Source organism: Neoarius graeffei, chromosome 4, assembly GCF_027579695.1.
Source record: "Neoarius graeffei isolate fNeoGra1 chromosome 4, fNeoGra1.pri, whole genome shotgun sequence".
Lineage (NCBI taxonomy): Eukaryota > Metazoa > Chordata > Actinopteri > Siluriformes > Ariidae > Neoarius > Neoarius graeffei.
This window is the reverse complement of record NC_083572.1, coordinates 57,243,566-57,315,654: the sequence shown is the minus strand read 5'-3', so window position 1 is coordinate 57,315,654 and position 72,089 is coordinate 57,243,566. Positions and strand designations below refer to the sequence as shown.

The following is a 72,089-nucleotide window of genomic DNA, read 5'->3' as shown; positions in this document are numbered from 1 at the left end:
ACTCAAGAGACAGTATGAATGCTCTGGGCAGAGAAATTTTAAGCTTTGAGTTCATTTGCCAAAGGTGTGTAAAAACACAAGGACAGTGTTGTACAGAACAGAATTTGAATGCCTTAAGTGCTTAAAGGTCTGCCTCGTGCCTTTAGATCTATGCTGATTCAGGACAATAATGCAAAACATGCACACCATTAATATTAATACAGTAACATACATGCACAAGGGCTAGATAACCAAAGCTGGACTGTATATTTGGTGCTCAGTATTTGATGCTGTGTTCTTTAAAGCATTTTTTAAACCAAACTATCACAAACACAGTATAATACTTTTAAGAAATGAAAACTGTTTTGTCTTCACATTCACAGTTTCAATATACCCAATCATAAGTACAGACCAAAAATTATGTTTTTTTTTTTGTGGATTAAACCCAGGTACATTCCGTGTACATTCACTCAAATGAAATTATAGCATTCATTTTCTCAAAATCCATTTATCACTTCTGAGCAAACTAATCAGATGGCTGATTCAGAGCATAAAGGGTTTTCACCTTCATAATTATCTTAACATCAAGGATATTCTAAAATAAAGATTGATAGACATCTTTATCTGCACTGTGAAAATCTAGATGAACAGGAACTTTCTTTAATTTCAGCACTCAAAACAAATCCAAAAGTATTTACACTCTCTAATGTCAGCCTGTCTGTGTTAAAACATGCGTTGTGTAACATGCATCATGCCACTGTAACAGATTCTATGACAGAGAAAGAAGTGAATGGTCCATGTAGGTTGCGAAACTCTGAAAAACCTACTACATATGAGAACTAAACATGTTGCTGCATACTGAATTGTTGCATGAGACAGCGGAGAGTGAGAAATATGACATTACTGAGGTTTGCTAGCGTGTGGGGTTTAACGATGCAAGAGGTCTTATCAATACACATCACCTGTAGCATTTAACTGCCCAAGTAGAAAATGGTGCTTTTTTTCCAGGTATGCGTCCAGCTTTATCCTGTTTTAAGTCAGGGTTTATCTGTCAATGTGTAAATGTTGCTAAATGTACATCCCTTTAAGCTATTTAAATATTCTGTCTAATTTGCATGTGTTGCTTTTATACAGAATTTGTTAAGCTTTTGTACCATTTTACAGAATTATTTGTGCATACATTCACTTATAGTCTAATAAAGTTGTACATATTAATTCTCAGGTGTAATGGTCAGTGTGAACCTAGTACAGCGGGGCTTGAAAGTTTGTGAACCCTTTAGAATTTTCTATATTTCCGCATAAATATGACCTAAAACATCATCAGATTTTCACACAAGTCCTAAAATTAGATAAAGAGAACCCAGTTAAACAAATGAGACAAAAATATTATACTTGGTCATTTATTTATTGAGGAAAATGATCCAATATTGCATATCTGTGAGTGGCAAAAGTACCGTATGTGAACCTTTGCTTTCAGTATCTGGTGTGACCCCCTTGTGCAGCAATAACCGCAACTAAACGTTTCTGGTAACTGTTGATCAGTCCTGCACACCGGCTTGGAGGAATTTTAGCCCATTCCTCCGTACAGAACAGCTTCAACTCTGGGATGTTGGTGGATTTCCTCACATGAACTGCTCGCTTCAGGTCCTTCCACAACATTTCGATTGGATTAAGGTCAGGACTTTGACTTGGCCATTCCAAAACATTAACTTTATTCTTCTTTAACCATTCTTTGGTAGAACGACTTGTGTGCTTAGGATTGTTGTCTTGCTGCATGACCCACCTTTTCTCGACATTCAGTTCATGGACAGATGTCCTGACATTTTCATATAGAATTTCATCTCATCTCATCACCTCTAGCCGCTTTATCCTTCTACAGGGTCGCAGGCAAGCTGGAGCCTATCCCAGCTGACTACGGGCGAAAGGCGGGGTACACCCTGGACAAGTCGCCAGGTCATCACAGGGCTGACACATAGACACAGACAACCATTCACACGCACATTCACACCTACGGTCAATTTAGAGTCACCAGTTAACCTAACCTGCATGTCTTTGGACTGTGGGGGAAACCGGAGCACCCGGAGGAAACCCACGCGGACACGGGGAGAACATGCAAACTCCACACAGAAAGGCCCTTGCCGGCCCCGGGGCTCGAACCCAGGACCTTCTTGCTGTGAGGTGACAGCGCTAACCACTACACCACCGTGCCGCCCATATAGAATTTGTTGGTATAATTCAGAATTCATTGTTCCATCAATGATGGCAAGCCCAGATGCAACAGAACAGATCCAAACCATGATACTACCACCAGCAAGTTTCACAGATGGGATAAGGTTCTTATGCTGGAATGCAGTGTTTTCCTTTCTCCAAACATAATGCTTCTCATTTAAACCAAAAAGTTCTATTTTGGTCTCATCCGTCCACAAAACATTTTTCCAATAGCCTTCTGGCTTGTCCACGTGATCTTTAGCAAACTGCAGATGAGCAGCAATGTTCTTTTTGGAGAGCAGTGGCTTTCTCCTTGCAACCCTGCCATGCACACCATTGTTGTTCAGTGTTCTCCTGATGGTGGACTCATGAACATTAACATTAGCCAATGTGAGAGAGGCCTTCCGTTGCTTAGAAGTTACCCTGGGGTCCTCCATTTGTACACAATCTGTCTGACTGTGGATTGGTGGAGTCCAAACTCTTTAGAGATAGTTTTGTAACCTTTTCCAGACTGATGAGCATCAACAATGCTTTTTCTGAGGTTCTCAGAAATCTCCTTTGCTTGTGCCATGATACACTTCCACAAACACGTGTTGTGAAGATCAGACTTTGATAGATCCCTGTTCTTTAAATAAAACAGGGTGCCCACTCACACCTGATTGTCATCCTACTGATTGAAAACACCTGACTCTAATTTCACCTTCAAATCAACTGCTAATCCTAGAGGTTCACATACTTTTGCCACTCACAGATATGTAATATTGGATCATTTTCTTCAATAAATAAATGACCAAGTATAATATTTTTGTCTCATTTGTTTAACTGGATTCTCTTTCTCTACTTGTAGGACTTGTGTGAAAATCTGATGACGTTTTAGGTCATATTTATGCAGAAATATAGAAAATTCTAAAGGGTTCACAAACTTTCAAGCACCACTGTATTTCTATAATACATTGTTTTTGCTTTTCTGAATAAGAGATCCAGCTTTAAATATTTATAATTTCATCTAGTTACCTCAGGTTTTTGAGAGTATATATATGCTAGCTACATTTTATAAAGCTCATTTAACAGAATGAATCATCTTCATCCCCTGATGAGTACTGAGGTCCCCTGTTTACATTTTGAGTCAGATGTGGGCTTTGGGCTGTCCCGAAACTGTTAAACTACATAAATTAATATTAAAAAAAAAAAAAGGAAATTGAGTTGGCACTGGCACATCACTGTATTCATCCTGTGTTCATAACAGAGTAATATATGTATAGCGAACACAGAGTGTTGATCAATAACAATATGTACGTTTTAAAATAAATTAAACCAAAGAACATTCAGATGTAGACAGAACAGTGCAGAGTAAAATTCCAACAATCAAAACAATGTAAAAATCAATCACAAGAGATTAAAGGCAAGTACAAGTAAAGGCAGTGGACAAGATATGAAGCCACAGCAGGATATAGTTGAAATCTAACATTTGCTTGAACATTCACTGCTGAGAGTGAAGCAGCTGGGATGAAAAGCAGCACCTCCAAGACTGAAGCCATGGTTCTCTTCTGGAAAATAATGGGACACTCCCCTCAGGTGAGGGGCAAGACCTTGCTCCACCATGTTGAAGGAGTTGAAGTATATTGGGATCTTGTTCATGAGTGATTGCAAAAGAGGGTGTGAGACTGACAAACAGATTGGCTCTTAGGCAGCAGTGTTATGATCAATGTACTGGTCTGTTGTGGTGAATCTCAATCTTCAGATGAAGAGCTCAGTTTCCTGGTCAGCAGGGGCATCGTCAGAACAATTATAAGGGCCCAGCATTGACAGAGGGCCTTCAGAAGATAATATTAACATTATTACCATCCGTCCATCCATTATCTGTAAACGCTTATCTTGTATAGGGTCGCAGGCAAGCTGGAGCCTATCCCAGCTGACTATGGGCAAGAGGCAGATTACACCCTGAACAAGTCACCAGGTCATCACAGGGTCTCACATAGAGATAAACAACCATTCACACTTACATTCACACCTATGGTCAATTTAGAGCCACCAATTAGCCTAACCTGCATGTCTTTGGACTGTGGGGAAAACCGGAGCACCCAGAGGAAACCCACGTGGACAACATGCAAACTCCTCACAGAAAGGCCCTCGTTGGCCACTGCGCTCGAACCCAGAACCTTCTTGCTGTGAGACAACAGTGCTAACCACTACACCACTGTGCCACCCATTATTACCATGTCTAAGTCAATTTAATAAAAAATTAATAATTTTGTCTCTTAAAACGAGCAAATGCAACAACCTTCTGGTTTGGTTTTCCATTTTCCACAAAATTATTAGAATAGATAGTCTTTATAGTTCACCCTTCTCCCAATTCATTACATGGTACAGTCTTGTGTAGGCGGAGCCAGAGCATGACACCACATTAGGGTTGTTACTTTCCAATCCAACACTAATATTAGCTGTGCATGGTAGAAACAGAATTGATAGTGAACCATTAGTAGATTGGCTTCATGAAGAAGTTGAGTTACCAGAAACGTAAGGGGGGGCACAATATGATATTCTTTCATAGGACCCAAAATTTCTAGCGGCACCCTTGCCGTTCAGTCTACGTCTTTATCCTTACCTATCTTCAGGAGCTATAGGTAGGGACAAAAAGAATAATGTTGCTGGACTTTTTCTCCATGATAGGGTGAGGAGCTGAACTGGAGGGGCCAGTTGAGGTGGTTTGAGCATCTTACAAAGATGCACCCTGGTCAGCTCCTGGTAGAGATGTATTAGGCACAGCCCATCAGATGAAGACCCTGGACACACTGGACAGATTATGTTTACAAGTCGGCTTGGGAACGTCTGGGGATTCCTCAGGAAGAGCAGGAATCTGCTGACCAGAGATAGAGAAGTCTGAACTGACCTCCCCCACCATGAAAAGAGGAAAGGGAATGAATGAATGAATGAATGAATGAATGAAACTGACCAGTTTCAGAATGCCTTTACATATAACCATCCACTAACTGCATGGTTAACCTGACAAAATGAATGGAAGCTACAATTCTAACGCATAGTGGAAAGTGGTTAAGCCCGCAGATGACATGGTTTGTGAATTTTGGCCATATTCTGTGCATCATAGTGTGGTTATGACTACAAGTTAAAAAAAAAAAGATCCCTTTATGTAACATGCCTCAACATGCCCTGTTAGACTGAGGTTGAGAACCCCCATGTCTCATCTCATCTCATTATCTCTAGCCGCTTTATCCTGTTCTACAGGGTCGCAGGCAAGCTGGAGCCTATCCCAGCTGACTACGGGCGAAAGGCGGGGTACATCCTGGACAAGTCGCCAGGTCATCACAGGGCTGACACATAGACACAGACAACCATTCACACCTACGGTCAATTTAGAGTCACCAGTTAACCTAACCTGCATGTCTTTGGACTGTGGGGGAAACCGGAGCACCCGGAGGAAACCCATGCGGACACGGGGAGAACATGCAAACTCCGCACAGAAAGGCCCTCGCCGGCCCCGGGGCTCGAACCCGGACCTTCTTGCTGTGAGGCGACAGCGCTAACCACTACACCACCATGCCGCCCAGAACCCCCATGTGAGACTGATATTTATACAGAGAGCCTTTCATATATGTGACATAAACTCAGTATCCCAATTAAAGACTATCGTTGGGAATTCTGTACAACCTAAAATGTTGTGGCATAGACTTTTGGGTGTTTTAAGTGCAGTACTACATTTTTGCTAAGAAACTTAACTGGCAAGCCCTTGAAAACAATCAGTAACCACCTAAATTGACTACTGGAGAATGGGGAATCTGTAAGAACGTCTGTACTAACATGAGACTGGTACTGCTACAGTAATTATGGGTTTAGAAGAGACTAGGCCTGCATGCTTAGTCTACAAGTATTCCAGTGTGAATGGAACTCTGTAATACAGTGGTACTTGAAAGTTTGTGAACCCTTTAGTATGTTCTATATTTCTGCATAAATATGGCCTAAAACATCATCAGATTTTCACACAAGTCCTAAAAGTAGATAAAGAGAACCCAGTTAAACAAATGAGACAAAAAATATTATACTTGATAATTTATTTATTGAGGAAAATGATCCAATATTACATATCTGTGAGTGGCAAAAGTATGTGAACCTCTAGGATTAGCAGTTCATTTGAAGGTGAAATTAGAGTCAGGTGTTTTCAATCAATGAGATGACAATCAGGTGTGAGTGGGCACCCTGTTTTATTTAAAGAACAGGGCTCTATCGACGTCTGATCTTCACAACACATGTTTGTGGAAGTGTATCATGACACGAACAAAGGAGATTCTTGAGGACCTCAGAAAAAGCATTGCTGATGTTCATCAGTCTGGAAAAGATTACAAAACCATCTCTAAAGAGTTTGGACTCCACCAATCCACAGTCAGACAGATTGTGTACAAATGGAGGAAATTCAAGACCATTGTTACCCTCCCCAGGAGTGGTCAACCAATAAAGATCACTCCAAGAGCAAAGCGTGTAATAGTTGGCGAGGTCACAAAGGACCCCAGGGTAACTTCTAAGCAACTGAAGACCTCTCTCACAGTGGCTAATATTAATGTTCATGAGTCCACCATCTGGAGAACACTGAACAACAATGGCGTGCATGGCAGGGTTGCAAGGAGAAAGCCACTGCTCTCCAAAAAAAAACATTGCTGCTGGTCTGCAGTTTGCTAAAGATCACGTGGACAAGCCAGAAGGCTATTGGAAAAATGTTTTGTGGACAGATGAGACCAAAATAGAACTTTTTGGTTTAAATGAGAAGTGTTATGTTTGGAGAAAGAAAAACACTGCATTCCAGCATAAGAACCTTATCCCATCTGTGAAACATGGTGGTTGTAGTATCATGGTTTGGGCCTGTTTTGCTGCATCTGGGCCAGGACGGCTTGCCATCATTGATGGAACAATGAATTCTGAATTATACCAGCGAATTCTAAAGGAAAATGTCAGGACATCTGTCCATGAACTGAATCTCAAGAGAAGGCGGGTCATGCAGCAAGACAACGACCCTAAGCACACAAGTTGTTCTACCAAAGAATGGTTAAAGAAGAATAAAATTAATGTTTTGGAATGGCCAAGTCAATGTCCTGACCTTAATCCAATCAAAATGTTGTGGAAGGACCTGAAGCGAGCAGTTCATGTGAGGATACCCACCAACATCCCAGAGTTGAAGCTGTTCTGTACGGAGGAATAGGTTAAAATTCCTCCCAGCCAGTGTGCAGGACTGATCAACAGTTACCGGAAACCTGTAGTTACAATTATTGCTGCACAAGGGGGTCACATCAGATACTGAAAGCAAAGGTTCACATACTTTTGCCACTCACAGATATGTAATCTTGGATCATTTTCTTCAATAAATAAATGACCAAGTATAATATTTTTGTCTCATTTGTTTAACTGGATTCTCTTTATCTACTTTTAGGACTTGTGTGGGTGGCACAGTGGTGTAGTGGTTAGCGCTGTCGCCTCACAGCAAGAAGGTCCGGGTTCGAGTCCCGTGGCCGACGAGGGCCTTTCTGTGTGGAGTTTGCATGTTGTCCATGTGGGTTTCCTCCGGGTGCTTCGGTTTCCCCCACAGTCCAAAGACATGCAGGTTAGGTTAACTGGTGACTCTAAAAATTGACTGTGAATGTGAGTGGTTGTCTGTGTCTATGTGTCAGCCCTGTGATGACCTGGTGACATGTCCAGGGTGTACCCTGCCTTTCGCCCATAGTCAGCTGGGATAGGCTCCAGCTTGCCTGCGACCCTGTAGAACAGGATAAAGCGGCTAGAGATAATGAGATGAGATGAGGACTTGTGTGAAAATCTGATGATGTTTTAGGTCATATTTATGCAGAAATATAGAAAATTCTAAAGGGTTCACAAACTTTCAAGCACCACTGTAGGTGACTGCCACATACTTTATAAAGCATTCCTTTAAATTGTTAAAGGCAATGGCTATTTTTTTTTTAGTTTTATCTCTGAGTAATGAAGTGAGTAGGGTAGCTAACGTTCTGAAACCTTCAACAAATCTCATATAAATGTTCTTGTAAACCTCCCAAATTACTGTAAATATCTAATAGTTTTAGCTACTCATAGTAAATATCTAATAGTGTCAGCTACTCATCACTGCTTACATTTTACTCCCTGCCTATTAAGAATATATCTGAAGAATAAGACTATAGATTTACAAAACTCTACGAAGTGTTTTCACCTTGACATACAGCCCATTCTGCAATAGTCAGATGAGGAGCTAAGGGTACATAGTAGATATGTTCAGCCTCATCAGCCAAATAAACAAAAATATTGTCAAGTCAAGTCAAGTTTATTTTTATAGCGCTTTTAACAATATACATTGTCGCAAAGCAGCTTTACAGAAATTTAAAGACTTTAAACATGAACTAATTTTGTCCCTAATCTATCCCCTATGAGAAAGCCTGTGGTGACAGTGGCAAGGAAAAACTCCCTCAGATGACATGAGGAAGAAGCCTCAAGAGGAACATTGTCAATGTGAACGACATCTTTATCAATCATATCTCTGAGTACTTCATCAACAAAGCCCTGACAAGCCAAGAGAGTGTTCGCAACACCCATAACTCATGACCAAGTACTCACATCACCCCCTAGTGGTGATGAAGAGTATCTACCATTTATCCTCCTCCCTTGATTTGATTCTACACACTCCACAGGTTGACTCTGGTGAAGATGTGAGCCCCTTGCCCTTGTAGTGCTCCTAATCAAGGACGCAGATAGCACGGGGGACGGGGGGGACATGTCCCCCCCACATTTATAGTGACCCCCATCTGTCCCCCCCACCCACCGTCCCTACGTAAGGCGCCACACATAGGTAGAAAAAGTGAGGCTTAATGTTCCGTTAGTTAGACTAACTTACACTGCAGCACAAAGTTGAAATGGCAGCAGCAGCAGCCTTGTCAGTGATCAATCCACATTTTCCCCTTCTTGAATCGGTGTAGGCTGGAGCAGATCCTTGCAGAGTTGGGAAAGCAAGGTGTTCATTTTCCACGTAATTCTCGGTTAATAACACTGCACAGCTCATCCATTTGATAGCAGCGGTGTTTCTGCTGTGACTAATGGTGCGTTCAGTTGTACTCGTAAGTTGGAAGTTTGAAGTCGGAAAAGCATTGAAATCCAGCATCTCCCAGCATAAACGTTGGGGGTTTCATTTCATTAACTGGCCATTTTTTTCGAATTCCATGTTCCATGATGTCCCAGTTTTTAAATTGGGAAGCGCTCAGTTCTGAGGTTATGTTGCGCGGAGCTCCAAGTTCCGACTTCCAATGTAAATGTAACGCACCATCTCGACCCCGGGGTCCTAAGGGGAGCTGGGGACTTTGCCTGTCGTGGTAACCATAGTGATCATAAACAACTGTCTAATGACCGAGCTGGTGATCTTTCTGCCACATTAAGCCAGAGAAGAGGGGAAAAAAATCACAGCTTTTGTTTCAAGAACCAAAAGATGTAAATATCCTATGCCTGTTGCCTTTCCCAGATGTGACAAATACTTGTTTTGTAATGTTGAGTAGCTAGTCTGATAATAATAAGAAGGAATTTGGACTTACCTGAAGTAGGCTAAATGTAAAATGACAGCATTCTAGGCTGTAGGTGAATATCTTTTAATGTTGTTATTTTTATGTATAATGTTATTTTAGTAAGCAGCAACTGTTAACTGAAATTATGAGATTCAAGATGTTAACATTGTCCTCCTGGCCAGCAGGCAATCCCTGGTGGGGTCAACAATGAAAAAACAAAAAACAATTAGCTACAGCGTTTTTTCAAAAACCGAGCAATGTTGACCAGGTAGGCCTTTGTCTACCAATGTTCATTCAGTTAGAAAACTCACAATTCGAATGTATATTGAAGCTTCAGTACACACACACACACATTTTATATATATATATATATATATATATATATATATATATATATATATATATATATACACACACACACATTTACACAAAATGGAATCATTTGCTGACAGCTCAGTCCCCCCCAGTTCAAAAGTCCTATCTGCGCCCCTGCTCCTAATGGGAATAGAATTCAGTAACAGTATTTTACAGTGATGAAAATTGCTCCCTGGTAATCTTTGTATGCTCTTTGCCCACCACTTAGCCAAGGTCTTGTCAGTGTATCTGTGTAGACATATTTTTATACTGCAGTGGACTGGCTTTCCATCCAGGGTGAATTTTCATCCTGTGCCCAGTTTTCCCAGAATGGGATAGATCTTAGGACTGGATCAAGTGATTAATGAAAATGAATGAATATTTTTTGGAGCTGTTTTATGGCATGGTCCCATGATCTACACAGTGGTAGTTGGTCAATCTTGTTCTTACAAAATACATTGACTAAATCTTGGTAGTTTTCTTGGCCAAGATTCTTGGCCACCTCTTTGATGAGGAAGTTTTCTAAGAGGCTGATGCTGATTGGAGCACAATTGTCGTCGTCATGCCAAACCCAATCCAGGCTTGAGGTGAACCATGTTTGGGTGACTTGGGGTCAGTAGGGTGGCCAGTTCCTTACTCACACATTCACACCTATGGGCAATTTAAAGTAGCCAGTTAACCTAACTGCATGTTTCTGGACTGTGGGGGAAACGGGAGCACCCGGAGGAAACCCATGCAGAGACAGGGAGAACATGCAAACTCCACCCAGAAAGGCCCCCGTCAGCCACTGGGCTCAAACCCAGAACCTCCTTGCTGTGAGGCGACAGTGATAACTACTACACCACTATGCCACCTGGAGGACAGTCCTCACACTCAAATTCCCTGCAACAGTGGGGTGTCCAGGACAGGCTTGCGCATGGTTATTTCCTCCACAGTACATGCGAGTGCTCTCTAATAGTCTTTGTTCCCTCTCCTTAAAAGTTATGGTTTTCATGCACTTGGGATTTGATGAGCAGTATGGAGAGGTAATGTAATTGTTAGGACTGGGGACTGTCTTGGCCTCTAGAGGCCGCTGTCATTGCTTTTTCTTGTCATATTTGTTTTGGCCTCTAGAGGCCACCACTGCTTCTGTGTTTTGTGTTTGTTTTGATTGCTTGTTTTCATGTGCTTTTTGCCTCACCTGGGGCCTCATGTACAAAGACCTGCGTGGATTTCCCACTAAATATGCGCGCACGTCAAAATCGGGAAATTTGCATACGACCATACGGCAGCTTTAACATGCTTCGGAGTGACCATGGACACTCATGAACGAACACTCACAAGCCAACATGAGGCCCTTGCTCGCCATGAGGTACTGCTTCAGCAAATTGGGAAAGCCCTGGCACAGCTGACTCCTACGCCCGCATCTCCTCCTCCTGATTCTGCTCCTGCTCCACCATCTGCTCCAGTGCCTCCTGCCATGCTGCCTCCTTCACCTTGCGAACCCAGCCTTCCTGCACCACAGAGGTATGACGGCAAGCACAGTGAGTGCCGGGAGTTCCTTACCCAGTGCCAACTCACCTTTGAGCTCCAGCCTACCACCTACACTACGGATCACCTCAAGATTGCCTTTGTGATAACCTTGTTAGCTGGTAAGGCACAAGCTTGGGCAACAGCCATCTGGCAGAGACAGGGACCTGAGTGCTCTGATTTCAAGCTATTTACGGAAGAGATGCTTCGTGTCTTCGATCAGGCGGACATCAGTAAAGACGCAGCCAGAAAGCTCATGTCCATCCGGCAAGGAGGAAGCATCGCAGACTACGCCATCTCGTTCCGGACGCTCACAGCAGTCAGCGGATGGAACAAGGCTGCCCTGGTTTCAGCCTTCCACCATGGTTTGTCTGACCCCATCAAAGATGGCCTGGCCTCTATCGGATGCCCAAGTGACCTCGAAACTCTGATCTCACATGCTATTCATCTTGACAACAGGATTAGAGAGCGCCGCAAGTCCTTAGCCTCCCCGGCCTCACTGCCTCAACATGGAGCCTGTCTACCTCCTCCAGTGACTGTCCAGAGCCCATGCAAGTTGGCCGTACTCGCCTCTCCGCATCTGAGAGGGAGCGCAGAAGGAGGGACAAGTGCTGCATCTACTGTGGCAAGCCTGGCCATTTCCGAGCATCATGTCCCGAGCTCTCAGGAAAAGGACCGCCCCGTCCAGCAGAGGGAGGGTTGTGATGGGGCCTACCCTCTCTCCCGAACTCCCTGGCCAAGGAGTCTACATCCCAGTCTCCATCTCCTGGGGTGAGTCCATCCACTCTTGTCAGGCCTTGTTAGACTCCGGGGCAGCGGGAAACTTTATGGATATCCACTTCACCCAAATAATCAATGTCCCTACTGCTCCTCTTGAAGTCCCGCTGTCTGTGTCTGCCCTCGATGGCCAAGCTTTAGGTGACGGAAGAGTCACCCAAGTTACTTCTCCAGTCTTTCTCCAGGCTCAAGGTCATAAAGAAGAAATTTCCCTGCACCTTATTCATTCGCCAGAGTTCCCAGTTATTCTAGCCCTTCCTTGGCTTACCCGCCACAACCCTCGTATAGACTGGGTAACAAGCCAGGTTGTGGAATGGGGTCCTGCATGCCATGCCTCTTGTCTGCTCTCTAGCTCTCCTGTGTCTCCTGCCTAGCCTCCTGATCTCACCGAGTTATCTCAAATTCCCACAGAGTACTGGGATTTGAAAGAAGTGTTCAGCAAGAGTAGGGCCACCGTTCTTCCTCCGCACCGTGCCTATGACTGTGCCATCGATTTGCTCCCTGGGACTACCCCTCCTCAGGGCAGACTGTTTTCCCTCTCTCAGCCAGAACGCAAGGCCATGGAGGAATACATTAAGGACGCCCTGGTCTCTGGGTTCATTCGACCCTCCACCTCACCTGCTGGCGCCGGCTTCTTCTTTGTCGGTAAAAAGGATGGAGGGCTCCGACCGTGTATTGACTACAGGGGCCTTAACAAAATCACGGTGCGCAACCGCTATCCCCTTCCGCTGATGTCCACAGCATTCGACCTGCTCCAAGGCGCCACTGTCTTCACCAAGTTGGACTTATGGAACGCATACCACCTCATCTGTATCCGACAGGGAGACGAGTGGAAGACTGCCTTTAACACCCCGTCAGGGCACTATGAGTATCAAGTTATGCCCTTTGGACTCACCAATGCACCGGCAGTTTTTCAGACCCTAATCAACGACGTCTTGAGGGACATGATTAACCAGTACATTTTCGTCTATCTCGACGACATCTTGATATTTTCCAAGACCTTACAGGAGCACCGCCACCATGTCCGCCAAGTCCTCCAGAGACTTCTACAGAACAATCTGTTTGCTAAAGCCCAGAAATGCGAGTTTCATGTCCCCGAGGTCTCCTTCCTGGGTTTTATTGTACGGGCGGGACAACTCCAAATGGACCCAGCCAAGACCCTGGCTGTCCGGGACTGGCCTACTCCCAAGTCCGTTAGAGAAGTTCAGCGGTTCTTAGGATTCGCTAACTTCTACCGCAAGTTTGTCAGGAACTTCAGTTCCATAGCAGCACCCATATCGGATCTCACCAAAAAGATTGGTGGATCTTATGTCTGGTCTCCTCGGGCGGAAAAGGCGTTCAAGGACCTCAAGCACCGCTTTTGCATGGCACCCATTCTGGTCCTCCCGGACACTTCCCAACCATTCATCATGGAGGTGGACGCCTCAGACGGTGTCAGCGCGGTGCTCTCTCAACGCTCGGAAGGAAAGTTGCACCCCTGCGCTTACTTCTCCCACCGCCTGAGCCCTGCGGAGTCCCGGTATGATGTGGGGGATCAAGAACTGCTAGCGGTTAAACTGGCCCTTGAGGAGTGGAGGCACTGGCTGAAGGGAGCGCAACATCCATTCCTGGTTTGGACGGACCACAAGAACCTGGAGTACCTCCAGCAAGCCAAGAGACTGAACCCACGACAGGCTAGGTGGGCCTTGTTTTTCAGTCGATTCAGTTTCACCCTATCGTACCGCCCTGGCTCTAAGAACACCAAACCGGACGCGCTCTCCAGGCTATTCTCGCCCAACAACAGGGAGAGTGAAGTTGGGCCTATTATCCCGGTGTCCCAGATTGTGGCCCCTGTCCGCTGGGCTGTTGAGGAGGCCATCCAACAAGCTCAACGCCAGGACCCCGGTCCTGGGACGGGGCCACCGGGCCTCCTGTATGTCCCTCGTCAAGCCCGGGCCAAGGTTCTCCAGTGGGGTCATTCGTCCCCTCTCACCACCCACCCGGGAGCTCAGAGGACCCTGGACTTCTTGAAAAGACACTTCTGGTGGCCAAGCATGGAGAAGGAAGTGAGGTCATTCGTCCTGTCCTGTGAGGTGTGCACCAGAAGCAATAACCCATGACAGCATCCCCAGGGCCTCCTGCATCCTCTGCCCATTCCCCGGCGTCCCTGGTCCCATGTGGCAGTCGACTTCATCACGGGTCTTCCTGACTCACAAGGTAACACTGTCATATTGGTCATTGTCAACAGATTCTCGAAGGCCTGCCACTTCATACCACTGTGCAAACTCCCTTCTGCTCTTGAAACAGCCAAACTTATTTTTTCTCATGTCTTCCAAGTCTTTGGTCTTCCACAGGACATCGTCTCAGACCAGGGGCCCCAGTTCTCCTCCCGAGTGTGGCGCGGGTTCTGCAAACTCATGGGGGCCACTGCCAGCCTCTCCTCTGGGTTCCACCCCCAGTCCAATGGCCAGACGGAGAGGCTCAACCAGGACCTGGAAACCACCCTGCAAGGCCTGGTGATGGATAACCCAACATCATGGAGCACCTGGCTGCCATGGGTGGAGTACGCCCACAACACCCTGCAGTCATCGGCCACCAGGTTGTCACCATTCCAGTGCCAATTCGGGTTCCAGCCACCTCTGTTTCCAGACCAGGAGGAGGACGCTGGGGTGCCCTTGGTCAACCAGTACATGAGACGGTGTCGCAAGACCTGGAACAAGGTCAGGAGGACCCTCATCCAGACTTCCAGGTCCAACCAGACTCGTCAACCACCATAGAAGGCCTGCCCATGTTTTCCGCCCTGGGCAGCGGGTTTGGCTGTCTGCCAAGGACCTTCTGCTGCAGGTGGAGAACCGCAAGCTTGCTCCTCGCTACATTGGCCCCTTCAAGGTTGTGCGCAAGGTGAACCCTGTCACCTACTGGCTCCAGTTGCCCCGGACTCTAAGGATCAACCCCACATTCCATGTTTCCCTGTTGCGGCCCATACTATCATCCACGTATGCCCCTGCCCCTAGGAATCCCCCCCCCCGCATCTTCCAGGGTCAGACTGTGTTCACCGTGCACCGCCTGTTTGACTCCCGCTGGGTCCACGGTGGGCTCCAATATCTAGTGGACTGGGAAGGCTATGGCCCTGAGGAGCGCTGCTGGGTTCCTGCTCGGGACGTTTTAGACAAGGATCTGTGTCGGGACTTCCATTTGGCCCATCCGGATCGCCCTGGGAACGTCAGGAGACGCTCCTTGAGGGGGGGGGTCCTGTTAGAACTGGGGACTGTCTTGGCCTCTAGAGGCTGCTTTTTCTTGTCATGTTTGTTTTGGCCTCTAGAGGCCACCACTGCTTCTGTGTTTTGTGTTTGTTTTGATTGCTTGTTTTCATGTGCTTTTTGCCTCACCTGTTCCTTATTTCCTGCCCCGCCTAGTTTCTAATTTCCCTGTGTGTAAATACTTCCTCAGTTTGGTCCCTAGTCATGGAGTCTTTGTGCTGTTATGTTATCACCTGAGACCTCTGTTCCGTGTTCCTTGCCTTTGTCTTTGTGGTCTTTTGTACTTTGTTTTCTTGTGGACATTTTGGACTTTGTGTTTACCATTTTGGAATCTTCTGAGCGTTTGGATTTTTGCCTTTTCTTTTCTTATCTTTGGCTTTTTGTTTTTGACTTTGAACTTTTGGATTTTTTTTCTTGTATATCTTCTGAGCGTTGGGATTATACTTTTGTTTTTTGCCTTTTTGCATTGTAAATAAACTGTTTTTTTTCTACTCTACTTTCGCCTCACTCCGCTGTACTTGAGTCATTCCCCTGGTGGCCTAGTGGGGGTTTGCTGGGTTACTACACCAGCGACCTGGGTTTGATTCCCAGCAAAACCCTAACAGTAATAGCTTGCTCTAATGTAATAGCCTCTGTGCCACACAAAAATCTACTTGTGTGTTGTATTGCAACCATTGGCAGAAGACAATGAAAAGTGAAGAAAGAATAGAGGATGCACCTGTAGCATTTTCCAGTGAAAGAGAAAAGAATACATTTTACATTGATGTGAAAAATATTTGTCCCCTTTTTATTTCCTTTATTTTTTATGACACTAAATGGTTTCAGATCCTGAGTGGCATGGTGGTGTAGTGGTAGCACTGTTGCCTCACAGCAAGAAGGTCCTGGGTTCAAGCCCAGTGGCTGACAGGGGCCTTTCTGTGTGGAGTTTGCATGTTCTCCCTGTGTCTGCGTAAGTTTCCTCCGGGTGCTCCGGTTTCCTCCACAGTACAAAGACATGCAGGTTAGGCTAATTGGTGGCTCTAAATTGACCGTAGGTGTCAGTGGTTGTTTGTCTCTATGTGTTAGCCCTGCGATGACCTGGTGACTTATCCATGGTGTATTCTACCTCTTCCCCCATAGTCAGCTGGGATAGGCTCCAGCTTGCCTGCGACCCTGTACAGGATAAGTGGCTACAGATGATGGATGGATGGTTTCGGATCCTCATATAAAATGTAGTATAAGACAAGGAGAACATGAGGAAACACAAAACAGTTTTTAACAATAAACAGAAAATGGTTAAGCAAAACACATCTCACTTATGTGAAAAATTGCCATCTAAACTACCTTTAGCATCAACAGCTGCAACCAAATGCTTCCAATAACTGAAGATCAGTCTTTTACACTGCAGAGTCACTGTAATTCAAGCACTTTGGAGGGCTTTGTAGCATGAACTGCCCATTTAAATTCCTGCCACAGCATTTCAGGGGGGGTTCAAGTCCGGACTTTGACAAGACAACTGTGTTAGGTGGCAGAGATGGCAACAGTTGTTGGAAATGCTTCTTTATTAAAACTGGCAGAGAGCAAATAACAGATCCAAAATGCTATACATAAATGTAGTCAAAGACAGGCAGTAGATCAGGCAATAAACAAACATGATGTCAGAGGCAAAGGCAGAAAACACAAAATCCAAAAAGCAAGCCAGATTAAAACCATTAACTGGAATACTGGCACAAAGGTGTGGTATGTTAGCTGCAAAACACAGAGCTGAACAAAAACTTTGCTAAGTCCCAGTGTAGTGAGTGTGCTTATACTGTATACAGTGGTGCTTGAAAGTTTGTGAATCCTTTAGAATTTCCCATATTTCTGCATAAATATGACCTAAAACATCATCAGATTTTCACGCAAGTCCTAAAAGTAGATAAAAAGAACCCAGTTAAACAAATGAGACAAAAATATTATACTTGGTCATTTATTTATTGAGGAAAATGATCCAATATTACATCTTTGTGAGTGGCAAAAGTATGTGAACCTCTAGGATTAGCAGTTCATTTGAAGGTGAAATTAGAGTCAGGTGTTTTCAATCAGTGGGATGACAATCAGGTGTGAGTGGGCACCCCGTTTTATTTAAGGAACAGGGATCTATCAAAGTCTGATCTTCACAACACATCTTTGTGGAAGTGTATCATGGCATGAACAAAGGAGATTTCTGAGGACCTCAGAAAAAGTGTTGTTGATGCTCATCAGTCTGGAAAAGGTTACAAAACCATCTCTAAAGAGTTTGGACTCCACCAATCCACAGTCAGACAGATTGTGTACAAATGGAGGAAATTCAAGACCATTGTTACCCCTTCCAGGAGTGGTCGACCAACAAAGATCACTCCAAGAGTAAGGCATGTAATAGTCGGCGAGGTCACAAAGGACCCCAGGGTAACTTCTAAGCAACTGAAGGCCTCTCTCACATTGGCTAATGTTAATGTTCATGAGTCCACCATCAGGAGAACACTGAACAACAATGGTGTACATGGCAGGATTGCAAGGAGAAAGCTATTACTCTCCAAAAAGAACATTGCTGCATGTCTGCAGTTTGCTAAAAATCATGTGGACAAGCCAGAAGGCTATTGGAAAAATGTTTTGTGGACAGAGGAGACCAAAATAGATCTTTTTGGTTTAAATGAGAAGTGTTATGTTTGGAGAAAGGAAAACACTGCATTCCAGCATAAGAACCTTATCCCATCTGTGAAACATGGTGGTGGTAGTATCATGGTTTGGGCCTGTTTTGCTGCATCTGGGCCAGGATGGCTTGCCATCATTGATGGAACAATGTATTCTGGATTATACCAGTGAATTCTAAAAGAAAATGTCAGGAGATCTGTCCATGAACTGAATCTCAAGAGAAGGCGGGTCATGCAGCAAGACAACAACCCTAAGCACACATGTCGTTCTACCAAAGAATGGTTAAAGAAGAATAACGTTAATGTTTTGGAATGGCCAAATCAAAGTCCTGACCTTAATCCAATCAAAATGTTGTGGAAGGACCTGAAGCAAGCAGTTCATGTGAGGAAACCCACCAACATCCCAGAGTTGAAGCTGTTCTGTACAGAGGAATGGGCTAAAATTCCTCCAAGCCAGTGTGCAGGACTGATCATTAGTTACCGGAAACATTAACTTTGCAGTTATTGCTGCACAAGGGGGTCACACCAGATACTGAAAGCAAAGGTTCACATACTTTTACCACTCACAAAGATGCAATATTGGATCATTTTCCTCAATAAATAAAAGACCAAGTATAATATTTTTGTCTCATTTGTTTAACTAGGTTCTCTTTATCTACTTTTAGGACTTGTGTGAAAATCTGATGTTGTTTTAGGTTATATTTATGCAGAAATATAGAAAATTCTAAAGGGTTCACAAACTTTCAAGCACCACTGTAGGTAGGGTAATTGAGTCCATGTATGTGCATTCAGTAATCAGGTGAACGTGAATGTGTGAGCTGGGAATTGGGGTTGATGGGGGCCCTAAAGGTGCTTTCTGGGGAATTAAGTTAGATGCTGAATTCGGTGTAAATGTGACAGAACCTCCCCCAAAGAGCTACCTTCAGGAGCAGAGTTCTTCCTCGGTCTACCCCATGTTACTGGCCTGGGTTTGTCAGGATATTGTCAGGCTTGAAAGTGGTTCATAAGTAGTCTAGTACATCATAGGCTGGGATCCAACATCTCTCATAAGTGCCATAGCCATCCTAATTGATAAGATACTGGAGTTTCCCCTCTCTGCAGCATGAATCTAGGATACCTTTGATTTGATGTTGGCTTTACTTAATCTTCAGGGCTTCTGGTGCCATGGGTAATAGAACTCCATCGGCCAGTGGCCTAAGGACAGATGGTTTGAGGCATGAGACGTGGAATGATGGTGAGAGTCTGCAGTCTTTGTGTAGTTCCAACCTGCACGCAACCTCATTGATTCATTGAAAACCCTTGTATGGGGTGATGTAGGGGTGTGTGAGCTTTCAACAATGCTATGGGTTTCTCAGGTCCTTGTGGAGAGCCAGACCCAGTCCCCTGGCTAAAATATTTGTTGTTACTGTTCGATATCAGTTGGCAAATTCCTTGTTGCTTAGTGTCACTTATTCTAACCTCTGACGCATGCTTTCTGCATATCTCTTCACTCTGCCTGAATCACTCATCCACTGCAGGAGAATGTCTAGGAGTGACAACCTATGGGAAAATGGGATGTTGGTAACTGAGGACACATTGAAAGGGAGTAAGCTGCATAACCAAATGCCTGATGGAGTTCTTGGAATACTTCACCCATGGAAGAAAGCAAGCCCAGTGTTCCTTGTTGTCGGCACAAAAAGAGCATAGTCCATGTTCAGAACATTGTTGTTTTACACAGTAGACCCATGTCAATAACATGTGCCATCACATATATTGCATAGCCTGGTCTAAGTGCAGTCAGAGTCTCTTAACACCGCAGTTGTCTTTTCCTACATCCTTATGAATTCTCCTTCACATCTTTCATGAAGTTATATTACATTAATGGCATTTAATGTCCAGTGTACAACATACCCAGAGCAGCCTGGCAAGCAGCTGGGGGTTAGGTGCCTTGCTCAAGGGCACTTCGGCCATTCCTGCTGATCCAGGGAATCAAACCAGCAACCTTTTGGTCCCAAAGTTGCTTCTCTAACCATTAGGCCTTGGCTTTCCTTGACCTCATGACGTTTTCCATCAAGGTCAAGGAAAAGTTCTTAGAAAAAGGACCTAGGATGGACTATTGAAACACAACCCATTTTTGTCCTGTTTCTTTCTAATGGTGAAATCATGAATGTTAACCTTATCGAGGTAAATGAGGCCTGCAGGTCCTTAGATGTTTGTCTGAGTTCTTTAGTAAACCTGAATTAGTTATGAAGGAATTTTGGTAGTCTGGCCACTTCTGTGTAGATTTACCCCTATTCCAAATTTTGTCCATTTGGAAATAATGTCTCTCACTGTGGTTCACTGGAGTCACAGAGCCTTATGGCTCTATAAATAGCTTTGTAAACCTTTCCAGACTGATATACTTCAATAACATTCTCATCTCTTCCAGAATTTCTTTTCATCATGGAATAATATGCTGCTTGTTGAGACTTTTTAGGCTAGTTCACATTGCTGGAAAGGTATTATTTTAAGCAACATTATGTGAGAATTGGTATTTTCTGCTCCTGGGCTCCCCCTACAGTTGTGGAGTGTAATTCACTTTTATGCCACTGTCCTAAATACAAATCAGCTGTTTATAAGCTGAAGGATATGGAATCAGCATAAGCCAAAGAACCATGTTAACTGACAAGGTAGAGTAATACTACAGGATTTTGCACAAATATGACTGCATAGTTTTATTTATTGTAACATCGGAGATGAACACTAACATAAACAGCGTAACAAAAAAGGATGACCAAGTTAAGTTTTGCTGAAATACCATGTTTGCATTTTCAGGCCATATACACTGCAAACCATTTGAATGTGGAGCATATGTATAATCCATTAAAATATTGTTGGTAATGTGATATAGGCACATATTGCACATAACATGCAATGGGCAGTGTAATTTATTACAAATCTAGCTGAAATAGGTTTAGAAAGTTCCAAGTTCTCAGTGCTTATTTGGTATGAGATTTACAAAGACTGACCAAAATGTTTTTGGCGTTAGATTAATTTATTTATTTGCATGCTAGCCTGAGACAGGACTGAGGTTAGATGACTTTTGTCACATGGAAAAATTACAAATCTCTGTGAAACAGGGATAACACCGGTAAGGTTACAGTCTGTCGTTCATCTTTCATAAATAACATTGGCAAGGATGTACACTCTGCTGTCGGATTGCTATTGTTTTCCCATTAGCCGTGAGATAAATCACTACTTATGTCTTGAAACAAACATACATGCTCTGAGATTTTTTGCTGTGCTGCAGTCAAAGTTTACACAGAATTCAGAATAGTAGCATGCTAAGCTAACATAACCAGAACAATACTAAACACCAATATATCTAAAGCTGGGGGATGCTAATAGACAATGAACTAAAGCAACTAAAGAAAGTCAACTAAATTAAACTTGGATGTCCCTGTCACTGAGTACGCAGGCACTTACGTGTGTGTATGTGTGGCAGAAGACAGCTTTAGAATAGCAAACCAAGCCAAATCGAGAGACAGGAATCAAGGTCAGTAAACACGCTAGGGTCAGACAATCAGCAAACAGGATATCAGAGGTAAACAGAAATCGAGGAAACGAGAAACACTAGCAAAGGTCAGAATGGTAGAAAGGCAGTCAGAGAGATAACAAGGCTTGGTATGATCGGTGAACTGGAACGATACTTCGCATTGAGTGCTTGTGTGACTGGTGTTTATATACAGGGGCAGGTGATGAGGAAATGGATGTCAGCTGTGTGTTAGAAGGTGGGAGACAGGGGGTGCTGTGTGTTCTGGGAGTTGTAGTTTGAGCTGTCCATGTTCGTAGTCAGTTCTTCACCAGCAGTTTTACTGACTGAGCCCCCCCCCCCCGCGTCGAGGATGTCTTTGGACTTTACCCAACTCTGTTCCTCCAGCCCGCATCCTTCCCAATCTACCAGGTACTCGATCTGGCTGCCTCTTCGCCTGGAGTTGAGGATCTTCTTGACCTGGTAGATGGGTTCTCCATCGAGGTTCAGAGAGGGATGGTCTAGAGTGGGTGTGTTCTCGGAGAGTGGACCTGGAATGACAGGTTTAAGATTGGATACATGGAAAGTGGGAGATATTCTGCTGTGTGGTGGAAGTTCTAGTCGGTAAGAGACATCATTGATGTGCCTTAGTACCATGAAGGGTCCGATGTAACATGGCTGGAGCTTCTTACAGGTTTGTGTCTCTCGTAGGTTCTTTGTTGCCACCCATACCCGGTCCCCCAGAAGGTACATGGGGGTCTCTCTTCTATGATGATTGGCATAGGCTTTGTATTTCGTGCAGACAACTTCTAGTTGCTGGTGAACCTCCTCCCAAACAGTTTGGCTGTGTTTGAACCATTCATTGACTGCCTGGACTTGACTGGGTGCGTTGTCCCAGGGGAACAAGGGTGGTTGGTAGCTGAGTATGCACTGGAACGGTGTTAGCTGAGTCGCAGAATGCTTCAGTATGTTTTGAGCATACTCAGCCCATGGCAGGAAACGTGCCCAGTTCCCCTGGGTTGCGCATGCAGTAGATGCGTAGGAAGCAGCCGATCTCCTGGTTGGCCCGCTCTGCTTGCCCATTGGGCTGGGGGTGGTAACCTGATGTGAGGCTAACAGACACTCCTAGTCTCTCCATGAAGCATGACCAGAACTTGGATATGAACTGAGGACCTCGGTCACTTACAATGTCCTCAGGGATGCCGTAGTAGCGGAAGACTTGCTGATACAGGAGTTCCACTGTTTGGGCAGCAGTGGGAATGCCCGGAAGAGGGATGAGCCTCATGGCCTTCAAGAACTGGTCTATGGTGGCCATGATTGTGGTGTTGTTTTGGGACACAGGAAGGTCTGTGATGAAGTTGATCAAGTGTGACCATGGTCGCTGTGGGACAGGTAGAGGTACAAGTTTGACGGCCAGACGAGCTAGGGGAACCTTGGCTTGTGCGCAGTCAGAACAGGAAGCGATGAAACAGTTGATCTCGGTCAACATGTTGTCCCACCAGTACCTATTCTTCAGCATTTGGTAGGTGTGATAGCTGTTGGGGTGACCAGTGGCAGGAGAGGAGAGACAGAAACTTAGCGATTTTATGTTCTCCCAGGATATCCAGCATGGTGGCGAAATACAAAGAGCATTGTAGCAAGAAGCCCTTACATGTGGCGGGGTCGCCAGCAAACTTTTCTGGTGCGGAGAGTTGCAACGCCGGGTGAGGAGGAGATTCGGTGCATGCTAGGAGGGCCTGCGACATAACCGTCGTTAGCTGAGCCATCCTGGTGTTGAGATCGACGAGCATCTGTTGGTGTTCTCCTAGCAGTTGTCCCTGGGCGTTGAGAGCCGTCTGTTTTTGATCCTCCGCTACATCCATGATGGCGAAGTATCCTGTGAGTATGCAGGCACTTACAGATGTATGTGCGGCAGAAGACAGCTTTAGAATAGCGAACCAAGCCAAATCGAGAGACAGGAATCAAGGTCAGTAAACATGCTAGGGTCGGGCGATCGGCAAACAGGATATCAGAGGTAAACAGAGATAGAGGAAACGAGAAACACTAGCAAAGGTCAGAATGGTAGAAAGGCAGTCAGAAAGGCTTGGTATGATCGATGAACTGGAACGATACTTCACATTGAGTGCTTGTGTGACTGGTGTTTATATGCAGGGGCAGGTGATGAGGAAATGGATGTCAGCTGTGTGTTAGAAGGTGGGAGACAGAGGGTGCTGTGTGTTCTGGGAGTTGTAGTTTGAGCTGTCCATGTTTGTAGTCTGAGCTGTCCATGTTTGTAGTCAGCTCTTCACCGGCGGGTTTACTGACAGACACAAAGTGATGCAAACTTGGGTGGCAAATTACCCAACAAAGCTAGACAGAAACTGACGCAAGAGCACTTACCAGTACCGATGTAACACAACAAAACATCAAGCAAGTGAAACAACACAAGACATTACAAGGCGGATAATGTAATATTACTTACTAGTTCAACAGAAAATAAGCACATCTCCGTGTCTGTCGTGCAGCCTTTAATCTCTTAGCTCTCGCCAGTGAGTTAAAACCAGTCCCAGATTTAATCTTGCTCGGTCAGTCTCTCCTTTTCTCTTCCTAGCTTACTCTGATGGCATCTTCTTTGGTCTTTTTGCCTCGACTGCCATGCTGTCCTTACTGAGAATGCCAATTTAGCTGCTTCTTATAGGTAGCCCAATTTTGGAAGCTGCCTATGGTGCTGTAAAATGTTACACAGTTCTCGTGAGAGGTCTCAGGGATGCGCCACCAGAGTTACATAGTGCTGTAACTGGCAAACCAAGAATAGACTCAGAATGGTAGACAAGCCATTCTCCCTATTACAAGTCACTGTACCATCAAAATAATTTTGATGCTGATATTTTAAGGTAGAATTCCTACTTAATGTTGGTTTAAGTGACTCCTAGATTCAACAGGGCTGCCAGTAATCAAGCCTGGGTAGGTATAGTCTAACTGAAGCCAATTATATATATTAAATATGCTTAATTGAGTAAATAAGGGGGTAATTACTGTTTCATACTAGGCCAGTTGGTATTGAATAACTTTTTTTTCCTTCAGTAAATGAAATGATCATTTAAGAACTGTATTATGTGTTTACTCAGGTTGTTGCATATTGAACTTTAGTTTGAAAATCTAATAATTGTGACAAATATGCAAAAAAATAGACGACATCAGAAAGAGGGCAAATTAATACATTGCACTGTATATAAATTAGCTTTAAAACCATGAATATATTGTTACAAATGAATAAGTGTTGGTCTTTACATGCTGTGAATCATGTATAGGGTTGTACAGAAAAGCATACCTTCTATCTCATATACAGTGAATATAAAAAGTCTACACACCCTTGTTAAAATGGCAGGTTAAACCATATCAAAACCCTTTGCAACTTTATTGTGAAATTGCGACATATAAAAATCAAGTGACAAACAACCAGAAACGTTTTAGTCAAAAAAAAAGAAAAACAAAAACTTCCAATATCAGCTTGCAAAAGTGTGCACACCCTTTTTTAATAGGGAATGTGGCAGTGTTCAGAATCAACCAATCACATTCAGCTTCATGTTAATTAACAATTATTCACTGAAGGTGAAGTGAATATCGGTGAATAAGAACAGAGACGAAATCAAGGTTATTATTCACCGATATTCACTGAGCCTGAGGTGGATAATTATTTTAGTATAAATACACAGGTGATTATTTAAAAAAAAGGTATTAAAAAATTTGATTTCAAACTTTAAAAGCGGAATGCAAATGTATAACAGCACATGCAGACTTGTGTCACTTATCTACACCGAGTCACATAAAGTACTTTGTTTTGAAATAGATAAAATAAATCACAAATTCCACCTTCCCTTTGAATAGTTTTAGACCAAACTTCATAGTGTATTTAGTGCTTTTAGGAAGAGCATTTTCTTCCATAATTTGTAATTCTTTCTCACTTACAGTGATAAAGCAATTGGCCGCCATTTTGCCGAGTTGCTTGAGGTGATTATCGAGAAATAGTCCAAATTTCTCGACCAATCAGCACACACAATTTTCTATAAATCACCTGCATATTTATACTAAATACTAATTAGTATACACCTGCCATCAATTAAAGTGACTGATTAACTCTGAATAAAGTATAGTTGTTTCTCATCTCATCTCATTATCTCTAGCCGCTTTATCCTGTTCTACAGGGTCGCAGGCAAGCTGGAGCCTATCCCAGCTGACTACGGGCGAAAGGCGGGGTACACCCTGGACAAGTCGCCAGGTCATCACAGGGCTGACACATAGACACAGACAACCATTCACACTCACATTCACACCTACGGTCAATTTAGAGTCACCAGTTAACCTAACCTGCATGTCTTTGGACTGTGGGGGAAACCGGAGCACCCGGAGGAAACCCACGCGGACACGGGGAGAACATGCAAACTCCACACAGAAAGGCCCTCGCCGGCCACGGGGCTCGAACCCGGACCTTCTTGCTGTGAGGCGACAGCGCTAACCACTACACCACCGTGCCGCCCCATAGTTGTTTCTATAAGATTTAAAGTAGATAAAGAGAACCCAGTTAAAAAAAATGAGACAAAAATATCATACTTGGTCATTTATTTATTGACGAAAATGATCCAATATTACATATCTGTGAGTGGCAAAAGTATGTGAACCTCTAGGATTAGCAGTTAATTTGAAGGTGAAATTAGAGTCAGGTGTTTTCAATCAGTGGGATGACAATCAGGTGTGAGTGGGCACCCTGTTTTATTTAAAGAACAGGGATCTATCAAAGTCTGATCTTCACAACACATGCTTGTGGAAGTGTATCATGGCACGAACAAAGTAGATTTCTGAGGACCTCAGAAAAAGCATTGTTGATGCTCATCAGTCTGGAAAGGGTTACAAAACCATCTCTAAAGAGTTTGGACTCCACCAATCCACAGTCAGACAGATTGTGTACAAATGGAGGAAATTCAAGACCATTGTTACCCTCCCCAGGAGTGGTCGACCAACAAAGATCACTCCAAGAGCAAGGCATGTAATAGTCGGCGAGGTCACAATGGACCCTAGGGTAACTTCTAAGCAACTGAAGGCCTCTCTCACATTGGCTAATGTTAATGTTCATGAGTCCACCATCAGAAGAACATTGCTGCATGTCTGCAGTTTGCTAAAGATCACGTGGACAAGCCAGAAGGCTATTGGAAAAATGTTTTGTGGACGGATGAGACCAAAATAGAACTTTTTGGTTTAAATGAGAAGTGTTATGTTTGGAGAAAGGAAAACACTGCATTCCAGCATAAGAACCTTATCCCATCTGTGAAACATGGTGGTGGTAGTCTCATGGTTTGGGCCTGTTTTGCTGCACCTGGGCCAGGACAGCTTGCCATCATTGATGGAACAATGAATTCTGGATTATACCAGTGAATTCTAAAGGAAAATGTTAGGAGATCTGTCCATGAACTGAATCTCAAGAGAAGGTGGGTCATGCAGCAAGACAACGACCCTAAGCACGCAAGTCGTTCTACCAAAGAATGGTTAAAGAAGAATAAAGTTAATGTTTTGGAATGGCCAAGTCAAAGTCCTGACCTTAATCCAATCGAAATGTTGTGGAAGGACCTGAAGCGAGCAGTTCATGTGAGGAAACCCACCAACATCCCAGAGTTGAAGCCGTTCTGTACGGAGGAACGGGCTAAAATTCCTCCAAGCCGGTGTGCAGGACTGATCAATAGTTACCGGAAATGTTTAGTTGCAGTTATTGCTGCACAAGGGGGTCACACCAGATACTGAAAGCAATGGTTCACATACTTTTGCCACTAACAGATATGTAATATTGGATCATTTTCCTCAATAAATAAATGACCAAGTATAATATTTTTGTCTCATTTGTTTAACTGGGTTCTCTTTATCTATGTTTAGGACTTGTGTGAAAATCTGATGTTGTTTTAGGTCATATTTATGCAAAAATATAAAAAATTCTAAAGGTTTCACAAACTTTCAAGCCCCTGTATTAGTTTAGGGGTGTGCACATTTATGCAACCAGGTTATTGGACATTTTTTCCTCTTTTTTTCCCTAAAATGATTTTAAAAAACAATAAGAAAAGTTTAATTTTCACAATAAATGTAGAAAAGGGTCTGACATTTATCTTGGATTATTTTTTTTACATCATGAAAACAGGTGGCACTGTGGTGTAGTGGTTAGCACTGTCGCTTCACAGCAAGAATGGTCTGGGTTTGAACCTTGCAGCAAACTGGGGCTTTCTGTATGGAGTTTACATGTTCTCCCCATACCTGCGTGGGTTTCCTCCTACGGTCCAAAGACATGCAGGTTAGGTCAACTGGTTACTCTAAATTGCCCATAGGTGTGAATGGTTCATTTTTGTGGTAGCCCTGCAATGGATTGGTGACCTGCCCAGGGTGTACCCTGCCTCTCCCGTGAAGTCAGCTGGGATTGGCTCTAGTTTCCTCCATGACTCTGATGGATAAGTGGTATCGATAATGGATGAACATCACAAAAACCTGCCATTTTAAGAGAGGTGTGTAGAGTTTTTATATCCACAAATAGATTACACAAGTTGTCATACAACAAAATTATTTCACGAAGGCATGTGCTAGCCTAAACTACCGTATGTACTTGTAGCCACTGACATTGTACCCACTGGTATTGACAACCTTGAAAACAAGACTAGTTATTAGCCCGTAAATGTGTAATCATATATCTAGAATTGGATTGATAAGCATATAATTTTTGCTTTTTTTTTTCTTCTTTAAACCACTAATGTACATTTAGAAAAGGCTTTCACACAACATTCTCTGAGGCTCTTTCTAATAAATAATCTTTCTGGTCTAAACATATTCACAGAGTTAAGTAATTGGCTTTTATTTTCATATATTTTGCTTGAAGTAGCTTACAGGATTTGGAGGAAGAGAAAAGGAACAGACCAGCAATTCGCAATGCTGGTAAAATGAAAAGTATTGGAGGCATCACATAAAAATGCTGGGTTATGAGAATGGGACACCAAATATCTGCAGTCCAAAATGTGCAGTTACTTGATTTAAAAAAAAAAAATCTATATATATTATAGTACAAGTATCTTTTTACTTAACATACAGTTTAGGGACCAACATATAAAACTGTACAGGGTAAGAACGGAAACGGTTTCACAAATTGTGGGATCAGTCAAAGGTCACTAGGCTAAACACAATAAATGGCACAATAAATAAAATAATTCTGATGGACTATTCAGTATGAACTTGTTTTCTGTGGTCGCTCTGAACTTAAAACAAGATTTCTCTATTCTGACACTGCCTTGTAGAGTTTGAAGTTCTTTTTTTTTATTCTATTTCCAACACACATGATTCAATTAAACAGTTAAAGGAGCAAATTGTAATTGTCCTCTGCTGCCTATGAGGCAAACTGCAATTGCAATGAAAACAATGACCAGCTTTTTCCTTCCCCCCCAACCAACCACATCTCCTCTGTTAAAACTATACGTCTTGTGAGCTGCCTTTTAAGGGATAGGTGCAGAGTGGCGTACCATTGTTCCAGCTTGGAACAGAGTAAATTTCCAGGCGATATTCCAAATCACAGTTTTAAGATATCTTTGAAATTCCAGGACTTGTACAGTTCTAGAAACACATTTAAACAAGACTTGGATCAGGTGTGTGGCAGACATAGAAAATCTTCAAACCATGCAGGGCAGGATTACATTTGAGAGCCCTTGACCTAAAACATATTGGTTATGAAGGTTTTTCCAATGAGAAAGGAGGTTCATAAAAATAATGATGGCACAAAAATACATGGACAACTTCTAACAGTATTAAGAGAAGGACAACAGTTCATCAAATGTCCAACAAAATACTCGAAAGTAACACATAGCATAAGACTTCATTTTATTTCTCCACTTAAATTACTTCAGTAATCTCCCCCATCCTTCGTGCTGCCCATAGCAATAATAAGAAAATAAAAAAATGAATAAATATATAAACTCTAACATTAAAATCCATATGCTCTCCGTGTTCTTTTTCTTCCCTCTCACTTCTTCTTGTCTCTTGCCAAGCCACAGTCAATATAAAATTACCAAAGCACTGGTGCTGATGGGTGGTGGTGGTGGGGGGTTTACTCCACATTTTTTAAACATAATGCATTTTTAGCTCTTCTTTTGTTCTGTTATTAAAAACAGAGATTTGGACCAATAGTGGCAAAAAGCTCCACCGAATCAACGAGCAAAATACAGAACATACTTCTGCCCTTCTATCTGTCACGCAAAACACACACACACACACACACACACACACACACACACACACACATATATACACACGCACACACACGGGCGCACACATGCACACACCACAGCCATACTGCTGGAACAATGGAAAAGGAGATTACATAGCAATTTGGATTGTTAAAAAAGAAATGAAATGACTCAAGAGCAGTTGAATAACAGGTTAGACTTCAGAACTGTCTTCTTGTTTATGCGTATCGGGTGACTATTGCTGATTTTATTTTATAGAATTTAGTTCATGGAGGCTTTTTTGCCAATACAAAATGTGTGGTTTTCCCAAAGTTGCTGGAAACAATAGAATGAAAAACACTTGTGAGGAGACATTACATTCACACACACACACACACACACACACACACACACACACACACACACACACTAATGAACATAAAATAAGCCTCTTGATTCAATTTGAAAACACATGTTTTTTGTGTGACTTTGTGCCACTAAAGGCCAGTTGGCTGATTGTTGCTCAAGCACTTCCATCCAACCATTCATCCATCCATCATGCACCAGGATGGAATTTGCGGCATCACTGCAGTTTAATGAACAGTTGCATGGACCATATTTAGCTCCCCTTCCATGCATTTCAGATTCCTCTGGTTCACAGTGAGCAGGTTCTGCTGCTGTTCTGGTTCCGCACTGGTGTCAGAGAGATCTGGATGGGTCAGATCCAAAGATCTGATTATATTCACTGAGGATGAGTTCTACTGCCTGGTTCTGATAAACCATATTAATGGCCATGTTCGCACAGTCGCTCTGTGGACGCATCAGAGTTGGTCCAAAGACGATGCCGATGTTCTGCGTTGTCATGCGATTACTATTCGAGTGCTCCATCACCCTGTAGAGACAGGAAACAAGATACTGTGTGAGTGCATGTGTGGGTGAGAGTGCAACAAGGATACAGGGGCAAAGGAAGGAGTTAATCCTTCAGTATGAGGCTTTTTTTTTTCTTCTAAAAATGCCATTCCCACTTAACCACAGATCCAGCCAGCAATTGCTCAGAACTTCCACATTAAAAAGAAAAAGGGGGACAGGGAAGAAAGGGAGGAGAGGTTCCAGAAGTGATGGCACTGGTGTTGGTGTTCCTTCTAACAGATGACACATAGAGGTCTCACAAGATGGAGAGTAAATGATGAAAGAAATGGATACACAAGAATGACAAGTGTAGTGTGCATACAGTAGCAAAGGAAGGAAAAGAAGGAATAAGAGAAGTACTATAACTCAGGTGAGGCTATCTTCTGTATAACTTCTCAGAATTTCAAATCCTTCTATAAATCTGTCTACTTATAATTTTTTTTTAAAGCCAAATTAAAGGCAAACTATCACCACTGAACAGAGTGAAGGGCATAAAACAGACTTTTAAACAATGTGAGCATCCCACCCCCTCTTGTGGCTGACAATAATATTACTAGGAAAAAATATTCCTACCTTATATGTTATATAAAAGAGTGTTAAATATATCTAAAAATAGAAGTGGTGAATATTTTTGGTTTAGGTGTGCTAACGTTACACTTGTACATCACTAAGACTGTCCTTTATTGCAAATACAGTACATACCGTTTAAGATGCTGGAACATGTGCCTCATGGTATCATGGTTCGGGGGAGGCAAGCTGTCTACTAGCGATTTCATCCGTTCCACTTTATCCGAGTAATCAGACAGCTCTAAAATATACAAAAATATTATATCAACACTAACAAATGCACTACAATGGAACTATTTTTCGTAAATTACTATCTATGCTTCGTAGTAATATCAGGAGGTTATAGACTTGGATATAGTTATTATATTTCCATATAGACCAAACTTCATATAAATTCATGTGCTAATCCAGAAATGCTAATTTAATCATGTATTTGCAGTTGCATTTCCTCTGTAAGTGTGCATAATTTGAGATGTATTTCAACATCAGTTGAAAAAAACGTACGTTTGTACACAGCAGTGTATACTAGCTGCAAAAATTAAAACACAAGTGTAAAGTTTGTTTGACATTTCAGTTTCAGTGTCTTAATTGGTATGATTCTACCATATTGAAAAATGACTAGAATGTCATCCATTTGCGATTGCACACTCACCCACACACTACAACTCAGCCAAAAATAAAACACCTCTGCAATCCGGTTCACATTTGCATTTTCACAGTCAACTAGGTAGCGTAGTCCTGTCAGTCAAACACTGTGGGTAGGATTTTGGAATTTTTTTTTTTTTTTGTCTGAGTTGTAGCATGGTGGATTAGCATTTGAATTTTAGTAAAATCCAGAAAATGCTGCCATAACAAATATCACAACATAATAAACCTCCAAAAAGTATTTTCGGTTTCTTATATATATGCTTTTAATTCTCTCCAAGGCAGCTATAGAACATACTATTTGATACCATCCATCCATCCATCCATCCATCCATCTCTTGCTCTCTTTCACTTACTGACAGCCTCGACAATGTCTTGAAAGAGTTCATAAGGTACAAGTGGTTCAGGAAGTTCTCTAAAGAAGAGTTTCAGGGCTCCTGTTATCACATGGATGTCCTCCCACTGTGGGTCTTCCAGGTCCACATGCTCCACTGACCCACAACGAAGAAGGGATGAGTTTGGGAGTAGATAAAAAAAGAAAAAAAAGAACAGTGAATGACAGTGATTAAAAAAAGACACTGGTTCAGGGGTGTTGCATGGAGAGAGAAAGCAGGCATACAAACTCAAATATATACACCGATCAGCATAACATTATGACCACTGACAGGTCAAGTGAATAACGTTGATTATCTCATTACAGTGGCACCTGCCAAGCGGTGGGATATATTAGACTGCAAGAGAACAGTCAGTTTTTGAAGTTGATGTGTTGCAAGCAGGAAAAATGGGCAAGCGTAAGGATCCTCATGCCTGTGTTACCTTCTGGCGCTCTCCTTTTAGTTATGCTGTCATAGTTAGTTGCCGGAGTCCCTGCTTGTACTCGGTGCAATATGTATACTGTTCCTACTTATTCAGGTGACATTGGGCATACCTAACCACCTGTGTTTTCTTTCTCTCCCCCCCCACTCCAAATCTGTCCCTCTGAGTTACATGGAGTCAACAGGAAATCTTTTGGTGGAGACGGTGGGGACCTCGACTGGCTATCGTAGCCTGCAGGGAATCGGCCGTCAGACATTCTGTCGCATGTCCCAGACCCGGTGAAATGTAACTGAATTGTCTTGGCCAGGCCTAAGGGTCCCATCTGCATCTCATCATTGCTGAGGAGTGTGCTCCCATCACCCAATCAAGCATCCAGCCAGAGCAGGTCATGATATATTTTTTTACCATATTAACATGCCATTGTGTGTCATGCCTGATGTAAAGACTCTCGTCTCTGCGATCCTACCACACAGATTTAATACTTGTCATTTTTAGGGCATACCTAACAACATGTTTTCTTTCTCTCTCCCCCCCCCCCCCATCTGTCCCTCTGAGTTACATGTTGATCCTGGGATTGAGATGCTGGCCTCTTCTGCCCCTCGGACCTGCTTGATCCATCCTGGTGCCCTGTGTCTGGTCGGAGTTTTATCGCCCCACTCCTGTGAAGGACGGCCCCATGAGGACAGTTGAGGGTTATACCTGTTAAAACTGTTAATATTATAGTCAGGCTGTCTGTTGTTGCCCAAATGAGGATGGGTTCCCTTTTGAGTCTGGTTCCTCTCGAGGTTTCTTCCTCATGTCGTCTGAGGGAGTTTTTCCTTGCCACCGTCGCCACAGGCTTGCTCATTGGGGATAGATTAGGGATAAAATTAGCTCATCTTTTAAGTCGTTCAAATTCTGTAAAGCTGCTTTGCGACAATGTTTATTGTTAAAAGCGCTGTACAAATAAACTTGATTTGATTTGATTTGACTTTGATATGGGCCAAATTGTGATGGCTAGATGACTGGGTCTGAGTATCTCCAAAATGGCACAGCTTGTGGGGTGTTCCCAGTATGCAATGGTTAGTACTTACCAAAAACAGTCCGAGGAAGGACAACCGATGAACCGGCGACAGGGTCATGGGTGTCGAAGGCCCACTGATTCACACAGAGCATGAAGGCTAGCCCATATGGTCCAATCCCACAGAAGAGCTACTGTAGCACAAACTGCTGAAAAAGGTAATGCTGGCTAAAACAGAAAGGTGTCAGCATTAACTTTTTCAGCAGTTTGTGCTACAGTAGCTCTTCTGTGGGATTGGGCCATATGGGCTAGCCTTCAACGCCCATGACCCTGTCACCGGTTCACCGGTTGTTCTTCCTTGGACCACTTTTGGTAGGTACCAACCCCTGCATACACCCCACAAGATGTGCCATTTTGGAGAAGCTCAGACCCAGTCATCTAGCCATCACAGTTTGGCCCTTGTCAAAGTCGCTCAGATCCTTACTCTTGCCCATTTTTCCTGCTTCCAACACATCAACTTCAAGAACTGACTGTTCTCTTGCTGCCTAATATATCCCACCGCTTGACAGGTGTCATTGTCATGAGATAATCAATGTTATTCACTTCACCTGTCAGTGGTCATAATGTTATGGCTGATTGGTATATGCTCTTATTTATCACAGCGGAGAGCTCTTTGACATGAAACAAGTGCAGTGAAACAGAGGACAACGAGTGCAGAGATACAAGGGACAAATTGTGCAAATGCAAAAACAGCTTAGAGCATTTTATTCCATAGTTTTCTGCTGTTCACACAAACATCTTAGTAAATATTCATAGATTATCAAAGACGTAGGTGTTGTCCCAAAGCCCCATACAATTACAAATAACTCTACATCCAGAGCACTAAAACTATATAAATACATAATTTCATATTTCTCTCAGTCGGTGAAGCACAAGCAAATAAGGGGGGGAAAAATCAACAGCATAATAGAGCAGCATGCATGCCTTAATAAGATGCGTTCGGTGACACTGGCCACAAGGTGTCAGTCACAAACTTCCTCAACATCAGGAGTGTCAGGCACATATTAGATAACAGGCCACAGTCCAATGTCAGGTGGCCCAGACCAAAAATAATCAGCTTAGTGACCAATATCATCATCAACAGCAACATGTCACCAACTCCTCTTAAATGTGTTCATTTATCACCATTGTTTGAAGGTTACATTCTGAATGCTGAACATAGATGAAAACACTAAACTTCATTACCAATGTGTATATTATTATTATATGACATGCACTTAATTGGAAAAATGACTTAACTGGGATTATATGTCAATTTTTAGCTTGCTATAATGGAAAAGTACATACAGTTAGCACATTTTGTCAGTAGCTGAGTTTATGGCCCTGAGTTTATTCCTCTAATTTGGCCCCGAGTGAAATCACAAGCTCTTTTCTCGAATCTTTCAAGGCAATTACAGTCCACAAGACAGTATTTGTTTAGAACACGGATTAGAAATTTATTAGGTGGGCTGAATTACACTGCAAAAAATAAAAATCTTAGGAAGTTTATTTGTCTATTTTCAAGTCAAAACATCTAGCCACCCTTATTATAAGACATAATTGCCCAACAAGCAAAACCTCATATAGCTAGAAAGGCTAGTTTTTAGACAGTCCATCTTGAAAATCTTGTATAGACAAAATGTCTTGAAAAAGTCTTATTTGGAGCACCTTTGAAAATAAAACAAGTTTTTTTTAAAAACAAGTACATTTTGGACATTTGTCAAATGCGGTTCATCTTGTTTCAAGAAAAAAAAAACCAAAGTATGCTTGTTTTGGGAATAAATGAACTTTACTGAAATCTTTGAATCTTTCATTACAATTCAACTCCACCTTACAGATCCTAAGTTTACTGCGACTGTTTTCTCAGTCATTCAGAGTGAAGTCCTTCTAGATGCTGTACAGACTCTAGACCAGACAAGTGCCTTCAAAAAGGCTATGAGTGAGTGGAGGGCGTTTTAGTGAGGTCTTTTTGGAATGCTGTGAGTTAAGTTCAGTGGTTTTTTTTTGTTGTTTGTTTTTGTGCCTGATCTTGTAAACCCCTCGTACACATGAATAGTCGGTGCCCCCAAAATGCACTGTTGCTTTGGCGTGTGTAAGCACTGTAAGTCAAAATGCGTAGACTTTTTATTTTTATTTTTTTGGTGCCTGAGGTCCTGGGGAAGTGGAATCTTAAGAGATGTTTTAATGTTTGAATGTTGAAATGGGAAAAAAAAACAAAACTTGTTGCAATGCTACACGTGCCATCAACTTGATTCAAGATAGTCTCTGGTCTCATATCTAGAGTATTTTACTAATTACAGGCCACAAAAGGAGAATCTTTTAAGCTAGCAATGCTTAGTTGTAGAATTTAACAATCCTAATATTAGTATATTTATCTTAAATTCAGTTTTTACTGCTAAGACTTTGTCATGAATTTAAGTGAAATACCCTTAAAATGAAATAAATAAAAATGACTTGAATGGCTAAATGTAAGAAGTACGATCTTGTTATAAGAACTATTTTGATTATTTTGAGTTAATCAGATCTCGCATAATAAGTTCCCCAATCTTATTTTGGAATTATTTCATCTAAAAACAGGTTAGATTTTTCATCTTACTTTAAGAAATCTTACCAAGTCAAATTTAACTAGTTCCATTGGCAGATTTTTTTCACCTGATTCAAGCAAATATGCTTTGTTTTAATCTTTTATTTCTTATTTTTGAAAGGCCATTTTTTGCAGTGTAGAACCTTATCAGGCCGGTGTGTTTGACACCTGTACTCTAGATAATAATAATAATAATAATAATAGAGGAGAGCGGCGAGACCTGTTTGTATTCCCATAAATTAATTTCAACCAATCAGGTTTTAGATTACATCAGAAGTTTGATGTTACCCCTTACAGTAACCGACTTCCTCTGGAACCACAAAGCTAGAGACATTGCAGTACAGTTTGTGCAGTTCAGTATTTTTGTCAACCAAAACTTGTATTTTCAACTTTGCCTCCACCTGCATTCTATGGTGTAATGTCTGCTGGAGAATTCGGGATTTGTTAGGAATTAAAGTGTGTAGCCAAGAGTTACCGTATATAGTATTATTTATTAAACAAATTCTGGGGGAAAAAAAATTTAAGGATTTTTTTTCCAAAATGGCCAGATGGGGAGAGTTGGGACAGTTTATGATAGTTTTGTTTTTTCCTTGTGGTTTACAAATATAAAACTTTAAAAATGTGCGAGTGTACCTGCATGAAGTTTATTTCATTCCTTCTTGAGAATGGAGCTGGGTTTTTTTTTTCTCATCAGGTTTCGGGTAAACTGACATTTTTCTTTCGCTGTACCAGCATTGTGTGTTCATAGGTTACAGGTTTAGATAATAAATAAAAACATAAACCTGTAGGCCTAGGTATTTTATTTTTGTCCCATGTCTCCCAACATAATGCCCCATGTCTTCCCTTAATGTCTCGTGTCTCCCTGCAAACAATACTGACAGAAAAAGTGAAGCCTGAAGGCCAATATATGTGACAAGCTGATAAACTAATGTTGTGGTAAGAGGGTATAGTAGTAAACACTCTCTAATGCAATATGAATGTGATGCTACTTACAGTCCCAAGTCTTCCCGCTCTCCCCAACAATAAATGTAATTTATATAGCGCCTTTCTTACACCCAAGGTCGCTTTACAGTTACAAAAACAAACGGGGGGATTCCCAATACATATCTTTCAATTCAAATATGGTCCACAAGAACGTTTTTATTTAGGACACGGTTTATAAACTCATTAGGCAGGTTGGATTAGAGCCTTTATCAGACTGGTCCTGGAACCAAACCTGTGCCCTGAACCCAAACACTTTACGAAGGTTACAAACAATGAATGGATACACCCAGGACCACTTAACGTGACTTCATTAGCTTGTTCTAATGCTATCTGGTCCCCTACTATAATTTATTCAAGAACAGTAACATTACAGGCTAAAGTGATGATTTAAGTCTTTTGTGTATGAGCAGCTGTTGTCAGATTAGTGCAACATGGAGACAGACTCTCAGACGACACAGTGAAAGCAAGCTAGCTTTAGAGTGGGAGCAAGCAAGGATTTTCATTGCTACTGATTGGTCGGCTACCTGGCACTAAATCCTCTGGAAAGAGATAACGTCCATCTGTAGACACAGCTCGCTCTGGAAGAATGGACAGGAGTTACACACCATCTATTTGCACCTGACGGCATGTGTCATAGACAGTATACACTTTCCTTCAATCATTATATCAGATTTCACATGAACATAGAATGTAGTAGAACATCTCGTGAGTTAAAACAATACAGCGGATATGTTACTATTGCTGTTAATGTATAATCTTTGCTGGTCTTACCATGATTGACAGCAAAGCGTAGTTTCTGGATTACAGCCAGATTTCCACTGACTCTGTAGATACCATCTGTCTCTAAACCTGAAACACACACACACACACACACACACACACACACACACACACACACACACTATGTACTGGGCAGCTTGCATATTTACCCATAGGTGGTAATGATATCAGAGGTATGACAACAAGGAGGATATTGGAAGGGACAAACGGAGGCTCTGGCACAGTGCATTTACTAACCCTACTCCATAACTACCCTTATAAAATACCTATGTTTATTTCCCATTACATAATTGTACTTGTGAATATATTTAATGATCTCTGCGTATTAGAGTTGTGACTGGTGATGGGTTCAGTTGTGATGTAATTACCTGCAGAAAATGTTAAAATGATTTTCTTTGACACAACACATTATTATTTAACATTCAGTAAATATGGATGACACTGCTGGTCTATTTTATAAAGCAGCTACTGAGCACATGCCCTTATGTCATACTTTCTGTAGTGTTTAGCAGTTTACCTGGATCACAAAATCAGTGACAATGAGTTACAATGAATCTGTAATATTCATTTTTATATAAGATTGGATTACTCCCTCCAAAGCACCCAGAACGAAAGACAATTGAAAAGAGAAATAAATACTGGATCAAACACTACACTACTACTGAAGATTACAGTTATGTACTGTCCGGTAGAAAAGTGAATTCTAGCTCGACACATTATCAGGACAAATATGGGGCAATTTCTAACTTTGCCCATATATCCTAGTTTGGTACATGGTACAAATCTGACACAGGTACTATTTGGGTCACATTGTACTGGTCACTTGGCAACTGATACAACTGCCTAACATACTGTCTGGTCAAAAAAGATGCTTTAATATACAGTACAAATGTAAATCTCTAGTTAATTAATGTTATAATGAAATGAACACGGTCATAATGTGTCATAAAATGTAGTCTGCAACCTCACTAGAATTTAACTTCTGATTTATGACTCCTGGTGATAAAACACAATAGAAAAGTAACAGGTAATGTTTGAATGCAAATTTGAAATACAAGGTTGTGGTGCAAAAGAGGAAAGAGTAAAGAAAAGGGGGAAGCAAATTCTCGGAAGGTCGGCAAGTAGAACAATTTTTAGGGGGTTAAGAGGATGGGGCATTTTGAATTGAGTTATTATTAGCAAGTGCTGTAAGGTAAGGTATATTATTTTTAATATATAGATCTCATTATTTTCATCCATTTTTTGAGAATTTGCATTTGTGCAGAACAGAAATTTGTGGTACACCTCTGATGGGAGGCAGGGAACCAGTAGACCTTTTTAAATGTGTTTTTACATTGCAAACTGGCGTTCCACAACCAGAGGCATGATGCGTCACAACAGAGTGTCGGTGTCCAGGGTAATGTATCTACGTGCTGGAAATATGAATACCCCAAGCATAGCAGCATTGCTTTAAAAACAACAGTGGTGAACTGAGTGCTGAGGTGCTTTTGGTAGCCGTGCATATTTATACCGCTCTTCAAACACAAGTAAAGTTGCTGAGCATCATATGCGACATGTAATCACTTCTGTTAAATAATTCATGTTTAAGGGAAGGAACAACCTCTTTCTCTCTCTCTCTTATATATACACACATACATACATACACACACAGTATATATACACACACATACACAGCTCTGGAAAAAAAATAAGAGACTGCTGCAAAATTATCAGTTTCTTCTACCTATTTATATGTCTGTGTTTGAGGAACATGAACATTTTTGTTTTTTCCATAAACTACTGACAACATTTCCCCCAAATTCAACATATAAACGTTGTCACTTAGAGCATTTAATTGCAGAAAATGACAACTGGTCAAAATAACAGTGTTTTTAGACCTTGAATAATGCATAGAAATCAAGATTGTTCAATTTTAAATAACACAATACTAATGTGGGCGGCACGGTGGTGGTGTAGTGGTTAGCGCTGTCGCCTCACAGCAAGAAGGTCCGGGTTCGAGCCCCGTGGCCGGCAAGGGCCTTTCTGTGCAGAGTTTGCATGTTCTCCCCATGTCCGCGTGGGTTTCCTCCGGGTGCTCCGGTTTCCCCCACAATCCAAAGACATGCAGGTTAGGTTAACTGGTGACTCTAAATTGACCGTAGGTGTGAATGTGAGTGTGAATGGTTGTCTGTGTCTATGTGTCAGCCCTGTGATGACCTGGCGACTTGTCCAGGGTGTACCCCGCCTTTCACCCGTAGTCAGCTGGGATAGGCTCCAGCTTGCCTGCGACCCTGTAGAAGGATAAAGCGGCTAGAGATAATGAGATGAGATGAATGAGACAATACTAATGTGGGCGGCACGGTGGTGTAGTGGTTAGCGCTGTCGCCTCACAGCTAGAAGGTCCGGGTTCGAGCCCCGTGGCCGGCGAGGGCCTTTCTGTGAAGAGTTTGCATGTTCTCCCCGTGTCCGTGTGGGTTTCCTCTGGGTGCTCCGGTTTCCCCCACAGTCCAAAGACATGCAGGTTAGGTTAACTGGTGACTCTAAATTGACCGTAGGTGTGAGTGTGAATGGTTGTCTGTGTCTATGTGTCAGCCCTGTGATGACCTGGCGACTTGTCCAGGGTGTACCCCGCCTTTCGCCCGTAGTCAGCTGGGATAGGCTCCAGCTTGCCTGCGACCCTGTAGAACAGGATAAAGCGGCTACAGATAATGAGATGAGAATGAGACAATACTAATGTTTGAACTTGGGATGAGTTCAGAAATCAATATTTGGTGGAATAACCCTGACATTTAATCTCAGCTTTCATGCATCTTAGTATGCTCTTCACCAGTCTTTCACATTGCTCTTGGGTGACTTTCTGCCACTCCTGGTGCGAAAATTCAGTCAGCTCAGCTTTGTTTGATGGCTTGTGACATCCATCTTGCTCTTGATCACATTCCAGACATTTTCAATGGGGTTCAGGTCTGGAGATTGGGCTGGCCATGACAGGGAAGACCCTGTGGATCTTGTGGTCCTCTGCCCACATCTTGATTGACTTGGCTATGTGGCATGGAGCATTGTCCTGCTGGAAAACCCAATCCTCAGAGTTAAGGAACATTGTCAGAGCAGAAGGAAGCAAGTTTTCTTCCAGGATAACCTTGTACATGGCTTGATTCATGTGTTCTTCACAAACAAAAATCTGCCCCATTCCAGCCTTGCTGAAACCTCCCCAGGTCATCACCGATCCTCCACCAAATTTCACACTGGGTGCAAGACACTGTGGCTTGTAGGCCTCTCCAGGTCTCTGTCTAACCAATAGATGACTAGGTGATGGGAAAAGCTGAAAATTGGACTCATTAGAGAAGATGATCTTACTCCAGTCCCAGCTGCCATTTGCCATTCTTTCCGTAGGTCACTTGATGTCATCCTACGGTTGTTGAGTGATATTCGAAGGAATTGACAATCATCCCAGTGAGTGGAGTCATTTTTGTCCTTTGCCAGTCTGTAATGTTGTTGTCCCCAGTGTCTGCTGCTTGACCTTATTCTCATGAACTGCTGTCTTTGAATTTTTGAAGATGGAAGTAGCCTGATGCTCACCGTATCCCTCTGCCAATAAAGCCAGAATCGAACCCTTCTTTTTCTCACTCAAAACTGTTCTATTTAACTCTTTTGGCATGATGATTAGATATTTTTGTATTCCAATTAAATTTAAGGTATGATGAGCATTGTTTTTCCCATCCAAACTGGTCCTATTGCAAGACAATAGTGATGGCCACAGCAGTGGTTTTTATACTTTTCCTTGTTAAACAAGATTTGGTTCAGGCGATCACCTAATCATTAAGTAAAATTATGTATGCTTGTGTTGGAATTCCAGCACAGACATTGGAATGAAATGGCTGCCTTACATAGAGACGCTGATTTAAGAAAAAAAATTGAAGTGGTCTCTTAATTTTTCCAGAGCTGTATAGAATGTTTGTGTCCTTTAGCTGAGCTGACAGTTGGGGGGGGGACTGTCAGAGAAAACTACGCTCACAAATGGAGGGAGAGAGAGAGAGAGCGAGAGAGAGAGAGTGAAGAAGAAGAGTCAGAGTGAAAGATAATGAGGAAGAGAGGAGTGGAGAGACTCGTGCAAGCAACATGTTTGTATGATCAGAAATACGTTGGAGGAGAAAGTGAAGTACAGTAGGAAGTGATTTGAGGCAGAAGAACGTGCAGATCTTAGACACCATAGACATTTGAATTTGTGATGGTCTCAGAAAGAAGAAATGTTAACGTGAAAAACACCACACCCTGCCTGTCCCTTTTACACAGAAGTCGATTCTGGCTCAGAAAAGGAACAACACAGACCCTCCTTTCCGCATTCGGACGTTTGATACAGAACGCGAGGAGGAATAAAGGAGTAAGATTCCTGTCTTGAACAGGCTGTGTAAAAGGAGATAGTGTCACTGATATTTTATGTTATGTACGCTTACCTTTCTTCTCCACTGTTTCGGTGCAGTTTCTGACAAACCGTGGCACTGTGCTTTTCTCCCTCTCGCACAGCAACTCCAAACTACAGCCAAATACCTGGTCTGAAAGCATCAACTACACACATTAATAACACCCCATCTTTATCATTCAAAAATAAAATACAACATAAAGGAATGGCTAAGCCTGTGAAGAAGTGTATATAATACACATGTATAGATGAGCTGTAAATGGATGTAGTGTTTGTTGCACAAGATGCGTTTTTCATATGTTCATAACTTAAATCTTTTACTGCCTTATTTTATACTTCTATAGAAACGTGATTAGATACAAAGCAACACTATCAGTATTGCTAGAAATATATGGGAAGTTTTTGTCTACTATGTAATACGTTCCTTTCTTTACTGACATACAAACATTTTTTTCTGTAACTTTTTTTGTGGAAAAATTATACTTGGAGGTATAAAATGTTTTATACTGATTCAATAATGCAGGATATAATAAAATCTATATTTAAAAAAAAAGTGTCCAAGACTTTTGCACATCACTGTATATGACACTGTTGCATGTATATATGCGTCATGCCACGGGATTTTTTTTTTTTTACCAGATGCTCTGTTTACAGAATGTGTAGAAACGGCGTTGAAAAGAGCACAATATTTTGCACCGTTTTCACTGGCTGATCCAGTAACTATCAATGAATAATCACCTCAGTAGCGCCCCTACAGGATCAGCCAGCGAAAACGGTGCAAAATATTGTGTGCTTTTCAACGCCGTTTCTACACATTCTGTAAACAGAGCATCTGGTAAAAAAAAAAAAAAATCCCGTGGCATGACACATACGCTTTAAATAACCCTTAAATAATTGCTTCTCCTAAACATTCACACACTTCAAGTACAATTCACCTTTAATAAGACCCTTTTCCTGTAATGCCTGAATTGGTGGTCTCCTCAAAATGAGCTTTTTCAAGCGACTCTTCACTCGCTTCCTCTCTGTAGTCTCCAAATTAGAGATTGAGCGAGGGACTGAATGGAAAGGGAGAGAAACAGAATTTTTTTCATGAGAAAATGAGTGAATTATTATCTACATATTATTCTTTTATATACTGTTGTTTTAAAACTGAAAGTATCTCTGGTTTTGAATAATGATGTTGGCTTACCAATATTTCATTAGTCTTAGCTTTAAAGCTGGATTGTACTTATGGCTCTAGTTAGCAGTATTTATGTATAGTATGATATGGCACAATCCTAGACCTCCATAATCTATTTTCAGAGCAGTGTGTGTTTTTATGACTAACGCGAAGGCTTGTGTCCTGTACGGTTCTCCTCTTCATCTCCACTATGGTCCAACAACTCCAAGGAGCCTGTTCTCCTCAAAGAATACTGCAATATATTATCCAGAGGATTCTCCTTATCCTACAAAACATACATGCACACACACCACAAATCCATGATGAGAATACAGATATTAAGTACAGGGAAATATTATGCATATATTAAGGATAAAAAATGGACTTACAAGTCTTTGAATGACTTTCTGTATTGTGCTGTACCACTCTCTAATTACAGAGTCAGTGTCTGATTGCAGCAAAAATTCATTTCCTGTAACCGTCCTCAGCTACACACATGCATACGCACACAGAATATGTTATCCTATTTAAAGCTTTGGAAGAGAACAGTAAAGAGGAACTCACTGTTACAACAGCAAAACATAATTATCACCCGGGTAGACATCTTAACATCATGCAGCATAGGTCATGTACGCTTTATGGCAAGCTTTAATGTTCTAATGTTCTTCTAGTCATTTTAAACCAGTCTTTTGTAATGTTTTGCCATACCTTGAAGACATTCTTCTTGCTGGAAAGCTCATTGGCCCACTGCAGCTGAGCTCCTCTTAGATCCACACTGCTCTCTGGACAGCTGTTCCCTGGTTTCTACACCCACGGGGACAGGCATACACAAACACATACACTGAGTATTCACCTGAATTTGTGATGAACATGCATGTCAATAATACAAGATGTCAGGATGGTTTTCAAATGCATGTGGGCTGAAGTTTTCTTACCCAGCTATCAGAATTTTGGGATTTGGGATCTTTGAAGAACATAAGACTGTTGCCCACCAACACCACCCACGAGGGATTCCAGTTTTTCCTGCAGACCACACACACTCAAAATTATGTTCAACTATTCGTGTGTTAGTCAGGTGTCTAACTTTCAGTGTTAGACATGGTATACCAAAACCAGGTGATGACATTAAATGTGCTTAGTTACAAATATTTAAAGTTTAACAATCATTTTGCTCTTCCGCAGTTCAACTGTTTAAACATCTGCTGTCTAGCTTAAGCTGGTTTTACACTGTGTGGTTACAGCGGTATTTTAATATTATTACATCAGACTGTATGAGCCCAATAAATTCTTCTGTGACAGAAAGCGATAACGTGTTCATGTCAGATTACAGATTAGTTACAGATTAATTCATAGTGGTTACTGAATACTGAATTCAAGACTAATAAATGAAAAATAAAATCAGGAGATAAGTAGGGACAGCTTTTGATGAACAGAGAGAGGACACTACTGAGTAAAAAAAAGTCAGCAAACATTGTTACATCTTTAAAATGAACCATCATTGCTGGCTGAACATCATGTACAGGGTTACTTTAGGACTGGAAAGGTAGTATAAACCATAGGTTTGTGTCCACATGTCCCTCAAGATAAGCTTACCTCAGCTTCCGGCCTCCTTCTGCTATCTTGGTTTTGTTGAGCAGACCTGCTTTTTCAAGCTCCTGCATTAGAAGACAGATGTCAGCATAAGTTTAGGAATAACATGGGTAGTGCACGTGCACGCACACACTAAGCTGCAATCTGCATAAATTTGCATTTGGACCTGAAGAGCTCTGGCCTTGAATTTTACTCTTTCGATTCCTATATGGCTAGTATTCTTGATTATACCACAGCACTGTTTAACTCCTTGGTTAATTAATATTCTACTAGTGCATCTCAAAAAATTAGAATACCATGAAAAAGTTCCTTTTTTTCATAATTTAATTAAAAAGGTAAACTTTCATATATTCTATATTCATTACATCTCATCTCCTCTAGCCGCTTTATCCTGTTCTACAGGGTCGCAGGCAAGCTGGAGCCTATCCCAGCTGACTACGGGCGAAAGGCGGGGTACACCCTGGACAAGTCGCCAGGTCATCACAGGGCCGACACATAGACACAGACAACCATTCACACTCACATTCACACCTACGCTCAATTTAGAGTCACCAGTTAACCTAACCTGCATGTCTTTGGACTGTGGGGGAAACCGGAGCACCCGGAGGAAACCCACGCGGACACGGGGAGAACATGCAAACTCCGCACAGAAAGGCCCTCGCCGGCTACGGGGCTTGAACCCAGACCTTCTTGCTGTGAGGCGACAGCGCTAACCACTACACCACCGTGCCCATATTCATTACATGTAAAGTGAAATATTTAAAACCTTTTTTGTTTTAATTTTGATGATTATGGCTTATAGCTCATGAAAATCAGAAATCCAGTATCTCAAATTATTAGAATATTCCCTAAGATCAATCAAAAAAGGATTTACAATACAGAAATGTCCAACTTCTGAAAAGTATATTCATTTATACACTCAATACTTGGTTGGGGCTCCTTTACCATGAATTATAATGCGATGTGCCATGGAGGTGATCAGTCTGTGGCACTGCTGAGGTGTTATTGAAGCCCAGGTTGCTTTGATAGTGGCCTTCAGCATATCTGTATTTTTGGGTAGGGCGTTTCTCATCTTCCTCTTGACAATGCCCCATAGATTCTCTATGGGTTTCAGGTCAGGCAAGTTGGCTGGCCAATCAAACACAGTAATATAATGGTCAGCAAACCATTTGGTAGTAGTTTTGGCACTGTGGGTAGGTGCTAAGTCCTGCTGGAAAAGGAAATCAGCATCTCCAAAAAGCTCGTCAGCAGATGGAAGCATGAAGTGCTCTAAAATCTCCTGGTAGATGGCTGTGTTGACTTTGGACTTGATAAAATACAGTGGACCAACACCAGCAGATGACATGGCACCCCAAATCATCACAGACTATGGAAACTTCACACTGGGCTTCAAACACCTTGGATTCTGTGCCTCTCCACTCTTCCTCCAGACTCTAGAACCGTGATTTCCAAATTAAATGCAAAATGTACTTTCATCTGAAAAGAAGACTTTGGACCACTGAGCAACAGTCCATTTCTTTCTCTCCTTAGCCCAGATAAGACACTTCTGACATTGTCTCTGGCTCAGGAGTAGCATGATATTAGGAATGCGAAAGTTGTATCCCCTTTCTTGAAGATGTCTGTTCGTGATGGGTCTTGACACACTGACACCAGCCTCAGTCCACTCCTTGTGAAGCCCTCCCAAGTTCTTGAATCAACTTTTCTTGACAATCCTCTCAAGACTGCAGCCATCCCTGTTGCTTTTGCACCTTTTCCAGCCACCCTTTTCAGCAATGACCTTTTGTGGCTTACCCTCCTTGTGGAGGGCATCAGTGATCATCTTCTGGACAATAGTCAAGTCAGCAGTCTTCCCCATGATTGTGGTTGTGTGTACTGAACTAGACCGAGAGATACACTGTGTTCGTAGTGTTTTACTCAAACTCGAAATGAAATATTCTAATCTTTTGAGATGTTTTTTTTTATGTTTTTGTACTGTATGCCATACTGATTAAAATTAAAATAGAAAAATGCTTGAAACATTTTAGTTTATGTGTAATGAGTCTATAATATATAATATTTTCACTTTCTTAAATAACTGATGGAAATTTTGAACTTTTTCACAATATTCAAATTTTTTGAGATGCACTAGTACAGTATACTCTAACATAGATCTGGCAGTAGTGCCTGCTATCCAGGTCACAAGTTTATATATTGTCTTCGACTCTTTCAACATTATGCTAGCTGAATGGAATATATCTGATATACCACTAAATGCCAGCCAATATTATTTAAATATATGTCACTCAGATCCGCAATGTATTTCATATGAAAAATGCAAGTTTTCAACACGAGAAGATAATGTTTTCAAGTCGACATGTGATTTTCTTTTTCTTATATAGTATGTATTGCTCCACCCTAACAGAAGATAACAAAAATAACCCGAGATTCTTATTTAATACTGGAGCAAAATTAACTAGGAATAAGACCACCATAGAAACATGCACACCTGCAATATGTAGTAGCAATGACTTCATGATATTTTTCAATGGCAAAATTGAAAATATCAGACAAAAAATTCAAACTTTTAATTTAAGGCCAGACAATTTAAGTAACCCTTTAGAGAACAATATAACTAACAGATCAGCGATTAGAATGTTTTACTCCCCTTAGAGAAACTGAACTAATGCCACTAATTTCCACATCAAAATCTTCAACTTGTGTACTAGATCCCTAACCTACATGACTCTTCAAACAGATAATACCAGAAGTGATCAAACCTCTTCCCTTAGCACTGGCAATGTATCCAAATCCTTTAAACTAGCAGTTATCAAACCCCTGATTAAAAAATGTGACCTTGACTCCTGTCAGCTGTCCAACTATAGGCCAATATCAAACCTCTCCTTTATCTCCAAGGTCATAGAAAAAGCTGTAGCAAAGCAGTTATGCTCATAGGAATAACATCCATGAAATGTATCAATCAGGATTTAGACCTCATCAGAGCACAGAGACAACACTGGTTAAAGTAGTAAATGACTTAGTACTGGCCTCTGATCAGGGCTGTATCTCCTTGCTTGTACTGGTTGACCTTAGGTGGGGTTTACATTAGACTGTATCAGCGGATCATCAGATTAACGTTTTTAAAACGATTAGCATGCACACAGCAATGCCAATACACGATTCGCGTGCACACAGCAACGCCAATACACGGATACGCTCGGCTCCGCAGGCATCCTGCGCTCCAAATCACTCCACCCTGAACAGCGAGTGCCCTCTGGAGGGTGCGCACTCCGGCCCTGCGCAGCTCACAGAGCGCGCGAGTGAAGCACATGAGCAGTGATTCGGGACTGAGCCGCTGTGTGTGTGATCTCAGTGCATATCGGGCATGCGCGTCACTTACCACTTGCAAGTGGAAGGATGGCAAGCCTAAAGACAATCATAACTACACAATGGGCAGTATTTGCATCAGTATTTGCAGTATTTTCATACTTTTATACTCTTTAATGAAAGGTGATACAAGGCGGAAGTCCGCGCCGTTTTTCAGCAGTCGCGTCACATGACCAACGACAGCGAATCAGGAAGGTGGATGTCACAGTGACGTTGTCCAATGACGACGCCAGCTAGAGCTCAGCACAGTGTATCCGCATATTTTCAATGTTTACACAGCACCGGACCAGACACGATCTGGATTGAATACGTGGACCCTGGCGGATTCCCGTTTCCCGGCGTTTCCAGGCGTTTTAATGTAAACGGACAGTGCATCCGCGAAGAAAACGAGACAGATACGGTCTAATGTAAACTTGGTCTTAGTGTAGCCTTTGGCACCACTGATCATTCCATTCTCCTTGACAGACTAGAAAATGTTGTGGGAGTCAAGAGAACGGCTCTCTCCTGGCTCAGCTCTTATTTAACTGATCGTTATCAGTTTGTTGATGTAAGTGATGACTTTATTATGCACACTAAGGTAAAGTTTGGTGCTCCACAAGCGTCTTAGGCCCACTGCTTTTTTCTTTAAATATGCTACCTCTGGGTAATATTATTCATAAGCATGGTATTAACTTCCACTGTTATGCTGATGACAAACAGCTGTATGTTTCAGCAAAGCCAGATGAGAGACACCCCTTAATAAATTTGAGGAATGTGTAAAGGACATTAGAACCTGAACGCTTCTCAACTTTCTTCTACTTAATTCTGACAAGACAAAAGTACTTGTACTCGGACCACATGCAGCGAGAAGTAAGTGTTCTGATTACAGTGGTGCTTGAAAGTTTGTGAACCCTTTAGAATTTTCTATATTTCTGCATAAATATGACCGAAAACATCATCAGATTTTCACACGAGTCCTACAAGTAGTTAAAGAGAACCCAGTTAAGGTAAGGTAAAGGTAAGGTAACTTTATTTGTACTCGAAGGTAGATTTGGTTGCAGGCAAAAGTAGCAAAAGCTTACACAGACAACAAAATACTGACCCACAGCAAACTTATACCAACAGCCCAGTACTGGACAGTGACAGCGGACAATAACAAAACAAAACAAGAACAACAAAAGCACAAACGTGACAAACAGACAAGTGCTCCAAGCAAAGATATGAAGAAGGACAAATAAACAATAAATATATAAATATGTGTAAAAATCACAGGGGGAAAACCTTAAAATATTGGACTCATGTGCTATTCAATGTGTTAATAGCAGAGGGGATAAAACTGCATCTATACCTCTTAGTTTTGCAGGCTGGCATTAGGAACCTACGACCTGAGGGGAGAGGCTGAAATTCACCATATAGTGGGTGGGATGTATCGTTTAAGATAGACCCCGCTAGTCTCTGCAACTGCCTACTGTAGAGAGACTCCATGTTGAGCTGTGGTTCTCCAATTAACTTACCAGCCCACTTCACAATCTGATTCAGGGAATTTCTGTTTTTGAGGGGTAGGTTACTGAACCATGACACAAGGCTAAAAGACAGAATTGACTCAATAAAACATCTGTAAAACATGGATAGCAGCTTTTTATCTATGTTAAAGGATGACAACTTTCTTAGGCAATGTAGGCGCTGGTTCGCCTTTTTATAACCAGATTCACAATGTGCCACAAAGGTGAATTTACTATCAATTGTGGTCCCAAGATATTTATAATTGTCTACACATTCCACTACCTGACCTTTTATGGTAATTGGTTCTTTATCAGTGGTGTGTCTCCTAAAGTCCACATACATGTTTTTTGTTTTAGAGATGTTCAGTTGTAGAAAAGACTGATCGCACCAATCTACAAACTCCTGAACAATTGGACCATGACCCGTGTCCTTGTCCTTTAACAGACTGACAATAACTGAGTCGTCTGCATATTTCAGAATATATCGGTCCTCCCGACTACTGCGACACATATTGGTGTACAGGATAAACAATAGGGGGGACAGAACACAGCCTTGAGGCGAGCCCGTGGAGATAGAAATCTGGTCAGATAGCACTCCATTGACCCGCACTCTTTGTGTCCTGTTAATTAAAAAGTGCAGCACCCAGCCCAAAAGGTTCCTGCTCAGTTGGAATTGCTCCAGAAGTCTTTCGATTAAAACATGGGGCTGAATAGTATTGAAGGCAGAGGAGAAATCAATAAATAATAATTGGGCGTGTGCTCCCTTGCCTTCTAAATGCTTTAAAATCAAATTCATCAGGGATACAGTTGCATCCTCAACGCCTCTGTAGGGCCTATATGCAAACTGAAATGGGTCAAGATCGGACTGGATATTCATTAAAATAACATTTCTTACCAATTTTTCAAACGCTTTCATTACCAGTGAGGTCAAAGCAATTGGCCTAAAATCGTTTTGGGCTTTGGGACACCTAATCTTGGGAACAGGAACAATTATTGCATCTTTCCAACATTTAGGGACATGTCGATTTTTTAAGGACTTATTAAAAATGTAATTAAAAACTGTACACAATTCGTTAGAACATAGCCTAAGCACCCTACCACAGATATTGTCAGGACCACAGCTTTTGTTTGGGTTGGTAAAACGTAGGGCCTTTTCAACTGAGCCCTTATTTATTTCATAATGATGATCCTGATCTGTTAAATTATGGAAAAGTTCCTGTTGTTCTTTACTAAAATCATAAGTATCAAAACGACAGAAAAATGTATTAAGGCCATTGGCAAGATCAGCTTCAGAGTCAAAATCTTCTAGAATAACAGTGTTTACATTCTTTGGGTTGCTAATACCTGCAATGGATTTCATGCTTGACCAGGCTGAACCCAAATTGTTAGCAACCATTTTATTTTCCACCATTGTTTTGTAATTGCTTTTAGCTCTCAAGATTTCAATTTTCAAGTCCTTGGTGGCTGTGTGCAGTTCCAAAGCAGTCCCATATTTGAAAGCATATTTTTTAGCCTGTATACGGGCTTTCACTGATTTTGTCACCCATGGCTTATTATTTGAATATATTTTCACTTTTTTACAGGGAATAATCATGTCTCTGCAAAAAGATATATAAGAGCACGTTACATCCGCAAGTTCATCCAGATCTTCACATGCTTCAATAAACATATCCCAATCAGTACAGTCATAGCACGCTTTTAGGCGCTGCACCGACTGTTCATTCCAGTCTTTAATTTCCTTTGTGTGGACCTTTTCCCTCTTAAGGACAGTTCTATACGTCGGCATGAGATACACAAGCTTGTGGTCTCCGCGACCCAGAGAGGCAAGTGGGACGGACTTGTATGCCTCCTTCACTGACCCGTAGCATTGGTCAAGAGTCTTTTCCCTTCTGGTGGGACAGGTTACATATTGATGAAAGTTCGGAATAGTCTTCTTAAGAGAGACATGGTTAAAATCGCCCAATATAAAGGACGGGGATTCGGGGGATATTGATTGAAGCCTTTGAACAACGTCATACACTGTTTTACAAGCGGAGGGGGCGTGTGCTGCAGGGTGAATATACAAAACAGTAATAAAAATCTGGGTGAATTCACGGGGCAGATAAAACGGGCGCAATGACACTGATAAAAGTTCCACGTCGGGTAAGCAAATCCGCTCTCTCACGGTTACAGCTGTACAGTACCTTTGGTTGAAGTAGAGACACACCCCTCCACCTTGAGTTTTGTTTGTCACCGCACTGTTCCTATCTAAGCGATGCGGTGCTCCAAATCCGGTAATCATCAAGTCCGCGTCCTGGTCACGCTCGGTTAACCACGTCTCCGTAAACGCCAGAACGCAGCAATCTTTATAATCCTTTAGGAAGCGAGCATTTCCCTGTAGTTCATCCAGTTTATTCCTTATAGATTGGACGTTCCCCATGATGATTGAGGGTAGAGGGAGCCGATTGGACTGCACCTTCCTCAGGCGCAGCCGAACTCCACCGCGCTTCCCCCTTTTTCTTCTCCCGTTCCCCCTTGATTTTTCATAAACATTTTCTGGAGTTCTTCGTATGAGATCAGGGATCTGGAGCGTGATGTCCAACACGCCAGCTGGTCTCACCAAGTTCAATTGCAGCAGCTCACACCTGCTGTATTGCCACCTGGCCGGGAAGGCAGAGTTGAACTCCAGGTATAACAGGAGGGATAACAAAATAAGCGACGTGACGCGTAAAAGATCCATATCGCTTGAGTGAGGAGCGCTAAAACAGTTACTATCACTTAGGCTGTTGTTAACCCGACACAGACAAACAATAAAACACGATAAAAAACATCACAAAGCTTTCAGCCAAACTTTCCCTGCCGGTCGCAGCGTGCGCATGCGCCCAGGAAAAAAAAACTCAGTTAAACAAATGAGACAAAAATATTATACTTGGTCATTTATTTATTGAGGAAAATGATCCAATGTTACATATCTGTGAGTGGCAAAAGTATGTGAACCTCTAGGATTAGCAGTTAATTCAAAGGTGAAATTAGAGTCAGGTGTTTTCAATCAATGGGATGACAATCAGGTGTGAGTGGGCACCCTGTTTTATTTAAAGAACAGGGATCTATCAAAGTCTGATCTTCACAACACACGTTTGTGGAAGTGTATCATGGCACAAACAAAGGAGATTTCTGAGGACCTCAGAAGAAGCGTTGTTGATGCTCATCAGGCTGGAAAAGGTTACAAAACCATCTCTAAAGAGTTTGGACTCCACCAATCCACAGTCAGACAGATTGTGTACAAATGGAGGAAATTCAAGACCATTGTTACCCGCCCAGGAGGTATAATTCAGACCAACAACCAAAGATCACGCCAAGAGTAAGGCATGTAATAGTCGGTGAGGTCACAAAGGACCCCAGGGTAACTTCTAAGCAACTGAAGGCCTCTCTCACATTGGCTAATGTTAATGAGTCCTCCATCAGGAGAACACTGAACAACAATGGTGTGCATGGCAGGGTTGAAAGGAGAAAGCCACTCTCCAAAAAGAACATTGCTGCTCATCTGCAGTTTGCTAAAGATCATGTGGACAAGGCAGAAGGTTACTGGAAAAATGTTTTGTGGAGGGATGAGACCAAAATAGAACTTTTTGGTTTAAATGAGAAGCGTTATGTCTGTAGAAAGGAAAACACTGCATTCCAGCATAAGAACCTTATCCCATCTGTGAAACATGGTGGTGGTACACTTGATTGTAAATCTTTGCGTACTCTATATTACTCGTTATTTTTGCCATATCTGACTTACTATGTCGAAGTCTGGGGAAATACCTACAAAACCACTCTGCAGCTGATATGTACAATACAGAAAAGAGCAATAAGGACAATAAACAAAACAGGATACAGAGATCATACAAACTCACTATTCATAAAATCACACATGTTGAAATTTATGGATCTGGTCAAATTCAGAACAGCACAAATAATGTACAAAGTGAGAAATAATCTATTGCCAAAAAATATACAAGGAATGTTTAGTGAGGGAGAGGGGGGATATAATCTAAGGGGAGACCTAAATTTTAAAAAACCAAAGGTTCGAACAAATATGAAAAGCATGTGCGTATCGAGCTGTGGGGTGACTTTATGGAACAGACTGGAGACAGAAATAAAACAAAGTGCAAATATAAATCTGTTTAAAAAAGGTACAAAAAATATTTTTAAACAAGTATCTGGAAGAGGAAGTATGTTAAAGGAGGATGAAGAGGGATAAATCTATAAATAGAATAGGGTTGATTGTTATATTAGAACTAACTTAGTATATGGTATATATGGTATATATTTATTTATGGGGATAGTTTATATATTTATATTTACAGGGATAGGTATGTAGTAGATATTTATTTTGTAATTATATATTTATATAGATATTTATGAAGTGTATATATGATATATATTTTTATAGGTGTATTAATGTAGTTTGGATTTCAGGGTAGCTAAAAAGGGGTGGGAAATTAAAAAAAGTATTGTACTTCTTCCCACTCCTTTTTCGAACAATGTGCGGTGTTTTGTAATGTCTTAGCTCTGTATGTTATTTTATTTATTTTTTTTAATTTCTCGTTTTCTTTCTTTTGTATGTACAAATAGTTACATACATTTTTTAGACATGTTCGAAATAAATAAATAAATAAATAAATAAATAAAATGGTAGTATCATGGTTTGGGCCTGTTTTGCTGCATCTGGGCCAGGACAGCTTGCCATCATTGATGGAACAATGAATTCTGAATTATACCAGCGAATTCTAAAGGAAAATGTCAGGGCATCTGTCCATGAACTGAATCTCAAGAGAAGGTGGGTCATACAGCAAGACAACGACCCTAAGCACACAAGTTGTATAAAGTTAATGTTTTGGAATGGCCAAGTCAAAGTCCTGACCTTAATCCAATGGAAATGTTGTGGAAGGACCTGAAGCGAGCAGTTCATGTGAGGAAATCCACCAACATCCCAGAGCTGAAGCTGTTCTGTATGGAGGAATGGGCTAAAATTCCTCCAAGCCGGTGTGCAGGACTGATCAACAGTTACCGGAAACGTTTAGTTGCAGTTATTGCTGCACAAGGGGGTCACACCAGATACTGAAAGCAAAGGTTCACATACTTTTGCCACTCACAGATATGTAACATTGGATCATTTTCCTCAATAAATAAATGACCAAGTATAATATTTTTGTCTCATTTGTTTAACTGGGTTCTCTTTATCTACTTTTAGGACTTGTGTGAAAATCTGATGTTGTTTTAGGTCATATTTATGCCGAAATATACAAAATTCTAAAGGGTTCCCAAACTTTCAAGCACCACTGTATCTGTTCAGTCAAGCCTTTTGTTAATACCTTCTTATTAGATAAAGGAGTAGATCTGGAGCCCTGTGATGACCTGGCGACTTGTCCAGGGTGTACCCCGCTTTTCGCCCGTAGTCAGCTGGGATAGGCTCCAGCTTGCCTGCGACCCTGTAGAACAGGATAAAGCGACTAGAGATAATGAGATGAGATGAGATGAGATGAGATGAGATATGTAGATCTGGAGGGTCCTCGGGCATAGAGCGTTTTGGTAAACTGGGAGGTATGGATGCTGTTGCCCCCCACTTTCACACTTTCACTCAGGTTTGTTGACAGTGGAGTGGCTGGCCGGTCTATGTCCCAGGGCTCCCTCATGACTATATTACCTTCTGGCTCTGCCTTTTAGTTATGCTGTCATCACTCGCCTTGCTGGAGTCCCTGCTTGCACTCAGCACACAATGTATGGTATACTATTCTTAACCATTAGATGACAACAGGCAGACCCAACAACCTCTGTACTTTCTCTCTCTCTCTCTCTCTCTCTCTCTCTCTCTCTCTCAGATGCACTTAGGTGGCGGCTTTGGACACTTACAATAGAGGTCTGCGCGGGACAGAATTTTCAGTCCCGCTCCCGCATTGTGCAGTCCCGCTCCCCCCCGCTCCTGCAAAGAATTATGATTTTCAGTCCCGCTCCCACCCACGCCTGCCATATTTTGTCTCGCTCCCGCCCGCAAATCCCGCATGATGCAGATGTTCGCGTTATTTCTCACGAAAGTTCTTGTCATTGGCTTGGGGAATTAAACATGCTGAGCTTAGCTGAGCTCTCCACTGACCGATCCTTCACCTAGCGCACGTAGCGAGGGTGCGCGTTGCCAGGCGGCATGCGCAGCTGAGGCTTTACAGAGATACCCAACACACCTAACAAAATCTACAGTGGATATTAAGAATATTGTACATTGCACATAGCTTATATGTCACTCCTCACATTTACATTCTAGGAAATACAAGTAGGCCTATAAGAAATTAATATAATTTAAAGACAGCGTGATGGTGCCCCGCCCCCTACTTTGAGTGAATTTGAGCATAAATATCTACAGCTCACGTTCAGGGGTGCGTTTCCCAAACAACCAACCAAGTTAGCATTCAACCAATATGGTACGATGCAAGTTTGAACTAACTAACATCCAAAAAACGACTGTTTCCCAAAGCTGTAGTACCAACTTGGTCTGAAATGTACCTCTTTTTAAAGCAGCACTTACTTCTGAAGCACTGTGAGCTTCACTAGAGGAGCTCTGCTCTTCTGCCATGATCGGAGATCTCAAACATGGAAGAGCGGAAAGGAATCGGAAACGTACGCGAGATTAGACCACATCTGCAAATTTAGGCATCTTAAAATGTTTTTATTAATGCCAAATAAAATATCCAGCACAAAGTATATATGATAGACATAAATTAATAATTTATAAATTTTATTTTAAACACGTTTTTAGTTAGTGGGACTGCAGCTTATCACCTCTCCCGCCCGCTCCCGCATTGTGCACTCCCCCTCCCGCCCGTGCCCGCAATGAGCTTTCAAAATTTGTCCCGCGCCGCACTGCTTTGCGTCGGGTCCCGCGGGACTCCCGCGGGAGTGCAGGGCTCTAACTTACAGTTTTGCTACAATGGATTAGGGCTACAAGTGTCATGATAACTTTAGGACTGCAGTTGTCATGAAGTGTTGCACTCAAGTCTCAATCAATGAACAGTTGATAACTTCAACAAAACTGACTTCTTGCTAAAACTATAATGAATTTCCTGGTTATACAATTATACTTTGTGACTGTATAGGACACAGTTATAGAAACAAGTTCGTTATAATCACGCTATCTGTTATCACCCAAATGAGGACGGGTTCCCTTTTGAGTCTGGTTCCTCTCAAGGTTTCTTCCTCATGTCGTCTGAGGGAGGTTTTCCTTGGTATGATTGCCTCAGGCTTACACATTAGGGATAAATACGTTTATTCAGGATAAAATTAGCTCATATGTTTAAAGTCTATTTTTTTGTAAAGCTGCTTTGTGACAATGTCTGTTGTTAAAAGCGCGATTCAAATAAACTGACTTGATAGTATGGGGATGGTGTGAGACTCACCACGACCCCCAGTTTCTCCAAAAAGCTAGACCAAACCCTGGATGGGAACTGCAAACCCCTGTTGCCAACAATATTCTCTGGAATGCCATAATATCAGAACAGGTGATTGAACAGAATTTCTGTGCTCTCTAAGGCAGTGAGAAGAGCCAGTAATGGGATCAGGCACAGGAAGCACGAAAACCGGTCTAGGATTACAAGAATTTATGGTGTTACCTTGGGACTTGAGGAGGTCTGTGATGGAGTCTAGTGTGAGATGGGACCAGGGGTGCTGACATATGGGCAATGGAATGAGCTTCCCAGCAGGGAATGTTCAGGGTATCTTAGCCTGGACACAGGATGTGCATGACAAAATATACTTATGGATGTTTAACTGCATGTCCGGACCAGCTAGTGTGTTCTGTTTGCCCAGATGCTTGGTGGCCAATGTGGCGTGAGCCCAGGTGATGAGGTGTTGCAGCACATACATGAGGTGGGGGCGGGGGACATGCAGCAGGGATGCGGAGCAATGCCGCTGACAAATCAGGATGGTGGCAGAATGGGCTCTGAGTCTGAATTGGGGTTCTGAGCAGTATACACACGGGACAGAGAATTGGACTTGGTGTTTCGGGGACCGGGTTGGTAGGACAGGGTGAAATGAAATCAGGTAAAGAACAGGGCCCATCAGGCTTGGTGATCGTTCAGGCACTTGGTGGTTCGTAGATACTCTAGGTTTTTCTGGTCCATGAACACAGTGAAAGGGGATGCAGTGTGGGGTTCCATGATAGTTTCTTTGGACCTTTTTTCAGAAAGGCTGTGAGGGGCATGTCTGATCTGCATGGGCTTTGATGGAACTGGGAGGGAGGGAGGGCAGGCAATACCTATCGTGGTTCCGAAGCAAGTGGTCTAGGCAGACTGCCAGGTCGATAAGCATATTGAGGGAGGCTTGGGCAAGGGCTTTGGTGAACCAATGGCTACACCTCCCAATAACTCCCAAAAACAACATACAGTTGTCTGAACTAATGATTTTGGAATCTGCAGTTATGTAGAAATCGTTCCAAGAGACATTCCTGAGTTATGTAAATCTATGATTCTCTTTCTTAGACCTGCACGAGCTCTTTGGACTTTCTCATTATACTGTGTGTTGGTCAAGCCAATAAGTTCTGTACCAGCTGTAGTTAGTCATGTTCACTAACAGGAAGTTAGGAGGTCTTGGCAAATTAAAAGACATTTTGGAACTTTCAGCACCACTGAATTAATAATCTAAGCGGTGTATGGATATTCTTGACACTGTATGTATAATGTTTACCCTGTGTTGGTTTCAGAAAACCTAAAACAAATAAAAGCCTGTACACCAAATTCAGATTTTTTTCTATTAAAGCTGTATATTGTGCCACAGAAAAAGACCAATTCAAAGAAATAACCGAAAGCCCAAGATTGCTATTATTTTCATGTGCATGTATGTAAACTTCTGACCGCAACTGTTTGGACTAAAATGTGTGTATAATTGTTGATATAGTGAATTTCTTCAAGGAGACATTTATTTAGCAATTTTGCATGGTGTCTTCTGTGTCAGCTTTGTAATAGTCAGTGATAAAGCTGTAACTTTTCTGACATGGGAAAGGCCTTACAGTGACAAGCACGACAAGCTGCATTTTTATGCCTTATTAACAGCAAGAGACAGAAAAAAGGAGAAGCTGCTAAGGGAACAAACAATTTAGCGCTGCTATAATGTAAGCGGAACTAACTTATTTCCTGGATGTTTCACAAGATTAAACATAACTATAAACAGATGAAGTGTACGATGTACTGATGATAAAATTATTATATTATAATTTCTGTGGTATAAGAGGACATGCTGTTATGGGAAAAAAGTGGATTCATGATGATTACAACATGTGCAATCATGTTTTTTTTTTCCCTTATGTAATTCATGTCCATAATTAATGAAAAATTTGCACTGTTAGAGAATTATTTATTTTTGTTTTGAAAATATACCGCTAGAAATCCATAAGCTATTCCAACAAAGATAGAATAGCTCTTCTCAGCTAAAGATGATACTATTCTTAAAATCATCAAACATTTAGAATGATATTTCATTATTTCATCAAGGCAGGGTTTTACGTCAACCTGTTCCAAGCTGTAGCTGAAATGTTGACTGGATGGCAAGTAAGAAGGATTAAGTCATTAAATATATAAAACTGTCTCTTGGCAACACAAGCGGATGCACCCTGGCTGATTCAGACACAGTGCAGGCTGGAAAGCATTAAACATTTTCAATATTATTATCTGTATATGAATATAATATTATGAAATAAATACCTTTAGACATCCTTCACATTGCTGCAAATGTTCCCCACTCTATATTTCACATTTTTTCACACTGATGCTGTCAGCACCAAACAATCATGTGGCTCATCACTGGAGATGTCAGTGAAAAACACTTCTAGATTATTTTACAAAATGCTTCTTATTCCAGACTACTATTTAATTAGTGGTATCTGCTGTATGTTTCTGTGGTATTGGTCGATTTTTAAAGATAAAAATGTGGGGGGGCATCATGGCTCAGGTGGATAAGGCGCCATACCATAAATCCAGGGACCCGGGTTCGATTCCGACCCGAGGTCATTTCCCAATCCCTCCCCATCTCATTTCCTGTCTCTACACTGTCCTATCCAATAAAGGTGAAAAAAGCCCCCCCCCCCCCCCCCCCAAAAAAAAAATCTTTAAAGATAAAAATGTGGGTGGATCCAAAGCTGTAAATTTGATATAAATTTGAAAAGATGGCAAAAATATGATCATAACTAGGTCTAATTATAACTATGAATCTCAACATCATCACAATGAGATATTTATTTCAATATCGCCTATTTCTAGTTTGAATACTTTTACAAGAAAGTCTTTTTTTTTTGTCTCTTTTATGCTACATCGTATTACTAGGGATTTTAATGGAGAGCACTTCTAGCTTACACAGAGCTAGAAATCATCCAGGGTGACATGATGGCCTTAATTAAACAACCAGAAATGAAACTTGTATCACAAGCTTTCATCCCTCTTTCTTGTAACTACAAACTTTCCCTGTGTTAACATTAGTTACATATTAATTCATAGCGGTTACGGAATAATATTCAAGATGAATAACTGAAACCTGCATGTCTTTGGACTGTCTAACCTGCATGTCTTTGGACTGTGGGGGAAACCGGAGCACCCGGAGGAAACCCACGTGGACACGGGGAGAACATGTAAACTCCACACAGAAAGGCCCTCGCCGGCCACGGGGCTCGAACCCGGACCTTCTTGCTGTGAGGCGACAGCGCTAACCACTACACCACCATGCCGCCCTCAAGTAAACATTACATAAGTAAACATTGCAAACAGACAGTACCCCACACTCAGGATAAAAAAAACAGGGATCCTGGAGCTGTGAGGCAGAAATGCTACCTGCTGCACTTCTGAATTTAAATGGCTGACTTATGGCCCTTTTCCACTACCCTTTTTCAGCTCACTTCAGCTCGCTTCAGCTCGCTTCAGCCCGACACGGCTCGCGTTTCGACTACCAAAAACCAGCACGACTCAGCTCGTTTCAGCCCTGCTTAGCCCCTAAAACTCGCACGGTTTTGGAGTGGGGCTGAAGTGAGCCAAGCCGTGCCGAGTGAGGTTGGGGGCGTGAGCAGACACTCCCCTGTGCACTGATTGGTGAGGAGGAGTGTCCTCACATGCCCACACACGCCCCGCGAGCGCGCTGGGATCTGTAAACACCGCAAACCCGGAAGGAGAATAATTACGAATTACGAGAATTTCTGAAGCCTTATGCGCCTCGCCTCATCTATACGCTCTTGCCAGTATCTGTCCGCGTTGTCGGTGACAACAAGCCACAGCACCAAGACCAGCAACACTAACGACTCCATGTCCTCCATGTTTATTGTTTACTATTCGGGTCGTGAGACTACCGCTTAAAAGATCACTGAATCAGTGACATACAGAGCATCATGGACGAGTTCGCGGAGCGCAAGCCTCGTCGTATGCCCTTCAAATAATGCGCGCAGTAGGCTATTGATGTTTTATTATGAGCCATGTACAGTATGTCACCTAATGTTTTTTTGTTTCTGAGTTACATGTTCGTTTGAAGGACTTAATGTACAAACTAACATAGTTGCACCCCGTAGTGTTGAAATTGGTAAACACAGTGCATTCAGTGAGGTTTGCACCGCCCTCCTTTTATTTCTGACTCTTCCTGTCACCGTTGCAACCTCTGAGCGCTCATTCGTATGCCCTTCAAATAATGTGCGCAGTATAGGCTATTGATGTTTTATTATGAGCCATGTACAGTATCCTAATGTTTTTTGTTTCTGAGTTACATGTTCGTTTGAAGGACTTGATGTACTAAATAACATAGTTCCACCCGGTAGTGTTGAAATTGGTAAACACCGCAGTTGCGGACATTTTGTAGCCTAAAATGATGTTATGATAAGCTTTAATAAAGGGCCCGGTCATTTGCCCCGCCCCCGGCCCGGCTCTGACTTGTTCCGCCACTGTCACTGATGTCACTGTTTGCGCTGCTTAACGACATCACGTGACGTCCACCCACTTTCGCTAACTCCACCCAATGTGTCCACCCACTTCCAGCCAGCACGGTTCAGCGCGGTTGTAGTCGAAATGCAACTCCAACAGCCCCGCTCAGCCCGACTCAGCTCGACTCGGCACGGCACGGCTCAGCCGCGTTTGTAGTGGAAAAGCGGCATATGAGTACAGAACTTCTGGATTAGTGTTTGCCATTTTCCTCCCTTTATTTTGTCTTGATCTACTGTGCGATTAATAATAAGCAGTTCTTTAAATAGAGTTATTTTCACACTTGAGTTACATTCATGACCAATTCTGGGCTCATTTGGGGTAGGGCTCATAATCATAGGTGGGCTTTCATATAGATGAATTCCTCCCAAAGTACAGATTCCATACATCAGTTTCATGCACACAAAATGGTAGACATTATGTTCATGTTGTTTTTGTAATTTTACTTTGGTACCAACCTTCAACTGGCAAAAAAACAGCCACTCTTGCATGCATAGCATGCCATCATATAGGAATAGCTGAAAACAAAGAGCTGTTCTTATCAGGGCTTTGAACCGGAATTTTTTTCCTATTGGTTCGTTCCGAACAGAAATGGAATTTTAACGTTTCCGGTTTTGGGTTCCACCATTAAATAGACGTTCCCGAACCGGTTAGAACAAAAAAATTTCGTTCCCGGAACGGTTAATTACGTTCCCTCTCAGCTGTTTAACAAATGGCTATAAAATTATGTCTCTGTCTCATCCAGCTTAAGCCAAATGTAGGCTAATTCTATTACAACCTTCATTAAATAAGACAAGAAATAATTCAAAACAATTATTATTTCAAATGTTGGCGATTTGGATTCTCAGTATGTCTTCCCATCTACACAAACAGAAAAAGTGCCAAAAATGAAAGAGAATTCGTTTAGTGTGTTACCAAAGGCTAGTCAGGCCCTATAGAGGGCTACCGCATGACGTCACCGCGCCGCGAGATTTTGTTAGGCGCCATATTGGAAGTACACATCTATGCAAGTACATACATACATAACAAACTACAGCTGAAATGTAGCCAGGGCCAGTTCTGCCCTAATCTGGACCCGGGTGCAACATCGCGCAACCCCCCCCAAAAACAACAGTCTAAATCAGGACAACCATCACATAACTATAACTATAAACATTTTATATCAACTATTTTAACTAAATGGGCTATAATAAATAAGCCTGCAGGCAGCCACAGCGGGCTGCCTCAGAAAAGTAACCATTTGTCCTACCTTAAAACTCGTTTTGCATTTTCTGCCTCCTTTTTTGTATTTTCGACCCTCCGTTTATTTTCTTTCCTTTTCTGAAAACCCGATTTGTGTCCAGACATTTTGTTCTGCTACCAACGAACTAACTCGTCAGGTCTCGTCTCTCGAGCCCGCGATGATTCCCGTGGGAAGGGCAACAATTGATACATTTTTACAAACAGCCAATAGGGAGGTTGCATCGTTCAGGCTCTTCTTTGCTCAGACACTCAGTAATGGAGACGTGATGGCAGTCCACCTTCCCGCTCTCTCCATTCAATCAGCGAACGTCACACAGGAAGTGAACCCCAGCGGGTCATAGAAACTTGCGCAGGAGAAGAATGACTATTTGTAGGCTACAGAAACTTTGAGGAACGAAATAAAAACCGGTATTAACCGGTTACCATTATTTTTAATAAGCGTTTCTGTTCCGGAACATAAAAAATAATAAAGTTTCTGGTTTCGTTTCTGTTCCATGTGAAATAGAAAAAGTTCCCGGTTTTCGTTTTCGTTCCTTGAACCGGTTCAAAGCCCTGGTTCTTATATAAGAAGATTTTTAGTTGCAGGCTGGAACGAACCATGCACTTTTCATGATGCTTTCAGTGCAAGCATTTGCAAGGTGAAGGTGAGCTAAATATGGTGCACCAATCCTATGAAACTCTGGTTTCATTTATCACTGAAGTGTTCCATCTCCTCCACTGACCATAACAACCCTTTTGTAACGTCTCTGAATATGATGTTTTGTAACAGGGGTGTCCAAAGTCCGGCCTGCTGGCCAAATGCCGTCTGCAGACAGATGTTAACTGGTTAATTGGCAATCTTCTTTGGGAAGAGGGCTGAAGGAACTGGAAGCTACGCTGATCTCAGAATAGCACCATTTTATCAGAGCAAAGGGGCAAAACAGGAGAATACATGTTCTAGTTATGAAGTGGTGATGCTAATCGCTAAGCATGGAAAACCTTTCTATAAGGGTGAAATTTTCAAAGTGTGCTTAATACGGTTGTAGCAGTGGGGGCGTGGTCAAGCGTCGGTCTGTGACCGGAGGGCAGAGTCAGGGAAGGTAAGTGGCAGAATCACTGCACCTGAGGTTGATTAATGTGTTTGTGTGTCTTCCCCAGTGACCGCGCCCTATTTAAGGGAGAGAACGAGAGCAGAGCAGGCTCTCTCCCCAACCTGACCACAATGGATGTGTGTGTGTGAGGGAGTGAAAGAAAGCTGAAAAGCTATAATAAACAGGATTTTGTGAACTCAGTTCTGGCCTGCCGTCCTTCTGTGCTCCACCCACCCATCCGAACTGCACCATAGAGAAGGAGTGCCTGGCCATCAAGTGGGTGGTCCTCGCCCTCTGTTACTACCTGCTGGGACACCCTTTCACCCTCTGTTCGGACCACGCGCCCCTCCAGTGGCTCCACCGCATGAAGGATGCCAACGCGCGGATCACCCGTTGGTATCTGGCACTCCAACCCTTTAACTTCAAGGTGGTCCACAGGCCGAGGGCGCAGATGGTCATGGAGGACTTCCTCTCCCGTCAAGGGGGGGGGGGGGGGGGGGAGTCGGCTGCAGGCCGGACGGCTGCCCGGTCTGAGTTGGGCGGTGGGGGTATGTGGCAGTGGGGGCATGGTCAAGCGTCAGTCTGTGACCGGAGGGCGGAGTCAGGGAAGGTAAGTGGCAGAATCACTGCACCTGAGGTTGATTAATGTGTTTGTGTGTCTTCCCCAGTGACCGCGCCCTATTTAAGGGAGAGAGCGAGAGCAGAGCAGGCTCTCTCCCCAACCTGACCACAATAGATGTGTGTGTGTGAGGGAGTGAAAGAAAGCTGAAAAGCAAGCTGAAAAGCTATAATAAACGGGTTCTGTGAACTCAGTTCTGGCCTGCCTTCTGTGCTCCACCCACCCATCCAAACTGCTACAACGGTCAATGTTATTTTCTTCTGAAAAGAAATGCAAATTTATGAATATATCAGCCTTGCCCATAACACTATAAGCCAGAGGACTGTGGACGTATCATCACACAACTAAACTACTGTGAAACAACTGTGCGAGAGGAGGCATGATTTTGACCGTTTTCCTTTAGTTTGTGATGAAAGTACGGATGTGACACACTGCCCAGCTCAACTCATCCCTGAGATCATGCTAACGAGAATCTCAGACGGGACAGATGGATGGATGAATGGATGGATGGATGGATGGAAGAACAACCCGAAAACATAATGCCTCCAATCACTCAGTGGCGGAAGCATAACAAAGGCTTTTTTAGTTTTTAAGGTCTAGCAGTAGTCCGGAATTTCCGATTTCTTGGCATACACATCGGTTAGGACCTGTCATGGACCACAAACACTTCGGCACTGGCTAAAAAAGGTCTTCAGAGCCTCCATTTCCTGAGGACCGTGAGGAAAGCACAACTGCCTCAACAGCTGCTGATGAACTACAGATGCACCATAGAGTCAGTGATCGCGTACTGCATCACTATGTGGTACTCAGGCTGCACCTTAGAGGATAAGAAGACCCTGCAGCGCATCATAAAAATAGCTTAGCGGATCACAGGCATTCCATTTCCATCACTGGAAGAAATCCATCACACCCGGTGCACCCGCAGAGCCAAAAACATCATCAAGGACCCAACCCATCCTGGACATGGATTCTTTACCTCTCTGCCATCTGGAAAGAACTACAGAACTCTGTACGCCCGCACAACCTGACTGAGGAATAGGTTTTTACCCCATAGCCATCACACTACTCAACTCACAGCGTTCACTGTCCCCTCCAACTAATCCACAGGCCTGAACAGCACACCTCTATTCACTAACTGCTGCTGCTATACTACCGTGCAATACAGCCCATGGCATTCGACCGGCTCTGTATATTCATGTATATTCTGTGCTATATATTACTATATCAACACTAGTGCAATAACATACTAGTACAATTTTCCTCTATGTGCAATATTCATGCACTTTATCATCTACATAATCTTACGCCTTCATTTGTACATATTACCTCAATAATTCTGTTTTAGCTCAACAATTCTGTTCTACCTCAATTTTACTGGGTATATTTGTGTTTGTATGACTTTTTTTTTTTATTAAAGTACTTTTATAAATATTTTTATACTTTAGTACAAAAGTAACTGAGCGTCTGCTGGCTTGTTCCAAACGACATCTCACTGCACTTGTACAGTGACAATAAAGGCATCTTGTATTTTGTATGTACACTACTGCACAACTGAAAAATGTTAACTGTAACAACGCTAACACTTCAAAAATGTAGTATTGTACACAAATATTTGCAAGAAAACATTTACCCTAAGGTAGCAGGAACACTTAATGCTGCAGTATTTTGTACACAAATGATACTCTGCTCATATTAAATTCAATAGTTCATTACATACTCATTATAAAATGTTCTATATGGTTGTCTTTTTGTATCTCTCACCGGTGTCATTCCATCACTGTCCGGAGAGCCGTCAGGCGACTCCACCACCGTTTGGTACTCGGACTGTTGAAGTACATTAAAAGATATTAGTGTGAGCTGTGAGAAAGGCATTCACATTTTTTTTTTGGTCTCATGTATTTAAAATCAAGATTCATAGAGATACATACAGGATTTTTAGTTGCATTAATTCCATCCTTACACTATAAGGGAAATTAAAATTTGAGGTGCCTCAAGGTTAACACCAGTATCTGAGAGGTACCTGGCCATTTGAAGAGATCCTGTCTGTTTGGGAAGGCAGAATCATGGAGTAGGATTGGGTGATGTCCTCTCTGCCCTCTGTGCTCTGGGCATCAGTAATAAAGGAGGAAGAACTGAGCGTGTCTGATGATTCTGCATGCTGCATGGTCTGGAAAATGCAAATCAATTTGACTTATTGACATGACTTACACTCATGCATGTACAGTACCAGTCAAATGTTTCCACACCTACTTATTTAGTCTCTTCTGTATTTTGACTATTTTCTACACTGTAGAAGACATCACAACTATAAAATAACATATTGAACATATATCAAATTATTTGGTAATTAAAAATGTGTTAAAAAACAAAACATGTTTCATATTTTAAATTCTTCAGAGTAGCCAGCGTTTACCTTGATGACGCTTTGTACACTATTGACATTATCTTAACCAGCTTCATGAGGGAGTCACCTGGAATGCTTTTCAATTAACGGATGTGCCTCGTCAAAAGTTAATTAGTGCAATTTCTTGCCATCTTAATGTGTTTGCGATCAAACAGTAAATAGTAAATAATAAAAAGACAGTAAATAGTCCTATTCCACAACTGTAGTAATCCATATTATGTCAAGAACCACTCAACTTAGTAAAGAGAAAAGACATCCATCGTTATTTTAAGACATGAAGTGTCTTTTAATTAATAAAAATGAAGAAAAACCTATGAATGAGTAGGCGTATCTAAAATTTGACTGGTACTGTATACACCATTCTAAAGTGTAATTAGTTTCTTGCTTTTCCTAATTCTATTCAATTAGCAAACAAATTTTGCTCAAAATCAGCTTATTAGAAAGGCTCAATATTAAAGTGCCATGCAAACTAGAGACTGGTCCATATGCTCTGGATTACAGCCCACCCTTAGTCAGGAAGCCCTTATGTAGCATTAGAGATACACCAAAGTGCACTACTTGTCAATGGAATCAACACATTTTGTAAAAAGCGAGCTTTTAGTAATGACTTTCACAATTACACGCTTGAAATCCCTTCAGAATTACTGCTCCATCTTCTGTTCAGTCTCTACTGAACCCACGTTTTCTGAATAAGCAGTTTCGGAAAAAACAATCAAGGACAAAGTCGGTTGTCTCACCTGACTCAGCTGTCTTGCATTTGCATCCTGGGTAGTGTGGGTCAGGTCAGAAGAGAGCTGTGTGAGTACAGACAGGGAGGGAGAGAGCGAGAGCACAAATAACAGAGAGAAAGTTTGAGTATGGAAATCCCCTGAACATTATGACCAACTTGCACGTACATCATATATGCACACTCTCAAGCACAGTCACCACAGAGCCACAGCTGAGCTGAAATGCCTGAACGTTTTTGAACGGTGACAAAAAAAAAATGGAGGCAGTAATAAGTTTAATTCTGCTTCATCAAATCTAATATGTTTAAACACAGCACACAAACACGCAAATAAAAAAACCCCACTAAGTTCACAAACCTGCATGATCTCTGTGTAAGGTTTCAGTATGCCAGTCATATCTAAATGTGTTATAAAACACAAGGACGTCGATTTTATTTCAACCATCTGTTGTACTAAATGTGGTAGTTCCTGTATGTCAGCTGAAATAACTGTCAGAGATGAGATTCTTCCTGTTCAGCAGAAAAGAAAATTCACACCCAACTTACAGCGGCAGAGCTCGTCAATCTGCCTTCAAATTATAATCCAGCAAATTCCAGCTCGGTTTAATAATCCAGGGGACAGTCTACTACTTTTTACAGCTTCATGAAAACTATCCCTCATGCCACAATGAGGCACAGCTCCAGCCACTCTCAATTTATGAACTTCCTCAATTTTCAAAGGAAGGTGGCATAATCAGCATGTTACCCCCCACACCCACCCACCCACTCTCACTCTCTCTCTCTTACACACACACACACACACACACACACACACACACACACACACACACACAATAGAAAAAGGAACTGCAGCATGGCTTAAGAGTTCTTCTGTCGTTTTAACCTCCTCTCTCTTGCCCACAAAACAACTCTTACTACATAAGCATTATGTGACATTTTTGCAGCAATCTGAATATTACTTAGTAAATAAGAGAGAAAGAGAGTGTGTGTGTGTGTGTGTGTGTGTGTGTCCCCATGCCCCCTATTCTGGCTCTCAGCATCAGATCAACAGGCGTCACCTGCTTTACACTAGAAGGCTTTACACTACAAGGATTAGCTAAACAAAAAGCAATTTGAAGCAAATTAATAAATAACTGAAGATGGAAAGCATAATCCCCTTTTTAATCTGACTCTGCCTTCTGCTCTAATCTACACATTCATCTTCAGGCAAATCTGCTATCATTTTGTGTGTGTGTGTGTGTGTGTGTTGTCTAGATAGAAGTAAGGAACTGTACACGGACCTTGCTTTTAGCCAATATGATCTCGACTCTACAGCTGATCAGGCCAGTCAGAGCACAGCCAAGCTGATACTACAATATATCTTCAAAGTCATTATCAGCGTCAAACAGAATTCCATCATATCCTCAAATCAGTTTTAAACAGCACGGTCGCAATCTTTTTCTGAACATCTCGACAAAAACTCTGCTTCTCTCTAATATGTGGCTGTGAGCCCTACAGGTTTCATTTCAGAACAGACAGTTTAACACTCATTTTGTGTTCTGAGTATTTTCCTGTTTAACCCTATCAGACCACATCCTGCCAGCAGGACATATACTAGTTCATCTAACAGTTTTGTTGGTGATCTCTAAAAGGATGATTTTTTTTTCATCTTTTGTCTCTACTGGGTCACATCATTGCTTATATTTAAGTCTGAAACAAGTGCATGATTTCTTGTTTGTGTATTACAGTAAAACATTATGACTTACAGGGGTTTCAAGGCCTTCGGCAGGTTAATGTGTAGTAACTAGAGTGAGTAAAATGAAAAAAAAAAAAGTATGTTTAAAAAAAAAAAGTTTCCAGGATATACTCTGGAAACCAATGAATTATCTAGAGCGCAGGTGTCAAACATAGCAGCCCCATAAAGGTTCAAATTGCGGCATATCAACTGAATTTCTAATCCATATTCAAAATAAAAAAATCATCTTGCAGGGGCCTTCTAAATGGCTTGAAAGATTCGAGAGAGAAAAAAAAGAGCTAGTCAAACACTTGATTCTGTAAGATTTTGATTCTGTAATCATGTTCTTTCCAAAATAATTAATTTAGAGCTTTCATAGCAATGTGAATACTTATGCAATTACAACTTGTGTTTTTGGGGTTTTTTTTGTAAATTATTCCGCAAATTATACTCACTATTCACTGTATTCGCAATACCTGTTCACCTGCAGATTCATGTAGTCATCCTATCAGCTAATCATGTGACAGGAAAAAGACCAGGTAGTGGGTGGTTTTGTTTTGGGTTTTTTTCCTAATCTTCAGCTATCCAATTTTGGTGCATCCACGCCCATGATAGACTCAGATTCTTGTTCTTGGTTGACAGGAGTGGAACCTGATGTGGTCTTCTGCTGTTGGAGCCCATCCACCTCAAGGTTTGACGTGTTGTGCATTCTGAGATGCTTTTCTGCTCACCACGGTTGTAAAGAGTGCTTATTTGATTTACTACAGACTTCCTGTCAGCTCAGACCAGTCTGGTCATTCTCTTCTGACCTCTTTCATGAACAAGGTGTTTCAGCCTGCAGATCCTCCACTCACAGGATGTGTTTTGTTTTTTGTACCCTTCTGTGTAAACTCTAGAGATTGCGGTGTGTGAAAATCCCAGGAGATCAGCAGTTTCTGAAACACTCAAACCAGCTCATCTGGTATCAACATCTATGCCATGGTTGAAGTGACAGACATCATATTTTTTTCTTCAGTCTTATGTTAGTGTTCACATCAAACTGAAACTCTTGACCTGCATCTGCATTATGATTAGATGATTAGATAACTACATGAAAGTGCAGGTGTACAGGTATTTCTAATAAAGTGGATGGTGAATGTATATTTATCTTTTTTTTTTAAATAGATTCAGGCCATATAATCTGAGTTACAGACTGCAACACTGCATAATACTGAGAAATTCAAGGTGATGAACATTTATATTGATGTGTTCTTGGTTTACTAAACTGATGTTTTTGTTCTAGACCACTAGACATTGGACTATGAATAAAGGGACCTGTTACCTACAACCCCAAATATGAAAAAAGTTAGAATGGTATGGAAAATGCAAATAAAAAAAGAAAGCAGTGACTTCTAAATTTAACTTGACTTGTATTTCATTGCAGACAGTATGAACCCAAGATATCTGAAGATGTTTTGTTTGATCATTTCACTTAATATACATTTCACTCCTGTATTTCAGGCCTGCAACACACCAAAAAAAAAAAAAAAAAACGGGACAGGGGCAATTTAAGGCTAGTAATGAGGTGTAACAATTAAATAAATTATGTGATTTGAAACAGGTGATGTCAACAGGTGACTGTAATCATGATTTGGTGCAAAATCAGTATCCAGGAAAGGCCTAGTCTTTGAGGAGCTGAGGATAGGCTTGAGGATCTCCAGTCAGTCAACAAACATATGAGAAAATTGTGTTCCTCAAGGAAACATACGAAGGGATTTGGATATTTCACCCTCTACGGTGCATCCATCCATTATCTGTAGCTGCTTTATCCTGTTCTACAGGGTTGCAGGCAAGCTGGAGCATATCCCAGCTGACTATGGGCGAGAGGCGGGGTACACCCTGGACAAGTCGCCAGGTCATCGCAGGGCTGACACACAGAGACAAACAACCATTCACACTCACATTCACACCTACGGTCAATTTAGAGTCACCAATTAGCCTAACCTGCATGTCTTTGGACTGTGAGGGAAACTGGATCACTCAGAGGAAACCCACGCAGACACGGGGAGAACATGCAAACGCCACACAGAAAGACCC

The 72,089-nt window shown here is 41.9% G+C and overlaps 2 protein-coding genes across 6 annotated transcripts in view; one reads left to right on the top strand and one right to left on the bottom strand.

The window, feature by feature from the left end:
- LOC132885087 (zinc finger E-box-binding homeobox 1-like) overlaps positions 1-1,146 on the top strand; it is a 39,786-nt gene extending 38,640 nt beyond the window's left edge. For all 4 annotated transcript variants that reach the window (XM_060919385.1, XM_060919383.1, XM_060919386.1 and 1 more), the window contains one exon: positions 1-1,146. This exon is cut by the window's left edge and continues 584 nt beyond it. In XM_060919385.1, coding sequence (XP_060775368.1) covers positions 1-18 — 18 coding nt within the window. In that variant the 3' untranslated portion in view covers positions 19-1,146.
- A 27,439-nt stretch (positions 1,147-28,585) lies between these two features.
- On the bottom strand, positions 28,586-68,989 carry arhgap9 (Rho GTPase activating protein 9). 2 transcript variants are annotated; one of them, XM_060919382.1, is made up of 16 exons: positions 68,846-68,989; positions 68,310-68,366; positions 67,189-67,335; positions 66,930-66,992; positions 45,440-45,501; positions 44,782-44,869; positions 44,555-44,650; positions 44,236-44,334; positions 44,015-44,132; positions 43,623-43,742; positions 42,722-42,820; positions 38,283-38,360; positions 38,036-38,089; positions 32,445-32,579; positions 31,579-31,684; positions 28,586-30,859 (listed from the first exon to the last, which is right to left on the bottom strand). In XM_060919382.1, exons 3-16 carry the CDS (start codon positions 67,330-67,332, stop codon positions 30,667-30,669), a joined length of 1,455 nt encoding a protein of 484 aa, XP_060775365.1. In that variant the 5' UTR covers positions 67,333-67,335; positions 68,310-68,366; positions 68,846-68,989; the 3' UTR covers positions 28,586-30,666. The 2 variants fall into 2 exon arrangements, with proteins under 2 accessions (XP_060775365.1, XP_060775364.1); XM_060919381.1 differs by lacking the exon at positions 68,846-68,989 and adding an exon at positions 68,658-68,804.
- Between the last annotated feature and the right edge of the window lie 3,100 nt (positions 68,990-72,089).

Bases quoted from the DNA above. Each gene is read 5' to 3' on its own strand.
- arhgap9 (XM_060919381.1), bottom strand. From the start codon at position 68,744: ATGGTTGAAATAAAATCGACGTCCTTGTGTTTTATAACACATTTAGAT. The intron at 44,651-44,781 runs GTAAGAAAACTT...CCGTGGGTGTAG, and splicing joins CCCAAAATTCTGATAGCTGG to AAACCAGGGAACAGCTGTCC. The intron at 38,361-42,721 runs GTAAGCGTACAT...TGTGTGTTTCAG, and splicing joins CGAAACAGTGGAGAAGAAAG to GTTTAGAGACAGATGGTATC.